Genomic DNA, 72,089 nt, shown 5'->3' on the forward strand with positions numbered 1-72,089 from the left:
AGTGTAAAACTTCCTCTGATTAAAATGTTATATTTTGAGTGTTAATGTAATGCTTTGTAGTGTGAAATTAACACTGCATTACACTTGCTACTGTTACTCAAATTGAACACTGAGGTAATTAACACTCACAGTGTTATTTCTATTCAACACTAGTGTTAATCTAGAGGTAACTGCTATTAGTGTTGTGCAAAAACGCTGTTACAATAAGTGATTTTGGATGTTGTTTTAACGCTTTTAAAGCCTAATTTGCATATTTCCCATGGTGGCTTTTCTTTTTGAGTGAATTGTAGAGTTACCACCCATGACTGTATTTGTTAGTGACAGAGACATGGTTATTGAATTCTTTCTTTCTACAGGTCTGTGGCCTTCTCCAAATTAGTATCTGGGTGAATGTTAACAATTAAAGTGTATACTCAAATGCTGTTTTTATGCTTTTATGCTGTTTTTGTGTATAAATATAAATGAGTTGGTTTTAAAGGAAAAGTAAGAACTTTTCCAACATAAAATTGTATAAAAATTTTACTTTGACAGTACATTACATATAGCATTCAGTCTTGCTTTGTTGGCCTAGTTTGGCCCTAATACAGTGGTGTTAGGAAAATCCTGGTTTACAAATTACAGGTCACATCAGGCCTGCAAATGAAATTATGCTGGCTGGCAAAGTGATGTGTAATTCCAGTTTAGGAATCCAGACAGAGTTAAGATATCCAACAGTTTAACTTTTTATTCACCCACAACCTGCATTCAGATGACTTCCAGGATTAGGAATTCTGATTTTGGAGACCACCTAAATCATTTCAACCGGAACAACCATTTCAGTAACGGGTGTACTAAATCTAACTAATTGATTGGATTAATTTAGAAAAATGTATGTTATGTATCTTTGTGTAGCATAAGATCAATGAATCAATGTACATGCAAAAGCACAGATATTAAAAACAATCTCCCAAAAAATACCAACCTGCATAGTATGCTGGGAAATATGATAATGAAGGGTGTGGTTTTGATGGGACCATTTTATTAACACTAACACTGGAGTTATTTTACACCACTGAGTAATTTCAATGTAACAGAGTTTTCCTCCTGAATCAGCACTAGAAATGTAACACTGAAAAATCAACACTGGCCAATTTGCTGTGTACCTTTTGTCATCATCACAATGATGTTCCCCAAATGTCACACTATTCCCTATATAATGCTCTATGTAGGGCCTTCAAACTCAACTCTGGACCTCGAAGCCAGTTTCACAACAGGTGGACCTCGTATGGTAAGAGTTGAATACCCCTGCCCTAGTGGATAGGGTGCCATTTGGGACACAGACAGGGTTACAGGTTCAACGGCAGGCTGGGGGCTCAGAAGCGCTTTGCATGATCTCTCTCTCGTCTCACCGCGTCATATTTACATGAGTAATGTTGTGGAGGAGGTGTGTTCTTCCAAGAATAGTAATTACTGTATCAGACAGTCCTACAACCCAGCATTACTCCTAGAGTACCAGAGACCTGCAAAGAAGTGAGTTGAACCGAAAAACAATGAAATGTAGTTTTTCCGTATTTGACCTTACTTTCCAAACACTGTGCTGGTTTAAGTTTCAAAGTTTTCAAAGGTCTTTTACACTTTTCCGCAGAAGTAAGTGAACCACCAGATATAAAAACCTGTAGTCCTTAGTTTATTTATTTCACCTTTATTTAACCAGGTAGGCTAGTTGAGAACAAGTTCTGATTTACATCTGCGACCTGGCCAAGATAAAGCATAGCAATTCGACACATACAACAACACAGAGTTACACATGGAATAAACAAAACATACAGTCACTAATACAGCAGAACAAAAGAAAACAAAAAGTCTATATACAGTGGGGGGCCTATAAAGGAAGGCTAGGCACTACGTTGGGGGTTTTGCTTTGCTCAGGTTTTATGATACAGTCTAATCAGTTTTCAAAAAGCAGACTGAAGTGGCATCTGGGTGGGAAACCCCCTACTGTGTGGGTGTGTGTTGACTTACTCCTGGTTGGAGTGGATGGATGGGCGCTGAACCTAACTAAGCAAAGTATTGTATTGCACTGCTACACCAGTGAGATTTATCGGTGTGTTTGTGATCTTTCATTGCGTTATGTAGTCAGCTTTCTTTCATGTGCTGATGGAGAGATACATGAGGGAACGTGACGATGATGCCATCCGTTTATGATGATGAAAGGGACATTTAGCCATGCTTTCCCCCTGGTTGGTCAGTGTGCATGGTGTGGATGTCCTGTCTCTCTCTCCATTCTCTCTCCATTCAATTCAAAGGGCTTTACTGGCATGGAAAACACACTACCGGTCAAAAGGTTTAGAACACCTATTCAGTCAAGGGTTTTTCTTTATTTTTACTATTTTCTACATTGTAAAATAATAGTGAAGACATCAAAACTATGAAATAACACATATGGAATCATGTAGTAACCAAAAAAGTGTTAAACAAATCAAAATATATTTTCTATTTGAGATTCTTCAAATATGCTTTGCCTTGATGACAGCTTTGAACACACTTGGCATTCTCTCAACTAGCTTCACCTGGAATGTTTTTCCAACAGTCTTGAAGGATTTCCCACATATGCTGAGCACTTGTTGGCTGCTTTTCCTTCACCCTGCGGTCCAACTCATCCCTAACCATCTCAATTTGGTTTAGGTCTGGGGATTGTGGAGGCCAGGTCATCTGATGCAGCACACCATCACTCTCCTTCTTGGTAAAATAGCCTTTACACATCCTGGAGATGCATTAGGTCATTGTTCTGTTGAAAAACAAATGATTGTCCCACTAAGCCCAAACCAGATGGGATGGCATATCGCTGCAGAATGCTTTTGTCACGCCCTGATCTGTTTCACCTGTCCTTGTAATTGTCTCCACCCCATCCAGGTGTCCCTTATTTTCCCCGGTGTATTTATCCCTGTGTTTCCTGTCTCTCTATGCCAGTTTGTCTTGTCTGTTCAAGTCAACCGACGTGTTTTTCCCGTCCTCCTGCTTTTTCTATTCTCTTTTGCTAGTCCTCCCAGTTTTGACCCTTGCCTGTTTTTGGACTCTGTACCCGCTTGCCTCACCATTCTGCCTGCCCTGACCTCGAGCCTGCCTGCCACACTGTACCTCCTGGACTCTGAACTGGTTTTGACCTTTTGCCTGTCCACGACCATTCTCTTGCCTACCCTTTTGGAATATAATACATATCAAAGACTCAAACCATCTGCCTCCCGTGTTTCCATCTGGGTCTGGCCTCGTGCCCTTTATAGCTGTGATAGCCATGCTGGTTAAGTGTGCCTTGAATTTGAAATAAATCACAGACGGTGTCAAAGTTCTTAATTTTCCGGATTGACTAACCTTCATGTCTTAAAGTAATGATGGATTGTTGTTTCTCTTTGCTTATTTGAGCTATTCTTGTCATAATATGGATTTGGTCAACACAACTGAATGGCTCAAACGCATTAAGAAGGAAAGAAATTCCACAAATTAACTTTCAACAAGGCACACCTGTTAATTGAAATGAATTTGAGGTGACTACCTCATGAAGCTGGTTGAGAGAATGCCAAGAGTGTGCAAAGTTTTCATCAGGGCAAAGGGTGGCTATTTGAAGAATCTCAAATATAAAATATATTTTTACACTTTTTTTGGTTACTAAATGATTCCATGTGTTATTTCATAGTTTACATGCCTTCACTATTATTTTACAATGTAGAAAATAGTAACAATAAACAAAAACCCTTGAATGAGTAGGTGTTCTAAAACTTTTGACCGGTAGTGTATGTTAAGATTACCAAAGTGAGTGAAATAGATAAACAAAAGTGAAATAAACAATAAAAAACAGTAAACATTACACTCAAAGTTCTCTCTCTCTTTCTCTCGTAACTTTCCTCTCCTGTATTACCTTGGCTCAGCTGGACAGCAGATTAGCTTTGTTTACAAAGGAAGAGGGAGGGGACAGGGCCGAGGAACGCTGGCTTTTGATCACAGGTTATTTCAAACCAAAACTCGCTAAGGAGCCAGAGGGGTGGGTGGGTGTGCGTGCGTGCGTGCGTGTGCTCATAGCCTCATAAAGCCATGCAGCACTTTAAATGTTTCCTACACAGGACGGAAGCCATGTGCCACTTCAATCACTCAAGATCTGAGGAAAGCTTGTTTGACATAACAGTTTAGCTATTAACTACTGTAGCTATTAGTGTTACTAAATGATTATGTATGTGGTTGAATAAGCATGAAGGCACTTAGGTATCCACATGGGTCTAACATTTAAAAATAAAGACAAAGTAAGAGATAGGAGGAAGAAGAAGAAGAGGAGGAGGAGGAAGAAGAAGAAGAGGAGGAGGAGGATGGTGCAACGAAGAACAGTAAGAGAGAAAAAGAGGGAGTGTTGTGTAATATGGTGTTTGTGCTGTGAGTGGAGTGATGTCACCCCTGGCCTGTCCTAGCTGGTACCAGGCACAGCCTCCCTCCCCCTACCCATGGTGGAGTGTGTTTGTGTGTGGGGGGGGGGGACACGGACGACACAACACAAACCAGTCAATCCATTGACAAGGGCAACACAACACAAACCAGTCAATACTATTGTGATGGTTGGTAATGCTGACACCCAACTGAGGGGACAGAAGAGGACCGTTCAATGATTGTGGCTCACTAACATAATACTGAATGAAACCAATAACATAATACTCAACAACACAGTTATGTAAGACATCAACTCATATGGACTCAATGGACAATATCCTATAACAGCCTGTACAATGCTGACAGAGAGAAATAAACATTTAAACCTTTCAGGCAAACCTCTAAACTGAGGTGAAATTCTACAAGATCTTGAATTTACGGTTGACGACGCTGTTGTTGATGTTGAAACCTACCATCTTCCTTACTATGCCAGCCAGCCAAGCACACAGCACATTTTGGGGTGTTAAAATCTCGGTGTTGAAGTAAAAAGTGTTGTGAGTGTTAGATATGTGTTAATTATTGTGGGGTTAACACCAGTGGGATTAAAATTGACGCCACCAGCAGTGAATAAATGTGTTAACCAGGTGGTGATGTTGTTACTCGACAGTGTTGAGTTCATTTTCCGTTAACTCGCTAAGTGAAAAAGACATGGGATGGGCCTCATTATCATATTTCCCAGCATGCTTTGTTGCAGGTTATTTTATAGAATCGTTTGTTTTAATATCTATGTTTCTGCATGCACATTGATTGATTAATTGATCTTATACTACACATCTAAACTATTCTAATCTGTAAGCGGTTGGATTTACAGTATTTCACCCGTTATTGAGATGGTTATGCCAGTTTAGATGGTTTAGGTTGTCTCATTTATTAAATTGGAATTTGCAACACCCATGGTGTTAGGTAACCAACCCTCTTGGGTTTAGTTCAGCAACACTTTGAAATGTGTTAGTTTAACACTATTTTGGTGGTTCACATATAATTACTAAGAAAATGTGAACACTTTGGATGCTAAAATTCCAATTGCAAATTTGCTGTGCAGCCAGCCAGGCATTCTTTTACAGCTGACCACTAATAATACTAATGATGCCCTTTAAAGTGTTGCTAGACGGAGCCCTGTGGGTCCCTCATAGACCCTCCATCACTCACAGAGTGCATCCCACATGGCACACTATTTCCTTTACAGTGCACTACTTTTGACCAGGGCCCATAGCTCTGGTTAAAAGAAGTGCACTTTATAGGGATTGGGGTGGCATTTGGGGACACAGACCCCAGTCTCTAAGACATTAGGGGTATTGTTCACTCTGTAGTGGCCGACAGACAGCACCTGAAATGAATGACCCACATGGGTTTAGAGCCTAGGTACAGTAGACATGGGATTCCTTCCTCTGTGAGTTGAGTTTCCTCCCTACCTTTTTTCCATGTTTCTTAGGGTAGAAGGAGGGAGTCACTCTCTACGCTCCAGCCTCTTAGGATCCACAGCGGGCCGCCGTTTGCTTTTCCCAGAATCCTTCGAGGTGACTAATTATAGTGTCAGCCTATCTGCACCCTATCCCGTCTCTACACCCTGTGTTCAGATGTCGGCCCCATTCCCCTCCGCTTCTAGCCAGTCCAGGCCAGTGAGTCCTCGTCCTCCCTCCTCTCGCCAGATGTGGAGTTTTTTTTTTTAACTGGGAGTGTAAGTCTGGTTCTCTCTCTACTCTCAGCAGCAGCAACCCTGGGTTCAAATAGTATTTGTTTTTCTTACAAATAACTTTGAGCATTTGATTGAGCCTGTCTGGCATGCCAGATCAGGTAGGGGTTGCACTTCTGGGACTGTTCTATTGGTTCAATTACACCAGGCAAGCTGAATCAAGTGCAGCTGAAGTATTTGAAAGAAAATACATACTATTTAAACCCAGGTAGAGTCTGAAATCATAGAAGCATGTCATTTAACTTAGGGTCAATCATTTAGCATGAAAAATATCTTTAACGTCTCCCACCCACCACCCACAGTATCCTGCAGGTCAAGTATACCACAAAGCCTCAATTTATTTCACAACACCATGACCTGTAGGAATCAGATAGAGGGAGAGAGAGGTATGAGTTAGGGAGAGAGGGAGTGAGTGGGAGAGGTACTGTGTGAGAGTAGAAAAACAAAAGCCCACCAGGCTTTTGAAGCTCAATTGAACATTAAATCACTTTTCGGGGGAAGAAAATGAAATGTTATTTATTTTTTAGCTACAATAAATGTGTGTGCTTTGGTTAGGAGAGGTAAAGACAGAGGACATAGAAGCCAAGCCAAAACGTCTTAAAAGGGTTGTTTTTTTTCTCTATCCGGATCCTGATGGAATCTAACCTCTCCAAAAACATGGATGTTGTTTTGCTCTGCGGAAAGAGCACCGTTCCAGAGTTATGGTGTAGGTCTGTAGGAGGTCTGTGGTGAAGAAAAGAACGCCTCAACAGTGAACTTGCCTATGGGGGTTGTCTATGGGCTAACAATGGGAGGGAGACCAGAAAGCTGTGGTCAGAATGTGGAGGATGCTCTAGAGAATCTATTGTATTCTCTGCCCCACCTAATCAAGTCTGCTCCAATACCAGAGATGTGTAGTCTCTACTCTGCATACTGTTCTTATAGAGCCCATAGGAAACATTCATTAGATTTACCATTAAAGGGATACTTTGGGATTTTGGCAATGAAGTCCATTATCTACTTCCCCAGAGTCAGATGAACTCATGGATACCATTTTTATGTCTCTGCATCCAGTATGAAGGAAGTTAGAGGTAGTTTCGTGAGCCAATGCTAACTAGCATTAGCGCAATGACAAAGTCTACAGTAGCTACTAGCATGCTTGCAGTTCCCATAGACTTCCAGTCATTGCGCTAACGCTAGTTACGTGGTTCACCGGTTCAACTTAAACTATCGTCGCCTCGTTATTCTAGTTAGTTAGTTAGCTAGCTAAGGAGTGGACCCGCTAACACCACGGTATCATAAACCTTACTCATGTGACTTAAATGTTTTTGGTTGCACTTTGCCCTAAAGCTATTACTTACATGATAGTTAGTTACAGTATAGTGCAGTACATAGGCAGGCAGTGTGTGTTTATGGGACTCCACGTTGGTCAGATCATTGTGGGAATGGGCCCATGTTCCTTCCTTGGTATGGCCGCTGTATATCTGCGGGACAGGTTGTGTGTTCTTCATGTACTGTAACCATAGAGTGACACTTGGAGCACGACGGTGTGCAAACAGGACAGTCGGACGTTAAAACACACTAAGTGATTAATGGAGTTTTCTTCTAATCTTCAAGGAAGATGTTTGTGTTTTTAAAAAGACGATTGCACTTTACTCACTGTGGATGGTAGAACAAAAGTGTAGTTTCGTGCATGCTTGTGCCATATAGACATTGTGCTATAGTTTAATCCACTTGAATTGATTGATCCTGCTAAAGATATTAAATGGAGTTAAAGGCTGTGTGGGTACAGCAAAATACATCAACAAGTTCGCCCTTTTGGAGACAGACAGAGGAAGAGTGTCTGTCCCCTGTTTCATTGGCATCTATACCTTATATTAGTCCACCTAAAGCTTTGCTAGGTCTCATAAACAACCCTTTCGGTCATCGCTCCTCCATATATTTATATGTACATATTCTTATTCCATCCCTTTAGATGTGTGTGTATTAGGTAGTTCTGGAATTGTTAGATTACTTGTTAGATATTACTGCACTGTCAGAACTAGAAGCACAAGCATTTCTCTACACTCGCATTAACATCTGCTAACCATGTTTATGTGACTAGTAAGATTTGATATGACTTATAGAGAAGGTGAACTACTATCCTTTCAACAACTGGCATCTCATTTTCAGTTACACCAAACTCATTTCTTCAAGTACCTATAGGTTAGACATAATGTGGCCCCTCAGCAGGGAGGTAGGATTCAGCCCATGAGTAAACCTATAACTGATAAACTGTGCCTGGAAAGAAAAGGGGTAAAAGGTTTTATTTCTTACATGTACTCTAGTCTTCAAGCTCTGTTGGGGAACGATGCAGCTCTGAAGGCTTGCATGAAGTGGCATGATGATCTTGGTCTCATTGTTGAGGATGAGAAATGGGGAAAGCTCTTTTTAGAAAGTCTTTCATTTAACACAAGGAACAAGTTGATGCAATTCAATATTTTACATAGGGTCTACATTACACCAGAGAGACTGTATAAGAGCAATTCAAAATATTCAAAATGTTGCCCAAGGTGAAAAACGGGGGTGGGCACACTTATTGGGAAGACATTATTCAGGACTTATCACAGGTCACTAATATGACTGTACCACTAGATCCTTTCCTTACTGTTCTTGGAGATGACTCTGTTCTACCAGTTAATATTGGTAGATAAACCAGACTCATTAAATTGGCAGTCATTGCAGCTAATAAATGCACAGCTTTTATATGGAAGACTGACACTCCGCCAAGCAAGCAAATGTGGCTAAAAGAACTAACTTCCTATATTCCATCTGCAAAAATAACATGCAATTTACGTAATAAACCTTTTGAATTTACTGATGTCTGGGGGGGCTTTCAGCAGTTTCTAGAGTCGTCACCTTAGCTGCCACATTATTATTTTCTTCATTAATGTATTATTATTATTATTTGTTTTTGCATTGAATAATTGATTTTCTAGCATTGGATGTGAAGGTCATTCTGTTTCGTTTTTTGTTAACAATTGAAGCTAATACCAGTGGAGGGTAGGGAGGGGGGTGTTCATGTGTTGAGGAGGGAAGGGTTTTGCACGATGTGCTCCCATGTAGCATTCTGTGTAGGTGGAAGGAATAACGGGGCATTATCTGTGTCATATTTTCCTGATGATTGTTAAATTGTAAAAAATGGCAATAAATATATTGTAAAAGAATAATATTAATGGAGATATGTCAGTTGGGGGCGGCAGATACTCATAGTTCTCATGATACCCGCGGTAGTGCTCTGGTCTGTCTGTAACTGGACAGTCACACAGTTTATGTGTCCCAAATGGCACCATATTCATATTTGGGACGCAGAACAGTGATTCTCCTGCCTGTATTCTCTTCTCTCTGTGCTCTGTCTGATGTTTTCTGTCTGATGTCATCTCTGGCATGGGAAGCCCTGAGCAGGACATATTGAATTGGCTTAGCATCGCACACAGACACACATGCACATAATCACGCTGTCTAGGCGAAGACACTTTCAGTCAGACTTAAATATCACATGCCTGAGGTCAAATCTGATGTGAAGCCATGGAAGTTCAGCCTTCAGCAGTCAAAGACAGCACCACAGGAAGACCAGTCCACTGTCTCGTGTCTTTACTTTAACATCTTATCAACTTCAGATAAGAAGTTATTGAAACTTTCACACAAAGCCTGTGTCCCAAATGGCACCCTATTCCCTATATGTTTGGCCAGGGCCCATAATATATAGGGAATAGGGAACCATTTCAGATGCTGTAGATACTGTAGATGGTTACCGTTCCCAAGAAGCTCAGTAGCTCATATGAATCTGCAGCTCTGTGGCTTGTTTCACATGGAGGTGGATCAAAGTGACTCTGTATCATCAGGCAGCACTCAGTTCAGAGGTGAGGAGCTTTACTTGAGCCTCACTGTGTTGAGAGTAGCCCCTGTGCCCCCTCTCTCCACAGATCTCCACAGATCCCTTACCTTACAACAATAACTAGATCCCACAGCTGCAGGGCCAAAACAAAAGGCCTCCACGCACCAACGGCCCTCTGATCTCTGGAGCAGATGCCTCTAGGTGACTTTGCACCACCAGGCAGGGTTCAGGCAGACCTGGGTTCAAATAGTATTTCAAATATTTCAAATACTTTAAGCGTATGTTTAGCCTGGCTGCAGTGCCAGATGGGTGGGATTTGCAGTTTTGCGACTAATCTATTGGTTCCATTTTGTCAGGCACGCTTAATCAAGCACAGATTAAGTATTTAAATTATTTCAAATAGTATTTGAACATAGGCAGGGCCCAGGGCAGGCTTCAGGATCAGACCAAAGATGGACCACATACTGCTGGACCTTCTCTCTCTCTCTCTCTCTCTCTCTCTCTCTCCCTCACTTTCTCTCCGTTCTCTTTCTTCCTCTCTCTCTTTCTCTTTCTGTCTCTCTCCACATCTTTGATCTGTTACAGGAGGTGCTTACCTCTGTCAAACCCAGTCATTTAAGGATTTGCTTTGTTGGTGTACAGTTAGTTTGATTATGGGTATTATGTGCAAGGAGGTCTGAGAGCTGTTGAGTGGGGATACACTACCAGACATCAACTGTGGCCCTTTTGCAATGTGACAGACAGTGTTGTTGCATCTCAAATGGCACCATAATCTCTATATAGTGCACTGAGCCCTGGTCAAAACTAGTGCACTATATAGGGGAAGGGTGCCATGTGGGAAACAAACTGTGTGTTTGTACCACATTGATTTATAAGCAGTATGTGTGTTCCAGTACTGATACAAACAGTACAGTACTACTATTTAGGCTAGGTATGAATTTGGTTTCTCTATTTAGAAATTGCTTTATATCCAGTGCCTTCAGAAAATATTCACACCCCTTTACTTTTTTCCCATTTTGTTGTGTTACAGCCTGAATTTAAAATGGATTAAATTTAGATTTGGTGTCACTACGCCCAATACCACATAATGTAAAAGTGGAATTATGTTTTTAGAAATGTTTACAAATGAATTAAAAATGAAAAGCTGAAAAATGTCTTGAGTCGATAAGTATTCAACCCTTTTGTTATGACAAGCTTAAATAAGTTCAGGAGTACAAATATGCTTAAAAAGTCACATAATAAGTTGCATGGACTCACTCTGTGTGCCATAATACTGTTTTACAAAAAGGATGCATTCTACATTTTCTATATTTTCACTCTGTCATTTATGTTACTATTGTGGCGCAACTACAATGTTGTAATTAATCCAAACTGTGATGAATAACTGCACCATGCTCAACGGGATATTCAATGTCTGCTTTTTGTTTTCTCACCCATCTACCAAATAGGCACCCTTCTTTGCGAGGCCTTGGAAAACCTCCCTGGTCTTTGTGGTTGAATCTGTGCTTGAAATTCACTGCTCGGCTGAAGGACCTTACAGATAATTGTATGTGTGGGGTACAGAGATGGAGTTGTCATTTAATAATCATGTTTTTTTATTTATTTTACTAGGCAAGTCAGTTAAGAACAAATTCTTATTTACAATGACAGCCTACCGGGGAACAGTGGGTTAACTGCCTTGTTCAGGGGCAGAACAACAGATTTTTACCTCGTCAGCTCAGGGATTCGATCCAGCAACCTTACGGTTACTAGCCCAACGCTCTAACCACTATGCTACCTGCCTAGTGTAGCCCAGTTGTAATAAGGCACTAAAGTAATATTGCAACAAAAAAAAATGTGGCAATGAAATTAACTTTTTGTCCTGAATACAAAGCTTTATGTTTGGGGCAAATCCAACACAACACATCACTGAGTACCACTATTAATATTTTCAAGCATGGTGGTGGCTGCATCATGTTATGGGTATGCTTGTCATCGGCAAGGACTACGGAGTTTTGGGGTATAAAAGAAGCAGAATAGAGCTAAGCACAGGCAAAAACCTTGGAGAAAACTTGGTTCAGTCTGCTTTCAAACAGACTGGTGGGAGAAAAAAGTACCTTTCAGCAGGACAATAACCTAAAACACAAGGCCAAATATACACTGGAGTTGCTTACCAAGATGCCATTGAATGTTCCTGAGTGGCCTAGTTACAGTTTTGACTTAAATCGGCTTGAAAATCTATGGCAAGACATGAAACGGCTGTCTAACATTGATCAACAACCAACTTGACAGAGCTTGAAGAATTTAAGAATAATGGGCAAATATTGTATAACCCAGGTGTGCAAGCTCTTAGTGACTTGCTCAGAAAGACTCACAGCTGTAATCGTTGCAAGAGGTGATTCTAACATGTATTGACTTGGGGTTGAATACTTATCTAATTATTTTCCATAAAATGTTCAATATTGTGTGTAGATTGTTGACAAAAAATTACATTTAAATCTATTTTAATCCCATTTTGTAACACAACAAAATGTGGAAAGTTTAAGGGGTGTGAATTCTTTCTGAAGTCACTGTATTTTCAGCTATCCTGACAAGCTATAGTGAAAAGAAGAAACTAAATAGATTCGATATGTTGGAGATAGAGGAGTGAGGGACTACAGCAATGACATCATTCAATATTCTTCCCTTCTCATTCATGTATCGTCCACTAAATGGATCATTCCTATCGTATAAGATGTTAGAAGAAATCAGATCTTCAAGAAGTTTTGTTGTTTTTTACTTTAACCACATGTATGAGAGAATAACCTAGTAGTACATTGTTGTATGTTATGTGTTCACAGTTAGACTAAATTGCAGCGTGGTTTCAAAGGGTGCTGGTTGGTTCACCGGACATTGGTTTCAAAGGCAATCAAACATGATGAATATTGGAATGTACCAAGAAAACAGTCTTTGTAAAAAAAATGACATCCTATTCCTTATAGAGTGCACTACTTTTGACCAGGGTTCATAGGGAATAGGGTGCCATTTGGGATGCAGACACAGTTTGTATCTGGACTAGTACTATGGCCCGATTGTTTGGGACGTCTTGTGGTTCTGTGTGATAGATTATGAGGATCGAGTAGCCACAGAATAGTCTCGGGTTCCTGAAATAGTCAGTCCAAATTATAATTATAGTAAGGCCTCTGAATGGAAATGGACGGTTTTGGTGCATGGAGGAGGCCTTGCATGCAGTTAGTTATTATAGCTGGGCCAAGTTTAGCGCATTCCTTTCATAAAGAAGAGAAATCTGTACCCTTGCAATAAATTCATGGTCAAAATGAGTACGCTCCAAAACATGTCTAAATTCTCTTACCAACTAGGCAAGATTGGCATTGACAGTTATTAGTGAGAACTTGGCCTAGCCCTAGCCTATATACAGTGCATTCGGAAAATGTTCAGACCCCTTGACTTTTTCCACATTTTGTTACGTTACAGCCTTATTTTCAAATGGACTACACACAATACTCCATAATGACAAGGCAAAAATACGTTTGAACTCATTGGCCTGAATGCGAAGCGTCACGTCTGGAGGAAACCTGGCACCATCTCTACAGTGAAACATGGTGGTGGCAGCATCATGCAGTCGGGATGTTTTTCAGCGGCAGGGACTGGGAGATTAATCAGGGCCAAGCCAAAGATGAACGGAGCAAAGTACAGAGAGATCCTTGATGAAAACATGCTCCAGACCTCAGACTGGGGCAAAGATTCACCTTCAAACAGGACAACGACTCTAACCACACAGCCAAGACAACACAAGAGTGGCTTCGGGACAAGTCTCTGAATCTCCTTGAGTGGCCCAGCCAGAGCCCGGACTTGAACCCAATCGAACATATCTGGAGAGACCTGAAAATAACTGTGCAGCTTCGCTCCAACCTGACAGAGCTTGAGAGGATCTGCAGAGAAGGGAGAAACTCCCCAAATACAGGTGTGCCAAGCTTGTAGAGGTATACCCAAGAAGACTCAAGGCTGTAATCGCAGCCAAAGGTGCTTCAACAAAGTACTGAGTAAAGGGTCTGAATACTTATGTACAGTTGAAGTCGGAAGTTAACATACACACAATTCCCGTGGGTCAGAGGTTTACATACACTAAGTTGACTGTGCCTTTAAACAGCTTGGAACTTTCCAGAAAATGATGTCATGGCTTTAGAAGCTTCTGATAGGTGAATTGACATCATTTGAGTCAATTGGAGATGTACCTGTGGATGTATTTCAAGGCCTACCTTCAAACTCAGTGACTCTTTTCTTGACATCATGGGAAAATCTAAAAACATCAGCCTAGACCTCAGAAATAAATTTGTAGACCTCCACAAGTCTGGTTCATCCTTGGGAGCAATTTCCAAACTCCTGAAGGTACCACGTTCATCTGTTCAAACAATTGTACGCAAGTATAAACATCATGGGACCAAGCAGCCGTCATACCGCTCAGGAAGGAGACGCATTCTGTCTTCTAGAGATGAACGTACTTTGGTGCGAAAAGTGCAAATCAATCCCAGAACAACAGCAAAGGACCTTGTGAAGATGCTGGAGGAAACAGGTACAAAAGTATCTATATCCACAGCAAAACGAGTCCTATATCGACATAACCTGAAAGGCCGCTCAGAAAAGAAGAAGCCACTGCTCCAAAACCGCCATAAAAAAGCCAGACTACGGTTTTCAACTGCACATGGGGACAAAGATAATACTTTTTAGAGAAATGTCCTCTGGTCTGATGAAACAAATATAGAACTGTTTGGCCATAATGACCAATGTCATGTTTGGAGGATAAAGGGGGAGGCTTGCAAGCCGAAGAACACCATCCCAACCTTGAAGCACGGGTGTGGCAGCATCATTTTGTGGGGATGCTTTGCTGCAGGAGGGACTGGTGCACTTCACAAAATAGATGGCATCATGAGGTAGGAAAATTAGGTGGATATATTGAAGCAACATCTCAAGACATCAGTCAGGAAGTTAAAGCTTGGTCGCAAATGGGTCTTCCAAATGGACAATGACCCCAAGCATATTTCCAAAGTTGTGGCAAAATGGCTTAAGGACAACAAAGTCAAGGTATTGGAGTGGCCATCACAAAGCCCTGACCTCAATCCTATAGAAAATGTGTGGGTAGAACTGAAAAAGTGTGTGCGAGCAAGGAGGCCTACAAACCTGACTCAGTTACACCCAACTTATTGTGGGAAGCTTGTGGAAGGCTACCCGAAATGTTTCACCCAAGTTAAACAATTTAAAGGTAATGCTACCAAATACTAATTGAGTGTATGTAAACTTCTGACCCACTGGGAATGTGATGAAAGAAATAAAAGCTGAAATAAATTATCCTGACATTTCACATTCTTAAAATAAAGTGGCGATCCTAACTGACCTAAAACAGGGAATTTTTACTAGGATTAAATGTCAGGAATTTTGAAAAATTGAGTTTAAATGTATTTGGCTAAGGCGTATGTAAACTTCTGACTTCAACTGTAATCTTTCTGTTTTTTATTTGAACACATTTACAAAAATGTCTAAAACCTGTTTTGCCTTGTCATTATGGAGTATTGTGTGTAGATTGATGAGGAAATTTTTTTATTTAATCCATTTGAAAATAAGACTAACGTAACAAAATGTGGGAAAAAAATCAAGGGGTCTGAATACTTTCTGAATGCACTGTATGTCAACCGAATACTAGACAAAAAGTGCAGGGATGTTTACGTTGGGTTACATGTTTTTTTCTTCATGTTTTTGAGTATTAAAACAGAAGGCTTAGGCTAATTAAGATTTTGTACGATTTCTGATGACCAATAGCCAGGGGTGGTGTTCTTAGAATGCTGATCTAGGATCAGTTCTGTCTTCAAGATCATAATTAATAAGATTATTTACATTACATTAAATTTTTTTAGATTATGGACAGGGGGACCTGATTCTAGATCAGCACTGCTAGTATGAGATGCTTTATGAATATGGGCCCAGAACTGATCGAGGCAGATCAAAGGGAGAGAATAAACATGCTTGCCAGGTGGCACTGAGCTACGCTAGGTCAAATATAATATCCACTTTATCCTATACCAAGCTTTGTGTTGTACAGTGGCCACACTAGCTAACAGTACTATACCCTGTTGGCCTCCAATAGCCCATTACCTGATAGTATTTTTAACTCATACAGCAGAAAGCCTCTTTTCCTGTTCTGGTGTGTTTGGCACAGGCACAGCCTTATATAAAGAAAAACCCTCGATATGACTAAGGAGGTTACATCTCAAATTGCACCCTATTCCCTATTTAGTGAACTACTTTTGACAGTAGGGCCCTGGGGAAAATGTGTGCACTATATAGTGAATAGAATGCCATTTGGTACACATTTTTATAGTCATTAGTCGTAAACTTTGATAAAACTTTGGTCGAAAAACCCAGTTCAAATGTAGCTGTTTTATGTCAGAGGACAAAGGAACCAAAGAGAATAATCTCCAAAGAGATGATCATTCATACCAGCCATATTCTATTTGCTTCACAAAAATAATTCAGGCAGATTGTATGTGAGCTGTTGAATGCCTACTCCCAGGTTGTGTATCAGAAACCTGCAGTCACACCGCCTACCTACCTTTTCCCAGGTCAGCAGTCAGCCCACTAAGATGAGAAATATCAGAGTTGTGTCTCAAATGGCACCCTATTCACTATACACTCTTAGAAAAAAGGGTTCCAAAAGGGTTCTTTGGCTGTCCCCATAGAGAACCCTTTTTGGTTCCATATAGAACTATTTTGGGTTCCATGTAGAACCCTCTGTGTAAAGGGTTCTACATGGAACTCAGATGGGTTCTACCTGCTTAGAATCACCTTTGGCAGTGATTACAGCTGTGAGTCTTTCTGGGTAAGTCTCGCCATAGATTTTCAAGCCAATTTAAGTCAAAACTGTAACTAGGCCACTCAGGAACATTCAATGTTGTCTTGGTAAGCAACTCCAGTGTATATGTAGCCTTGTGTTTTAGGTTATTGTCCTGCTGAAAGGTGAATTTGTCTCCCAGTGTCTGGTGGAAAGCAGACTAAACCAGGTTTTCCTATAGGATTTTGCCTGTGCTTAGGTCATTCTGTTTCTTTTTATCCTGCAAAGGGACCTTACAGATAATTGTATGTGTGAGGTACAGAGATGAGGTAGTCACAAAAAAATTATGTTAAACACTATTATTGCAACTTATTATGTGATTAAGCATTTTTTAACCCCTTGTCACACCTACTCCCGCTCCCCCGCTCTGGTGCTTGACGTCACCGGTCTACTAACCACCGGTCCTGACATCATCATTACGCCCACCTGCTCCCCATCGTTACGCACACCTGGACCTCATCATCATCTTGATTACTCTCCCTTCATTTAGCTCTCAGTAGCCTTAGTCATCAGGCCGCATTGGTTTTGTTCATGTTCAGTACACTTCTGCTGTTTTTGTTTATCTGCCTTTCTTCTCATTAAACTCACCTTCTGCACCTGCTTCCTGACGCCAAGCGTATACATGACACTCCTGAAGGTATTTAGGCTTGCCACAACAAATACTTATTGACTCAAGAATTTTCTGCTTTTAATTACTGAAAACATTATTCCACTTTGACATTATGGGGTATTGTGTCTGGGCCAGTGACACAAAATCTCTACACAACAAAATGTGGAAAAGGTCAAGGGGTGTGAATACTTTCTGAAGGCACTCTATGTCACTGGTTGTTGGAGATATCTGTTGTATGGTGAACTTGGGCTTCATCAAGGTTTATTAAATCTGGATTTGATAATAGCCCGCGCTTACCCAGTCACCTCCCTCACCACACGTCACTGGGGGAACAGGTTATAACAACATGAAACAGAGTGCAGATAGAAAGTTGAGTGCAGATGTAAAGAGACAAAAACATAGTATGCTGAACACTAAACAAAGAGTAACAGATTGGTTCAAAGCAAACCAATGACCTCAGTGATAATGTGGTGGTGACATGGTTTTATCAATCTTATAATTGATACACTGTATATTGTTGTGCATTATATAAGCAACAGTATGTACTGGAACTGTTAATAAAGAAGACATTATGACTTGATAATCCTATATCCTATAACCTCATCCCCAAGCTCAATTGCTAGAGCCAGCTGGTGGACGAGATTACATATCCTACATCTCTTCTCCTCTGTTCAGGATATCATCTCCAACTTCTCTCCTCCAATTTAGAGCCAGGTCTCTACGAAGTCCATCGCCTCTACATGTTACTCAAAAGGTTTGATCATCTGTACAGCAGTGGCTTTATCTATACAGCTGTGGTATAGACCTACAGTAATTATTTATAAGGGCTTTATTGAACATACATACAGTACCAGTCAAAAGTTTGAACACACCTACTCATTCAAGTGTTTTTCTTTATTTTTACTATTTTCTACACTGTCGAAAAATAGTGAAGACATCAAAACGATTAAATAACACATTTGGAATCATGTTGTCCCACTAAGTGCAAACCAGATGGGATGGCGTATCCCTGCAGAATGCTGTGGTAGCCATGCTGGTTAAGTGTGCCTTGAATTCTAAATAAATAACCGACAGTGTCACCAGCAAATCACCCCCATACAATCACACCTCCTCCTCCATGTTTCGTGGTGGGAACCACACATGCGGAGATCATCCATTCACCTACTATGCGTATCACAAAGACACTCCGTTTGGAACCAAATTTGGACTCATCAGACCAAAGGACAGATTTCCACTGGTCTAGTGTCTATTGCTCGTGTTTCTTGGCCAAAGCAAGTCTCTTCTTCTTATTGGTGTCCTTTAGTGTGGTTTCTTTGCAGCAATTTGACCATGAAGCCTGATTCCCTCAGTCTCTTCTGAACAGTTGATGTTGAGATGTCTGTTATTTGAACTCTGTGAAGCATTTATTTGGGCTGCAATTTCTGAGGCTGGTAACTCTAATGAACTTCTCCTGTGCAGCAGAGGTAACTCTTGCTCTTTCTTTCCTGTGACGGTCCTCATGAGAGCCAGTTTCATCATAGTGCTTGATGGTTTTTGCGACTACACTTGAAGTTCAACGTTCTTGAAATTTTCCGAATTGACTGACCTTCATGTCTAAAAGCAATGATCGATTTTCTTTGCTTATTTGAGCTGTTCTTTCCATAATATGGACTTGGTCTTTTACCAAATAGGGCTATCTTCTGTATAACACCCCTACCTTGTCACAACACAAATGGTTGGCTCAAACGCATTTAGAAGGAAAGAAATTCCACAAATTAACTTTTAACAAAGCACACCAGTTTATTGAAATGCATTCCAGGTGACTACCTCATGAAGCTGGTTGAGAGAATGCCAAGAGTGTGCAAAGCTGTCATCAAGGCAAAGGGTGGCTACTTTAAAGAATCTCAAATATAAAATATGTGTTTTTTCATAGTTTTTATGATTTCACTATTATTTATACAATGTAGAATAATAGTAAAAATAAAGTAAAACCCTTTAATGAATAGGTGTGTCCAAACCTTTGAATGGTACTACAGTAGAGACCATTGAGACTGGATGGTCCCTCATCACACACACACACACAGACACACACACACAGACACACACACACACACTACGACTTTCCGTTAATGTTGTTCTTACATATAATGGCCTGCAGGAGATGACTATGGGCCATTGGGCACAGACTGAAACAATGACTAGCTTTAGAGGAAGCAGATAAGCATCAAGTAGGTAATTTGAAGTTAAGTCAGACTCTCTGGTTCTTTCCCAAATGGCACCCTACTCCCTATAGTACACTACTTTTGACCAGGGCCCATAAAGTGGCATTTTGTATACAACCTCTGTAAACATGAGCATATTGTTGGGTCAATCACAAAGGGAGGATATTACAGCAGGTAGAGGGGCCATTACAAATAAATGAGGGAATAGACCGATATCGAAATGTTAGAATGGGTGAATCACATGATTTCCGTTGTGGGAATACACAGGTTGAGGCAGCCAGAAAATACCAGTTTCCCCCCTCAGTTTTCGGGGATTCAGTTATATGCAACATCTGTGTCAATATTATGGAGGTCATTTGGTTTCTCTGTTCTTTTAAGTGGTGCAAAAAAAGAGAACAACTCTCTCCACCTGTGAACATTCAGCAAGGAAAACATTCTCTTATGTGTGTTTAGTGTGTATCGATGCGGGGTTGCGGGTGTAGTCCTACTGTATTTTGTCAGAAATGTGCGTGCGTGCGTGTGTGTGATAATTGAAATGTTTCATTAGCCTACTTTTTGTTACCTAACTCCATGCCATATGGATTTAGATATTGACTTCCCTGGTTAAATAAGGGCTAAAATAAAAATTATACTGTTTAGGCTACTATCGTGATCTCACTTTGTAGCAAACTAATTGAAAAAAAGAAAATATGAGGGGCACAGTAGGTCTATAAATTCAGGGCCATCCATTCAATACAAAATCATCCAGCAGCGCCAATGCTGAAAAAAAAGCATACTGTATTCCTTGTGTCACTAATCAGGGCGCGCTGAGGAGATCTGCTGCTCCTGCGTCCCTCCAGTTGCCGCCCCGAATAGGCATGCTAAGCAAATGCCCAGCACAGTACAGCACAGAGCTCTCTCGGCCGCAGATACTGAACGCAGGGATCTATAGCCTACCAGACGATAACGCGACCGACGCATCTCCCAGGTAACAAAAAAAAAGTGTCTATCCAGTGCGTAATTTCAGGGTGATGATAGCGGTAGCCTATGTGTGAAATGTAGACTAATGCAAGAAAACGACGGATCTAATAGGATATCGAGTGAAGGCTGTGTCCGCTGGAGGCATATTCGGCAGAGGGAGAGCTTGAAGAATGCTGCTGCTATGAAGTAAACAGAGCAGAGGCAGAGAGAGCGAGGCGCATCTGCAAACGGTGCCTCAACTTAAAGCCTGGCTTGGGTGATGTTCATATCTGCTGCAATTGCTAGCATTTCTCATAATAGATAGCTCACCGTATGTGGTTAAAATGGGATGTCAAGAATATAAGATACGGTAATGTTAGGGGAATGGACGAACGGAATGACCGTTGTTTACATATTTATTTACTTCGATATAGAGCGCTAGCTGGACTTGCTGAAGGTTACCTGCAACTACACTTCAGACCTAGCTAGCTAGCAAGCTAGTTGTTATTCAACATTTTGCTAACATTTCTCGGGTTTACAATGTAGCCAGCCCAGCTGTCAATAGCTTGCCGAAGGTTAGACAAACATAGTGGCAATCAGTATCCAAATTGCATAACACAGTTATCAAGCAAATGTTCAATTTGGTATCGGCACAGATTAGAACTACAGTTTTGAACGCCTTCGGTCTTGCTACATAGGGCAGTTTTTATATTTTAAATATTTGTAACCAGCAACAACACATCGCAGTGAGAATATCAATGGCCCAGTAATGGCATGGTTGGGTCTGTCAAGTTTCTGCGGCTGGCTTTGATGTGTGTCACACTGTAGCACCTGCAGCATCTTGTCAATCACATGCCTGAGGTCAAATCATCAATCATCTTACGTTTGCCCCATTTGGTCGAACTTGGATAACTTTTGAAGTACTTCTATTATAATGTTATTCTGGTGAATTAATACAACCATTTAATTTTTTTTCAAACGTTATTATTAGACTAGTTAGAGACGTTAGCCTACTCAGAAGTGTAGGTTACCAGTTTTTGTGTGTGTGTGTGTGTGTGTGTGTGAGAAATGTGACTGATTGTGTTGACACAGGAGGCAGGCAATCTGAGCGTACTGAAATGTGAAATCGGAGGGAAGTTGTTTCAACTAATTATTATTAAGTAACTGGTTTCACATTCTTTTTTTTTTTTTTTTTTTTACTCAACTTTTCGTTTTGTGTTTTACCCGGGGGAAAAAAACGGCCCAAATTTAGCTCAAACTTGAGAAAATTCAGTCAAAATTATGTTTGCTGAAATGGTCGCATATGTTCATTCAACTAGAAATGATTATTTGGGCATCTTATCACACACACACTGCTTTTAACATACAATGTTTTCAACATACATATTTGGCACACATTGACATACATAATTACATTGTGCATGTTCATTTATACAGTAATTCATATACTGTACATGTCTTCACCTGGGATTTAAACTCACCTAAGCGGCCCCCCAACCAAGCAGGCCCCAAAAAATGGTGGCCCCCCTCTTGACGGCAGAGAGAAAAATGTACGTTTTAAAAATACACATTTTACCATGGGGCATAGAGAACATTATGCATTTTTAAAGGACATTTTCTGCAGTTCTACACAGAACATTTAGCAATTTTATAACACATTTCATGAAATTATACTAATTTTGCCATGGGTCAGAGAGACATTCTTGCACTTTTAAAGCTAATTTCCTGCAATTCTACTACACATTTTGCCATGGGGCATAGAACATTTTGCAATTTTATAGCAAATTTCATTAGATTCTACAAATTTTGCAATGGGACCAAGAGAAATTATTGTAGGTTTAAAGCTAATTTCCTGCAATTCTACCCATTTTGCAATGAGGTTGAGAGAATTTTTTTGGCAGTTTCCTGCAGTTATACACATTTCGCCAGGGTGTAAGGGCCCTGCGTGCCCAGTCAGTATTCGGCCATGATTACTACAAGTTCAGTGGCTGACAAAACAGGAGAACCTGTTTCGAACTTGCACCTTGTCTATTCTACTATTCTAATTCTCAAAAGTAAGTTGAGACCCCGATTGAGTTCCTTATGTCGCTTATGCCAGGAGCCGACCCTGGTTCATGGCATTCCAATCTTCCTGCTATGCCACCATGTCTGTGTCAATGACTGATTTCACCTGTCTTGCTACACTTTGCACTCAGCTCTGTTAAAAGCACACTCAATTTATTATATTTATCATAGTGATTAGGGAGTAACATTAAAACATGCCCCACCAACATTAGACAACTATAGAGAAAAATCAAAAATTGCTGAAATAACTAAATTAAACCAATGATTAGAGAATAGTCAGATTAACTAATAATTGGCAAAGACATGGTGGTTTAGCAGGAAGCTCGGAATGCCATGAACCAAGAGGTTGTTAGTTCAAATCCCAGGTGAGGACATGTTGAAATATAATTTCTGTATAAATGAACATGCACAATGTCAACGTGTGTCAAATATTTAAGTTGAAAACGTTGAATGTTAAAAGCACTATGTGTGTGTAAATAGTTCCACATACTTTTTTTTAGGTAATTATAATTTAAAATGTGAATGAACATATGAGACATATATGACAAGCTGAGCAAACACATAATTTTAAGTTGACATCATTTTTGCCAACCTTTTTTCAAGTTGAAGCTAAGTTAGGGCCAACATTTATTTGACGGTTCAGGTAACACATGGACCAAAAAGTTGAGTAAACTAAAAAGGAAAAAAACGCTGTGGAACCATATACTTAATAATAATGAGTTGAAACAGTTATTATTATTTATTTTTTTACAGTGTATGGCTATGGTGATAAGGCACGAGGAAGAGGTCAACAACTGGTGTGATGGATGGTCAAGGTCAACTAACTAGGCTAGTATAGGCTTCTCCATTTATTACATTCATTGCAGTCGGACACTGCTTGTTAGCTAATCCGCATGTAGGAACACCAAAAGGTCCGCTTGTATTTGTCATCCTCTTGTTAATAAACAACAACATAGCAATATGGTGATAGGCAATGCATCTTGAGAGGGTCATGATGAGTATTGCACAAAGAATTCAACATGCTATGTCTAGTTTCACTTTATTCTGACATTTCAGTTACACTAGCCCATGGCTCATTCTGTTAATTGATGCTGTATGAAAACTTAACCCCCCCCCCCCCCACTTATTCCCACTTACTGGGTCTGTTTTGTGTCACCTAGGAGGAGAACTCAACATAACCTTTAGGGAGAGGAGTGGCGTCGAAAGGAAGGAAAAGAGGAAGAGAGTTTTGCCAGGCGTCACTTATCTTGGATTACGTGGAGAGAAGGTATCCTTCCTGGAAAACACTAATAATGACGGCTAACAGTAACACATGCCTCTGTAAATAGTTTAGCAATCTGATAGTGTATTAATAATCAGAATCTCTCACTGAGTGCTAGCTAGTCCTTTCAATATGGTTTTAGACTGGAGTTACCAGACAGAAAATCTAAGTTAAAACAGTGTAGGCCTATAAGTCTACACTGTGTCATAAATAATACTAAACCCAGACATAGACCTACACTCTATGAAATGAAAGACATTCAGCTGGATGGTATTAACATATTAGACTGGTTTGCTTCTGAAGTCAGAGGGGTGTTGAAAGCCAGCTGTCTTTTTCTTGACCTTTCACTCAGGGTCCTCTAGAGGGCAGATGTCTAGACTAGAGACCAGAGACCTGTGGTTCAGTTGGCCAGTTCAACTGGAAGTTCAGGAATCCAAACAAAGGTCATTATGATGCAGGCATTACTGTGTTTTGCAGTGCTCTCACGCAACATTGCATTTTTACGAGTTTCATCCCAAATGGCGCCCTATTCCCTATATAGTGCACTACTTTTGACCAGAGTCCTATGGGAATAGGGTGCTGTTTAGGATGCAAGCCTATATGTTGCTATAAGATGACGATAGTCAGTTTTTGTAGGCCTATGTTTTAGGTTGATTAGTGTAGTTATCAGAACTCAGCCAGCCAGCATAAGTCCTCTGTCTGAACTCACTCTTATTGGATTCATTTAAGCCTAGGGGTACGTCCCAAATGGCACCCAATTACCTACACAGTGCATTACTTTTGACCAGAGACCTATGTGCCCTGATCAAAAGTAGTGCACTAAAAAGGGAATAGGGTGCCATTTGGGACTTGTTGTAGGTGTGGCCTTGCAGGGATAAAAAGCTGCATGAGAACAGTAGTCTAGTCCTGTGGATTTCTATGATACAATATTAGTTTGTTCAGTATTTAGCTGTTTATTCATTTAGAAGAACCAATAGGCTGCAAAGCTTTAGAGTCCCTGGTTTTACAACATTTAGATGAAGCAGTAGACTACAAAGGACTTTGCATTGTCTAGGCAGAGGACAGATCCCCAACCGACGGGCACTGTGTGAGAGGTTATGTTAGCTGCGACAGCCTCTGTAACATTTGTTGTAATGTTATTTCAAGGTTATGACTCTGGCATTCTTAGATTGACACATTGTTTTGGTCCACTACTGTAGTTTCCAAAGGAGAACTGACACTGGACATGTAAATAGAGAGGTTGAAACTCCTTGACAAGTTTCAGCTCTGGGGTTTGATTTTACAGTGTGTGTGTGTGTGTGGGTGGGGGGGTGTGTCAAAGAGAGAGAAAGAGTGTGTGTGCACCCGTGCGTGAGAGAGTGTTTGTGTGCGTGTTTTGACACATACCCTCCTTTGGCTGGGTTGGTGTAAGAATGTAAAGCCAGTTGGATGCCCCTGGCGGGTGGGTGTAAAGAGGGAAGTGGCTCGTTAATTCCGGCAGTACTACAGGAGAGGAAAGGAAAGGGCTGGTCAACACAGCCACAGTGCTCTAGAGGCGTTGCATGGATGTATCCTGGCTAAGTGACTCATACTGTACCAATTCAGCTTCCATCACTTAGCTCAAAGAGACAAACAGCCGTAAGTCAGTTAGCCAGAGAGACTTCCTGGTACTAGAAGATAAAACAGACCTATTCTTTACAGACATTGAATAATGTTAGGCATGCATGCACCATATCTTATTCCTTTAGGTCGGCTGACCTGTACTGTTTTTTTTAAGGACGTTATCGACTAGTTCATAAAATAGCAGCTGATAAAGATTTTGCCTTATCAGAGAGTAAGATATCAGTCTCTAATTTGGAGTTCTGGACTTTTTGTCCCAGATCTTTTGATTCTTTCACATTTCTTCCCCCTCCATCGAAGTGTTCAGCTGCCTGCCAAGTCTGTCCATACCTGATTAGCATCGTGCTAGTGTACTGCGGTGTGTTAATCCTTTGATCACAGTGGTTCGGTCTGATAAACCATGCCTCGGTCATCTCAAGGTAGCCCCAAGAACCTTGATGAGAACTAATGACCATGAGAAGACAAGCTGAACAGTGGACAAGGTTAAAAAAACACATAGAAATATAATTTCTAGAAGGAACGTTGGAACATCTCCATTCAAGTGAACGTTCTATAATTCTATTTTTATGGTAAAAAACCAAAACAACATATCCTTGGACATAGTGCTGGAGAGTTAGTCTTACTCGATGATATGCCTTTTATGAACTGCAGAGAACTGTACTGTATTCACGGGCATTAACTTGCTAATGTTTCAGACGGGCTTACCAAGACATTCCAAGGCGTCTTTTATACTGTAAATGTTGTCACATGCTTGCATTGGCAATTCCTTTTGGAACATGGAGCTTCTGCCAATGCTTTTACATGTTTCGTTTTAAAACTGGAGCAGGGTGTGGACTGGATTCCATTGAAAACATGTTATATGACGTCAATGAATTTTTTTTATATATGTTTCAGAAGAATTAGGCTAAGCCTTTTGAAATAATGGGAAATAAGCCTATTGCATGTGCGACACTAATATCCAACAAAACTTTTAATTTATACCTAGTTTTTTAACATGCTGCAATACTCTTTTAATGTTCCTCCTCATCATCTGAAGTCACAACTTTGCATTGATGAATCCGCACAGCATTAAAAACACTTGACACTGTTTGATTAGATCACTGTAGTGTGTCTAAAGTGAATTAAGTCTGTGGTCTGTAATATGTTACTGACTCCATTGTAGGAGAACGTAATATCCCAACCGAACGGAGGTCCTTTGATACTGAAGCCAGATGACTCCCTCAGTAACTCCCACTCTGTCAAGTTTTGGAGGGAAACAATGCGTGTATCCCAAATGGCACTATGAGCCCCGGTCAGTAGAGTGCCATTTGGGACATAGAATATGTGGAGCGAACAGCCTACATACATTTGTCCATAAGCAATCTGCTATTCACAAAAGGAAAACAACCGTTGCTATGGGAGCAGTTGAGCAAAATATGTTTGGGGGTGTTTAAGTAATTCCTTATGAGCTAATTCACTCAATGTGAATGAGATTGTTGTTGAGGTCTAGTGCTGTACCCTACCCTACTGATGAGAGGGTGTGGATAGATAGATAGAGATAAATAGATAACATGTTGTTGACAGTGTGGCAGCATGGGTTTGTTAGCAATGTGGTTAGGGAATGTTGCTCAATTCTTAGATCAATCATTGTCATGTCTTTGATAAATACATTCAACTTCTGTCACTTAAACTACTGTAAACAAGGTGTTTTGAAGTGATCTGGCCAGATGGACCTGAGTCTGAAAAACTACTGAAACACAATTAGTTGACATGTTGCAGTCAGGGCCCCTCACTCTCAGTGGGGTTGGACAGAACAGTAGAGTGAGAGTCAAAAGTTTGGGCACACCTACTCATTCAAGGGTTTTTATTTATTTATTTTTTTACTATTTTCTACGTTGTAGAATAATAGTGAAGACATCAAAACTATGAAATAACACATGGAATCATGTAGTAACCAAAAAAGTGATAAACAAATCAAAATAAATGTGAGATTCTTCAAAGTAGCCACCCTTTTCCTTGATGATAGCTTTACACACTCTTGGCAATCTCTCAACCAGCTTTACCTGGAATGCTTTTCCAACAGTCTTGAAGGAGTTCCCACATATGCTGAGCACTTGTTGGCTGCTTTTCCTTCACTCTGTGGTCCAACTCATCCCAAACCATCTCAATTGGGTTGAGGTCGGTTGATTGTGGAGGCCAGGTTATCTGATGCAGCACTCCATCACTGTCCTTGATCAAATAGCCCTTACACAGCCTGAAGGTCTGTTGGGTCATTGTTCTGTTTAAAAATGGGATGGGATGGCATATCGCTGCAAAATGCTGTGATAGCCATGCTGGTTAAGTGTGCCTTGAATTCTAAATAAATCACAGACGGTGTCACCAGCAAAGCACCCTGACATCATCACACCTCTTCCTCCATGCTTCACGGTGGGAACCACACATGCGGAGATCCTTCTTTCACCTACTCTGCATCTCGCAAAGACTTGGCGGTTGGAACCAAACATCTCAAATTTGGACTCATCAGACCAAAGGACAGATTTCCACAGGTCTAATGTCCATTGCTCGTGTTTCTTGGCACAAGCAAGTCTCTTCTTATTATTGGTGTCGTTTAGTTGTGGTTTCTTTGAGGCAATTCAACCATGAAGGTCTGATTCACACAGTCTCCTCTGAAAAGTTGATGTAGATGTGTCTGTAATTTCTGAGGCTGGTAACTCTAATGAACTTCTCCTCTGCAGCAGAGGTAACTCTGGGTCTTCCTTTCCTGTGGCGGTCCTCATGAAAGCCAGTTTAATCATAGCGCTTGATGGTTTTTGCGACTGTACTTGAAGAAAATTTCAAAGTTCTTGAATTTTTCCGGATTGACTGGCCTTCATGTCTTAATGTAATGATGGACTGTCGTTTTGCTTTGCTTATTTGAGCTGTTCTTGCCATAATATGGACTTGGTCTTGTACCAAATAGGGCTGTCTTCTGTATACCACCCCTACCTTGTTACAACACAACTGATTGGCTCAAAATTTTAATAAGAAGGAAAGAAATTCCACAAATTAACTTTTATTAACAAGGCACACCTGTTAATTGAAATGTATTCCAGGTGACTACCTCATGAAGCTGGTTGAGAGAATGCCAAGAGTGTGCAAAGCTGTCATCAAGGCAAAGGGTGGCTACTTTAAAGAATCTTAAATATAAAATATAACACTTTGTTGGTTACTACATGATTCCATATGTGTTATTTCATAGTGTTGATGTCTTCACTATTATTCTACAATGTAGAAAATAGTACAAATAAAGAAAAACCCTTGAATGAGTTTGTGTGTCAACTTTTGACTAGTACTGTACATACAAAGAAACTGTCAGAGAGAGTCAGACAAAGAGAGGGGTGGGCTGGGGCTGTGAGTTATAGCGGATCTGGGGTGGCAGTGTGGCGTTGAAATATGACCATGTGTGACTTGGCCATGTGTGACCTATGGGCCCTGGTCAAAAGTAGTGCACTTTAGGGAAAAGGCTGCCATTTGGGACATATCCCGTTTTCAGCCTTCGCCAGAGCGTCTCAGAGATACTCAGTGTCATGTTGAGAGAGCTGATTGGAAACACCGACACACATCCTCAGGAAGCGCCAATTCCAAGCGGGGTACACTGGACGATGATGTCACAGAGCCATACAATAAAAAAGATTTTGGCAGAATGTAGTTGACCCCTCCCCTCCTCTGGTCTGTCTGGCCAATGAGGTTTGCAACAATACAGAGGTGTGGCTCCTCTGAAGGAATATTTGAGGCAGGGATTGGATGGGATGTTATCCTTTGGGTCTCTGGCAGACCTGGGTTCAAATACTATTACATTTCACTTTACACTGCATGCAGTACCAGGTGGATGGTGTTTGCACTTTTGAAACTATTCTATTGGTTCCATTGCAACAGGCAAGTTCAATCAAGCCCAGCATAAGTATTTGAAATTATTTCAAGTAGTGTTTGAAACCAGGTTTGGTCTCCAGACACAAGTTTGGGGGTTATTCCTAGATTCCTTTTTGTTTTCTAGCCATGTGCTGCAGCCATGTGCTGCAGTTTTCTAGTATTGTTTTACGGCTGGATCATGCAGTGGAGGCCGTTGGGAGGAGCTATAGGAGGACAGGCTCATTGTAATGGCTGGAATAGAATCAATGGAATGGAGTCCAATGTGTTTTTCATATGTTTGATCTGTTTGATACTGTTCCATTAATTCCATTCCAGCCATTACAATGAGCCTGTCCTCTTATAGATCCTCCCACCAGCCTCCACTGGGATCATGGCACGCTCACTGTGCATAATGTGCATTGTGTCTGTCAGTCTCCTGAATACCTTTTTGACATTGATTGCTACTTTCACCACCGCTAAGGAAAAGTGTTCATAAGATGCGGAAATAGGCTTAGGTTTATAGGTAGACAGACATAAAACTGTAAGAAACATTCATAGTTTATCACTATATAATGTAGGAATAAGTAACCAGCACCAATTTGTCCTTCATTCCTTGTCAGGGTTCAGTTCTAGAAACTATTGCAACGCCCAGAGCTATGATGATGAATGTCAGATGTTGTCATCGCCACAAAATTGTTTGAATGTGAGCGTATGTCTGTCTGCTAGCCGGCCTGTAGATATTTTGACTGCGAAACACTTTGGCAACGCCCGTTACACATTCTTTATAAAAATTGCACTAACCTTTCTGCATAGTATTGTCCAAGCTCGTTAGGCAAACTGTTGGATAACATGGATCTAGGCTTGACTGTTGTTGCCTGTTAGCTTTTTCTTTCTTAAAGTAGCTATAGACAACTTCAATTTCCTGATTAGGGTTCTTCATCTGAGTCGTCCATGCCCTAATCTCGTCTCTGTCCCATGCTTCTCTCTCTCTCTCTCGAATTCAAAGGGCTTTATTGGCATGGGAAACATATTGTCAAAGCAAGTGAAATGAACAGTAAACATTATACTCACAAAAGTTCCAAAGGAAAAGAGACATTTCAAATATCATATTATGGCTATATACAGTGTTGTAACAATGTGCAAATAGTTAAAGTACAAAAGGGAAAATAAATAAACATAAATATGGGTTGTATTTACAATGGTGTTTGTTCTTCACTGGTTGACCTTTTCTTGTGGCAACAGTTCACAAATCTTTCTGCTGTGATGACACACTGTGGTATTTCACCCAATCGATGGGAGTTTAAATTTGGATTTGTTATTTAAATTCTTTGTGTGTCTGTGTAATCTGAAGGAAATATGTGTCTCTAATATGGTCATACATTTGGCAGGAGGTTAGGAAGTCCAACTCAGTTTCCACCTCATTTTGTGGGCAGTGCGTACATAGCCTGTCTTCTCTTGAAAGCCAGGTCTGCCTATGGCGGCCTCTCTCAATAGCAAGGCTATGCTCAATGAGTCTGTACATAGTCAAAGCCTTCCTTAATTTTGGGTCAGTCACAGTGGTCAGGTATTCCGCCAGTGTGTACTCTCTGTTTAGGGTCTCTCTCTCTCCCTCCCTCCCTCCCTCCCCCTCCTACTGGGGCCATGAAGAAGATTATGACACCAAACTGTCTTCCTCTTCCAACCTTTTGGTATACATCCAAAATGGCACCCTATTCCCTATATAGTGGACTACTTTTGACCAGGGCCCATAAGGCTCTCATCAAAAGTAGTGCACTATGTAGGGAATAGGGTGCCATTTGGGAGGCAGCCTTGGTGTTGTAGCCACTAGCTACCAGTTAGGACAGATGCCTTCTTCTTCCTGATGATCAACAAATTCCTTTATTTATGTACTGTACAGTGCATTCCAAAAGTATTCAGACCCCTTCCCTTTTTCCACATTTTGTTACGTTACAGCCTTATTCTAAAATGTATACAATAATTTTTTTATTTCATCAATCTACACAAAATACCATATAATAACAAGGCAGGTTTTTATACATTTTTGCAAATTTATTACAAATAAAAAACAGAAATACTAATTTACGTAAGTATTCCGACCCTTTGCTATGAGACACGAAATTGAGCTCAGCTGCGTTTTGTTTCCATTGATCATCCTTGAGATGTTTCTACAACTGTCACACCCTGATCTGTTTCACCTGTCTTTGTGATTGTCTCCACCCCCCTTCAGGTGTTGCCTGTCTTCCCCATTATCCCCAGTGTATTTATACCTGTGCTCTCTGTTTGTCTGTTGCCTGTTCATTTTGTTTCGTCAAGCCTACCAGCGGTTTTCCCATGCTCCTGTCTTTCTCTAGTTCCTTTTTTCCCGGTTTTGACCATTCTGCCTACCCTGAGCCTGCCTGCCGTTCTGTACCTTTCGGGCTCTGCTTTGGATTACTGACCTCTGCCTGCCCTTGACCTGTTGTTTGCCTGCCTCCTGTTTTTGAATTAAACTTTTGTTACTTCGAAACTGTCTGCATCTTGGTCTTCTACTGAGCCTTGACAACAACTTGATTGGAGTCCACCTGTCGTAAATTCAATTGATTGGACATGATTTGGAAAGGCACACACCTGTCTATATAAGGTCCCGCAGTTGACAGTGCATGTCAGAACAAAAACCATGCCATGAGGTCAAAGGAATTGTCCATAGAGCTCCGAGACAGGATTATGTCAAGGCACAGATCTGGGTTAGGGTCCCAAAAAATGTCTGCATCCTTGAAGGTCTCCAAGAACACAGTGGCCTCCATCAGTCAGGGAAGTGACCAACGAACCCGATGGTCACTCTGACAGGGCTCCATAATTCCTCTGTGGAGATGGGAGAACCTTCCAGAAGGACAACCGTCTCTGCAGCACTCCACCAATAAGGCCTTTATGGTAGAGTGGCCAGAAGGAAGCCACTCCTCAGTAAAAGGCACATGACAGCCTGCTTGGAGTTTGCCAAAAGGAACCTAAAGACTCAGACGATGAGAAACAAGATTCTCTGGTCTGTTGAAACCAAGATTGAACTCTTTGGCCTGAATGACAAGCATCACATCTGGAGGAAACCTGGCACCATCCCTATGGTGAAGCATGGTGGCAGCAGCAGTAAACATTATACTCACAAATGTTCCAAAGGAAAAGAGACATTTCAAATGTCATATTGTGGCTATATACAGTGTTGCAACGTTGTGCAAATAGTTAAAGTACAACAGGGAAAATAAAAAATAACATAAATATGGGTTGTATTTACAATGGTGTCTATTCTTCACTGGTTGTCATTTTCTTGTGGCAACAGTTCTCAAATCTTTCTGCTGTGATGACACACTGTGGTATTTCACCCAATAGATGGAAGTTTGCCAAAAGGAACCTAAAGACTCTCAGACCATGAGAAACAAGATTCTCTGGTCTGATGAAACCGAGATTGAACTCTTTGGCCTGAATGCCAAGCATCACGTCTGGAGAAAACCTGGCACCATCCCTACGGTGAAGCATGGTGGTGGCAGCATCATGCTTAAGGGATGTTTTTCAGTGGCAGGGAGACTAGTCAGGATCGAGGGAAAGATGAACGGAGCAATGTACAGAGAGATCCTTGAGGAAAACCTGCTCCAGAGCACTCAGGACCTCAGACTGGAGCGAAGGTTCAACTTCCAACAGGACAACGACCCTTAGTACACAGCCAAGACAACGCAGTAGTGGCTTCGGGACAAGTCTCTGAATGTCCTTGAGTGGCCCAGCCAGAGCCCGGACTTGAACCTGATCAAACATCTTTGGAGAGACCTGAAAATAGCTGTGCAGCGATGCTCCTCGTCCAACCTGATAGAGCTTAAGAGGATCTACAAAGAAAAATGGGAGAAACTCTCCAAATACAGGTGTGCCAAGCTTGTAGCATCATACCCAAGAATACTCAAGGCTGTAATCGCTGTCCGAGATACTTCAACAAAGTACTGAGTAAAGGGTCTGAATACTTATTTAACAGTGATATTTGCGGGGGGCTTATACATTTGCAAACATTTCTAAAAACAAGTTTTTGCTTTGTCATTATGGGGTATTGTGTGTTGATTGATGAGGGGGAAAACTATTTAATCCATTTTAGAATAAGCCTGCAATGTAACAAAATGTTGAAAAAGTCAAGGGTTCTGAATACTTTCCAAATGCACTGTGTTTCATTACAAACCAGTCAAACCAGAAAACCACGCTGATTTATTATTTGGACACTATCTAGTATTTGTAAGTCATCTAATTTAGCCTACCAAGTGGTTGTGATTGAAGAAATGTCAATGAGTGTTGGGCAGTGTTCATTGTTTTTAGGCTACATAGTGTGAGAGAGAGTACAGTGCTGTGAAATGCCAGATCTGGTCTGCATATGGTTTAGCTTATTTTTAGCTTAGCTAGGCCTACATGATATCCATAAAGAAGATCATTCATTTCATTTTGACAGAGTCAAATCATTAAAAAGTACCAGATCTGCACTTTTCAAGAATCCGCAGCAGCAGCAACAACAGTAGAAGTGTTCCTTGCCAGGATCATTAAAGATCTAAGTCAGTAGCTAGCACAACGCACGTATTGTTAACAAAACTCAATGTTGTTGTTGTTGTGGTGTTAGGAAAAGAGGGAATGAAAGTGGGCCGTTGTTGCTGTCCGGGGCTGCTGCTGTTGCCTGAATCAGGAGTTTTATTTGATATCAAATGGTAATTCCATTGCGTAAGAGAATTAGTGATATTTAAACTGAGCTCGCCATGGGACGCTAGGGCAGGGGGGCAGGCTAAGGGGGATTGGGAGCCAGGAGGGTCACGAACTGAGGGGAAAAGGGAAATACTTATCCTGATGTTGACTGATGATGGTGAAGATAAGGCCCATTTAAAGATGATTACTGACTGACAGGAATTAGGATTGTGGGTTTAAATATGTCTTAGATGGGGCAGCATATGTTATGGATCATAATCAGTTTTGATTATATTATGACATTGCCGAATTACACGTGTGTGTGTGTGTGTGTGTGTGTGTCTGCCTGTGGGTTGGTTCTTCTATCCTTATGGGGACCTAAAGTCCCCACAAGGATAGTAAAACAAGGAAAATTCTCCCTCATGGGGACATTTCCCACATCCCCAAAGGGACAAAGGCTATTTTAAGCTTAGGAGTTATGGTTAGGGTAAGGGGTTAGTGGTTAGGTTTAAGGTTAGGAGTTAGGTTTAGGGATTGGTTTATGGTTAGGGAAATAGGATTTTGAATGGAAATTAATTTTAGGTCCCCACGAGGATAGAAGAACATAATGTATGTGTGTCAAAAGTAGTGCCCTATTGCGTATTTCCAATGATGATTTACCCCAGTGTTTCACCCAAAAGGCTCTGTTTCCATCTACACGGGCTGGCACCTGTGTCTTACTGGGCCATGGCTCCAGCAGGCCTACTCTGACTTGGAGCCAAGGCAAGGTCCTGGGTACTTTTCAGCTGGCATTTACATAACAATGGCCAACTGTGAACTTTAACACCGACTAACAAAGCAACAGACTTGAATAATGCAGGTTGTTGATTCTGCAGGCCACAAGTCTTTAGTGTCCTGATACAATAACACTAGAGCGAACATTAACATTAAACACTGGCGGCCCGCTGTCTCATTGGAAAAGCACAATGTAGGGAATAGCAGCCTCTGTGTGTAGACCAGGGTCCAGGATGGTGTATCGCTTCACTTGTTGCTGCTAGAAATGGGAGAAATGTCACAGGACAACGCTATCCTAGGTTGACTGAACTGTTGAACTCTTGTTTTACCAGTTGCATTAGCAGAGATGGAATGGGGTTTGCAGTTAAAATGTGGTTTGCACATAGTGTCACATCTGGCATGGCTTGGATACATTTGGCGTTTAGGCCTATCTAATTGAGACTTTGCATCATTTTGGGTTCAAGATTGTGAAAACAAGTTTGCAGTTTAATCTGAGTTTGACAGTGAGCTAATTCATCAGTAATCAAATCCAGTATTTAGTTTGTGCAATGTTCACAAATATCTACTCTTACAGAAATGTGCCTGCCCGTGAAAGAAAATACTCCACCAAAATGCAGTTGGCAACAGTTAAACAGGAAAAAGTAATACTGAGCCAGAGCCAAGAGTCAATCCCCCAATACTAACAGGTTTAAAGTTTTACATGAGAAAGATAATCGTATTAGTGGGCTGGTCATAGAAGAGAGTGGGTACCGTTTCACGCTCCTAAAGAGACAGTTAATCACCTAGGTAGTACCACCACTAATGCTTAGGTGGTGGAAGGCAGGCAAGGTAATACAGCAACGTAACACCGCTACATGACGTCTCCAGTCTGGAACTGCATTCAAAAAGCATCTCAGAGTAGCAGTGCTGATTTAGGATCAGTTGTTTAGATCACGATGAGTAACATTAGCCTACATGGACGGGGGGGCTAATCCTAGATTAGCACCTGAGATGCTTGATTCATACAGCCTCTGGTCTTTATACAAGACTTTGTGGAATATTACTTATTGAAACGCTGTAATTTAGACTACCACAGGCTTGTCCTCCTATCTCTGCTTTAGGTATAATCCCAGAAGGTGTTGGTATAAACTAAGCCAGTGATTCCTAACCTTTTTTGGTTACTGTACCCCGAATCACATTTTGCTCTGTTCGGACCTACGAAGTATCCCCTCGTGCATTTTACCAGTAGGCCTATGGTTTTATGAGTCTTCCCAAGTACCCCCTGTGGATAGCCCAAGTACACCCAAGGGTACGCATAGCCTAGTTCAATGGTTCCCAACCTAGGGTAACTCTTGTTTGGTATACAGTGACACGGAGACTAGCGTAGCATCTGTCCAGTGGTACGCTGCTGTAAACATCACTAACAGGTCACTACAATACAGGCAGAGTATAATCCACTCATATTACCCAGGGGCTTTCAGGCATATGCCCAGGATTCAGAAATATCCTCAGGGCGTTCTGGAGCTGTATGCCTGGCTGGGTGGGTGGGTGATTATTATAGCTACGCCCAGATTAGGATTTGGATGTGGATAGAGGCTGGAACACACACACACACACACACACACACACACACACAGTCCTGGTGGTGCAGGCAAGCTGAGTAACACAAGATGAGGGGAGCACCGCTTAGACTGTTACATCAAGATCCACTGCAACACTGACTAGCCTCCCAATCCCCACCGCTGATTTACCAAACATGGGCTAGCCAACCAGCCGCTGCCTCAGGGCTACAGTTCTACAGTTCAGGTATTATTACATAGTTATTACATGATATGTGTCACTAGCACCGTTATTACTATTGATAATAAGGATATTTTGGGTTGCTCTAACTAGCGCTGTTGATTTTCCTCTCCCACTGTCTGCATGTGGTGGGCTTAGTATCAGACCTCTGTCTCGGACTGAGATGGAGAGACTCCTGTTGTGGGGCAGAGAGGAGAGCAGAGAAGGGGAGGAGAGGAGAGGACAGGGAAAGAATGGGGAGAGGAGAGGGGCGTCCTGTTGTCGGGCAGAGGAGAGGAGAGGAAAGCAGAGGAGAGGGAAGGAGAGGAGAGGGAAGGCAGGGAGGCAGACAGAGCGGTTGGTTTGTGGTGGAGGGAGCAGAGGCTTTGAAATGGGGGGTTTTGTTCTCTCCTCTCCCCTCTTCTCCGTCCAGTTGGGCAGTACTCTAAAGAGAATGATATGGAGACAGAGGGATAATTGTTTTAACAGCACCCCCCCTCGCTCTTTCTCTATCTCTTTCTCTCCTGTTTTCCCAGTGATGGCCAGTCAGCTGTGCAGCTGTGCTCGGGCTCCTTTCGCTGCGTCTAGCAACCAGGTCTGAGTGACGCCACCCCCTACCCCCCCACCCCCCACCCGCCCCTCTTTCAAAAACAACACCAGCAAAACAAATGCGACCATGTACAGCGTGGAGGACCTGCTTATCTCTCATGGATACAAGCTGCCCCAAAACACCTCTACCGTCCCCACTGCAGTCTCCCCCACCCCCCCGTCCTCCTACGATAACAAGCGTTACGGCGACCCTTCCTCCTGTCGCCAGGAGATCTTAGAGAGCCGGTCTGGTGGTGGTCACGGCACGGTGAACGGGTATGAGATAGACTCTGCGCCGGGGGTATATGTGTACGGCAACAATAACTGCAGGAAACCCCAGCCACCAGCCCCAACCAAAAGCTACTCCTCCAGTCACACTGACAATGCATGGAGGGACAGGAACAGCCAACCACAGAGGAGGGAAACCGACAGCGGTAACCAAGGTGACACCCACTCCTTGGGCGATTCTCTCACGACAGATAGCGGGTGAGTCCGTGTGGTGTGTGTGTGTGTGTGTGTGTGTGTCTACTTAATCTTTTGGAATGCTAGTGTTGTTTTCCATTGTTTTTATCATTGCATGCAATCTTGACATCTCTTGCTTGCATGTTGTTAATCATACAGTTGGTCTGTTGCAGGAATATTTTTTGGCATATAGAGTCATGCAAAGGTGGAGTCAGTCAGTATAGGAGTTCTGCATTGGGATGTTGCACCACAGATTCTCTCCCTCTCTCACCTCCCTATTTCTCCCTTTTCTTTTTATCTTTCCCTCCCTCCCTTTCCGATAAAGCCAGTCGACAGGGAGTTGGGGTAATGTGTTCTAGAGTCTTAATCTGCCACATGGGACAGTTGTGTTGTAAACTGACTAGAACTGCTGCTACTACTACTGCTGATAGACCCCAGCACCAACATCCGTCTGAGCATGCCCAGTTCTGCAGACAGATTCTACATCCCACTCTATTCCTTTATAGTGCACTATTTTACCTTTATTTAACTAGCCAAGTCAGTTAAGAACAAATTCTTATTTACAACGACAGCCTACCAGGGAACAGTGGGTTAACTGCCTTGTTCAGGGGCAGAACGACAGATTTTGACCTTGGCAGCTCGGGGATTGATCCACCAACCTTTCGGTTACTGGCCCAACGCTCTAACCACTAGGCCGCCCCGTCTTCAGTTGTACTATTATTACATATAAAGATACTGATATATAAAAAAAAATCTTTCTCTAAAAAACGCTGTCCCACCGTAACACGCACATTAAAAGACTGTAGCATTAATATGCCTTAAGCCACACCCCTACACATATCACCAGGTGATGGGATTGCACCCCTCTCCAGCATTGCCACATGGTGAGTACCTTGCAAATATTTTGGGAAAAATGAGTAAGCAAGTTGATAAATCTTCATGTATTTTTAACAAGTGTCACTACCGAACAACTAATATATCAAGAAATACGTAAAGTAGGTTTTGGGACTAATATATTTGCTGGGATGTACATCTGTCCAAATGAAAGATAGCCAGCCATATGTTACTTATGTCCAGACCAAAATTGTCCCAGCTGTAACAATTGACACCATAGAGATATATAGAGGTCGCATCTTTGTATCTATGCCATTATGGTGTCTGTGACAGCACAGACAGCGCCATTGAGGCTATCTCCATTATAAAGCTGCATGCGCCATGCTCTAGCAACTGCGCTACAGAGGACCACCATGTGGGTAGTGGACAAGTGCACACTTCAGGAAAAAGTGTAGTGTATTAAGTTGCATAGCCAGCAGGGGGGCTCCAACCCTCCAAGAGCCCAAACATTTACATCTATTTGGTCAAAACATAGACGTCTGGGGCCTCCCGAGTGGCGCAGTGCTAGAAGTGTTACTACAGACCCGGGTTCATTTCTGGGCTGTGCCACAACCGGCCGTGGACAGGAGTCCCATAGGACAGCACACAATTGGCCCAGTGTAGTCCAGATTAACAGAGGGTTTGGCCGGCTTTACTTGGCTCATCGTGCTCTAGCCACTCTTTGTGGCGGGTCGGGTGCCTGCGGGGTGACCCCGGTCGCCAGTTGAACGTGTTCCCTCCTACACATTGGTGTGGCTGGCTTCCGGGTTAAGCTGGCGGTTGTTAAGGAGCGCAGTTAGGCGGGTCATGTTTCGGAGGACGCATGACTCCACCTTCGCCTCTACCAAGCCCTTTGGGGAGTTGCAGCAATGAGACAAGATTGAAAATTAGGGGGAAAAATACCCCCCACATTGTACTGTACTGTACCTTACTGTACTGTAATCTATTGTACTGTACTTTACTCAAGTTTACTTGAGTTTCTTACAATTGAAGAAAGGGCCCATGGACTCTTGGTCTTGGCTCTAGGATATTACCTTAGTCTTTGGTTTACAAACCATAGGCAACCCAATTTGAAGAAGACAATGCTCTCTGATCATTGGCTGATCTGATCACTCCCAACCCATAGGAATCCCCACCCAGCTTCCTTGGAAGCCCTGAATGACAATGTCTATACTAAAATGAGTCCTCCATTTATCTGTATGATTGACACCGAAATGGATGTTATTTTTCCAAAATAAAGATGGGTAAATTGACAATTTAAATCTCCAACAACATATTTAATTAAATGCATAAGTAAATCAATCAATCAACAAGTTTCAAATATATACAATCAACATTGAACATTTTACAGAGAACAATAGAGATTATATTTCTCTAAATTTCAATTTAAAGGTTTAGAAAATCAGGTTAAATCATGTTTTTACTATTTTGGTATTTTGGTATGCAAATACAATTTCTAAAATGTATCAGTAATAGAAGGTTAATCAAAATGATCAATACTGTGCATGATTCTCCCTTTACTGCAACATTATCACTATGTTTTGGACCTGACAAATTTAATGGGGTGGTAAGGAATTCAGGTAAATATTTCAAATATACAATGCAAACAAAGTGTGTGAGTAGTATGTACAGTTGGAAGTCAGAAGTTTACATACACTTATTTTAGAGTCATTAAAACTTGTTTTACAACCACTCCACAAATTTCTTGTTCACAAACTATAGTTTTTGCAAGTCGGTTAGGACATCTACTTTGTGCATGACACAAGTAATTTTTCCAACAATTGTTTACAGACAGATTATTTCACTTATAATTCATTGTATCACAATTCCAGTGGGTCAGAAGTTTACATACACTAAGTTGACTGCCTTTAAACCACTTGGAAAATTCCAGAAAATGATGTCATGGCTTTAGAAGCTTTTTATAGGCTAATTGACATCATTTGAATCAATTGGAGATGTACCTGTGGATGTATTTCAAGGCCTACCTTCAAACTCAGTGCCTCTTTGCTTGACATCATGGGAAAATCAAAAGAAATCAGCCATGACATCAGAAAAAAACCTCCACAAGTCTGGTTCATCCTTGGGAGCAAGTTCCAAACACCTGAAGGTACCACCTTCATCTGTACAAACAATAGTACGCAAGTATAAACACCATGGGACCACGCAGCCGTCATACCGCTCAGCAAGGAGACGCTTTCTGTCTCCTAGAGATGAACGTACTTTGGTGCAAAAAGTACAAATCAATCCCAGAACAACAGCAAAGGATCTTGTGAAGATGCTGGATGAAACAGGTTCAGAAGTATCTATATCCACAGTAAAATGAGTCCTATATCGACATAACCTGTAAGGCCGCTCAGCAAGGAAGAAGCCATTGCTCCAAAACCGCCATAAAAAAGACAGACTACGGTTTGCAACTGCACATGGGGACAAAGATCGTACTCTGGTCTAATTAAACAAAAATAGAACTGTTTGGCCATAATTACCATTGTTATGTTTGGAGGAAATGGGGGGGAGGCTTGCAAGCTGAAGAACACCATCCCAACCGTGAAGCACGGGGGTGGCAGCATCATGTTGAGGGGATGCTTTGCTGCAGGTGGGACTGGTGCGCTTCACAAAATAGATGGCATCATGAGGCAGGAAAATTATGTAGATATATTGAAGCAACATTTCAAGACATCAGTCAGGAAGTTAAAGCTTGGTCACAAATGGGTCTTCCAAATGGACAATGACCCCAAGCATACTTCCAAAGTTGTGGCAAAATGGCTTAAGGACAACAAAGTCAAGGTATTGGAGTGGCCATCACAAAGCCCTGACCTCAATCCTATAGCAAATTTGTGGGCAGAACTGAAAGTGTGTGCAAGCAAGGAGGCCTACAAACCTGACTCAGTTACACCAGCTCTGTCAGGAGTAATGGGCAAAAATTCACCCAACTTATTGTGGGAAGCTTGTGGAAGGCTACCCAAAAGGTTTGACCCAAGTTAAACAATTTAAAGGCAATGCTACCAAATACTAATTGAGTGTATGTAAACTTCTGACCCACTGGGAATGTGATGAAGTAAATAAAAGCTGAAATAAATCATTCTCTCTACTATTATTCTGACATTTCGCATTCTTAAAATAAGGTGGTGATCCTAACTGACCTATGACAGGGAATTTTTACTAGGATTAAATGTCAGGAATTGTGAAAAACGGAGTTTAAATGTATTTGGCTAAGGTGTATGTACACTTGACATATGTTGGAAGACGTGTGGTGAAAGTTTGGGAAAAACAGGATACAAATGTGCATGTTTTTCCAACCCCCAATTTGCACCACTTCTGTAGAATGACCCATATAGGGAATAGGATGCCATTTGGGACCCATGAAGACAGATAGGGACATCTGCCTGTTTTAAAACCCTGATCAGCAGTAGACTATCGATAGCCCCTCTCTCCGTCGCGTCACATAGAACCTTCCTTATATAACGCATTCAACATTAATAATGCACGCAGCATTTAAATATGGAGAAGAGATGCTGCCTGCTATTCTTAGTTCAGTTAAGGTGTTATGCAATGGCAACCTTTCCGGGGGAATGTCCCTTGGTGTTAAAATGTAGGATTTTTACAGACACTCTTTCTTTCGTCTGTCCTTTCTTCTTGTCAGCTTGAGTAGCCTAGTTGCAGTAGCAGTGCTGGAGGTTTGTGTATTGTATAGCTCTGTAGATACAAGACGTTCAATAGCCTACATCAGTCATAGACATCCTATAGGTGAATAAATGTTCTATGTAATTCTATGATATCAGTGCCCAATGCCACTCAATTATATGCTATTTCAGTAAATGTAGATTTTCTTTAAAATATATATTTTTATATTTGTTGTTTTTGATATTTGCTCATTGAACAGGGATTTGACCTTGAATATTACACAATGGTAACATTGATTATATTAGGCATATATAATTCAACTTGCATAGCCTAACCTTGCCTCAAGAGCAAACAGTGCATTTGATTAGAAAATGTAAGCATTAAAATCATATACGTGACACTTTTTACAATGGTTGTTGCTGGGGTGTTTTTAGCTTAGTTTTAGAAGGTAAATATGGAATATACCTAATCTTTCCACTAGGAGGTGCAGATGCTATCCACTTATGATTGGCTAACTAGGCTGTAATATAAGATGGGATGCAGTGGAACTTACCTAATTCTCACGGCAGACTACACTGACAGAACATGAAAAAGGCATGGAGAATCAGCTTCTCTCAGACCGTAGGGTCATGTTTGCTTACATGTTCAGTAGGAATATCCAGAAATAGCTGTAACTAGGCCTATATCCTATCCAGAGACTGGGAGTTGGCTTGCATTATGTGTGTGTATCTCTAATGGTCACACAGCAGCAAACCTTCCATTCTACATTAGCCTTTAGAGATGGGGAGAGACACACCACTGATGTCTCTACTCCTCTACCAGTAGTGTTCTGACTCCCCCCAGTGGAAGAGGGCCTCAATGACATCTTGCTGTGGAATTATTTCTGATGTGTCCTGTGTGTGTTCTAGGTTTCTAAGTTGTATTACTGTGTTCTGTGTGTTCTATGTTCTATTTCTGTGTTCTATGTTCTATTAGTGTGTGTTCTGTGTGTTCTAGGTTCAACGACTGTGTGTTATACGTTCCAATAGTGTGTTCTATGTGTTCTGGGTTCTTATACTCTGTGTTCTGTGTATTCTAGGTTCTAATACTGTGTTCTTTGTGTTCTACATTCTAATACTGAGTTACAGTGCCTTCGGAAAGTATTCAGACCCCTTGACTTTTTCCATATTTAGTTACATACAGCCTTATTCTAAAATGTATTAAATATATAATATTTTTCAGCAATCTACACACAATACCCCATAATGACAAAGCAAAAACACGTTTTCAGAAATCTTTGCACATTTATTAAAAATAAAAAACACCTATTTACATAAGTATTCAGACCCTTTGCTATGAGACTCGAAATTAAGCTCAGGTGCATCCTGTTTCCATTGATCATCCTTGAGATGTTTCTACAACTTGAATGGGGTCCACCTGTGGTAAATTAAATTGACTGGACATGATTTGGAAAGGCACACACCTGTCTAATATAAGATCCCACAGTTGACAGTGCATGACAGAGCAAAAATCAAGCCATGGGCTTGAAGGAATTGTCCGTAGAGCTCCGAAACAGGATTGTGTCGAGGCACAGATCTGGGGGAGGGTACCAAAAGATTTCTGCAACATTGACGGTCCCCAAGAACACAGTGGCCTCCATCATTCTTAAATGGAAGACTCTTCCTAGAGCTGGCCACCCGGCCAAACTGAGCAATCGGGGGAGAAGGGCCAATAACCTGATGGTCACTCTGACAGAGCTCTAGAGTTCCTCTGTAGAGCTGGGAGAACCTTCCAGAAGGACAACTATCTCTGCAGCTCTCCACCAATCAATCAGACCTTTATGGTAGAGTGGCCAGACAGACAGCGTTCCTCAGTAAAAGCCACATGAAAGTCCGCTTGGAGTTTGCCAAAAGGCACCTAAAGGCTCTCAGACCATGAGAAACAAGATTCTCTCGTCTGATAAAACCAAGATTGAACTCTTTGGTCTGAATGCCAAGCGTCACATCTGGAGGAAACCTAGCACCATCCCTATGGCGAAGCATGGTGTTGGCAGCATCATGGTGGTGGCAGCATCAGGCTGTCGGGATGTTTTTCAGCAGCATGGACTGGGAGACTAGTCAGGGTCAAGGCAAAGATGAACGGCGCAAAGTACAGAGAGATCCTTGATGAAAACCTGCTCCAGAGCGCTCAGGACCTCAGACTGGGGCGAAGGTTTACTTTCAAACAGGACAATGACCTTAAGCACACAGGCAAGACAACACAGGAGTGGCTTCCGGACAAGTCTCTGAATGTCCTTGAGTGGCCCAGCCAGAGCCCGGACTTGAACCCGCTCTAACATCTCTGGAGAGACCTGAAAATAGCTGTGCAGCAACACACCCCATACAACTTGAGAGCTTGAGAGGATCTGCAGAGAAGAATGGTAGAAACTCCCCAAATACAGGTGTGCCAAGCTTGTAGCGTCATACCCAAGAAGACTCGATGCTGCAATCTCTGTAAATATTTCAGTTATTTATTTTTTATAATTTTAGCAAACATTTCTAAAAACCTGTTTTTGCTTTGTTGAGGGGGAAATAATTTAATCAATTTTAGAATAAGGCTGTAAAGTAACAAAATGTGGAAAAGGTCAAGAGGTCTGAACACTTTCTGACGGCACTGTATGAGTGCTCTAGTTACTAATACTGTGCGTTCTTTGTGTTTTAGGTTATTTTACGGTGTTCTATGTTCTAATACTGTGTTCTAGGTTCTAATACTGTGTGTTCTAGGTTCTAATACTGTGTTGTCTTCTCTGTGTTCTAGGTTCTGTGAGGGGCCCAGAGGAGTGTATTCACAGTCCAGGGGCCACCGAGACGTGTCCTACTGGAGGAGGAGAGGCCAGGACTTCAGTGTTCTCCTGGATTACGCTGACTTCAGAGAACCTCGAGGAGGAGGAGGCTATAGGACAGAGGGGCTGCAGCAGCCACAGAGACAGGAGGTGATTTAAATCTGTGATTTGTTTATTTGACCTTTTTTAAAAGACATAGTGTAATGATAAGTAAAACCACTGAGGATGACACAGCAATGCGTGTTCCAAATGGCACCCTATTCCCCATAGGCCCTGGTCAAAGGTATGGCACTACATAGGGACTCGGTTGTCATTTGAGACCTATCCAAAGACTGCTTTCCATTGTGGTCCTCTGTCTGTCTAGGTGCCCCCAGAGGATCAGCGGCAACAGCGTGAGAGGCAGCGTTGGGCAGTCCAGTCCCAGGCCCAGTCCCGCTCCAAGCAGAGAGAGGCAGCGCTGCAGCAGTGGACGACGGCTGCCGTGGAGAGGAAGTGTCAGAGCCTGGGCACGGACGAGTGGCGACCTGCCGTGGTCAGCTTTGCCCGCCAGCTCTCGGACAGCGAGGGCGATAGTTGGGCTCGGGCTCAGGAGCAGCAGCAACTGCAGCAGCGCCACCTCCGGACACCGGATGGCGCTGTGGTTGTAATGGGGCCCAGGAACAAAGGGAAGTCCCAGTCTCTGCCCCGAATGCTGCCGCCGGACAGCCTGCAATACGTGGCCATGTCTGGGTCTGTTGGGTCTGGGCAGGACGTGTACAGGAAGGTCAACGGCCACCCAGGGTCCCATCACGACCCTTACAACAGATATAACCACAACCAGGCCGGGACAGTGGACAGGGACAGGTGGTCTGAGAATGACAGCAGACCCTCCAGTCAGGCTAGTATGGCCAGCCAGCTTAGCCAGGCCTCTCTGGTACCAAAGACCCGGTTCAGCCGTCCCCTGCGGCCTCCGTCCTACGAGGTGCACCAGCAGACCCGGGGGAGTTCTGAGACGCTGTCAGGAGACCCAGCAGCAGCATCAACCCCACAGCCCCAGGCCAGGGACAGAACCCCCCTCCCCCACCCCAGGATGGGTGACCCCAGGCTGGACTATTATTCACAGGATGGAGGGTCCGGCACGGATCCTCCGGGTTATATCCCTCCCCCATCGTATCCCCCCAAGAGAGCTCCGCTTATGAGAGGGGGCCATGGAGGTCACCGGGGCTATGGAGAGGTCCCAGTGAACTACAGGTAAAGGTTGTTGTAGCAAGCCTTACTCGTGATTTTATATTGCTTGTTTACTTTGCTTTTGAAGCGCTTTGAGATTATATTCTGTTGTAGAGAAGCATCTGCTAAATGACCAAATGAACGTTAATGTAATACACAATGTAGAAGTTAAATTCATTATCATTTGTTATTATCAGGTACCATCAGGTGTTCCAGCAGCAACAGATGCGTGGGACCCCGGACCCCTGGTTCAGTAGCAGACACACCGGTGGAGGAGGGTCCTGGCCGGAGCCTCAGAGAGAGCCCCTCCGAGAGAGGAGCGTGCCCCACCGGAAGCAGCTCTACCCTGGCTACAGCGAGCAGCAGCACCAGCCGGGCCTGGGTCCTGGCATCCAGTACATCCACGACCCACGTGTTCGACAAATTTCCGGGGGAGGAAGCTCGTCTCTAGGCGGCGGAGGAAACTCCATGACGGACACCGACAACATCCGCCACATCCGTAACTCCACATCCTCTGAGCTTCCCAGTGTCACCGTGTCAGACCACTCGTCTGATGACAGTGCCTTCCTGTCCCCCGCCTCCACGGGGGCCCCGCCGCCACTTGCCAGCACGTCAGATCCAGCCAGTCCGACAACGCCGAAGTCTTCTAGCGACTATGACAATAAGAATAACCGGTGGAAGCATCAGCACAGCGATTTGCACAAAGAGACTGACTCACTAGATAACTTCCCAGCAGCAACTGACCAAAACTGTAACAGGTATAATCCCAAAAACAATCTAGGTGGTTTCTCTGCCTTCCAGCCCCCAGCCCCGGCCCTGGCCTCGTCGGTGCTTCTTAGCTCCAGCTCAGACCAAGGATTCTCGGAAACAACCATCACGCAGGTGAAGAAAATAGTTCCAGGAGACTCAGGGGTAGACCACAACAACAGAAACTCTAAGAGGAAGTCTCACAGTGAGACCATATTCTGCCTGGTGTCTGTCCCCATCCACATGCAGCAACAACAAACCAATAAAGACTCAGTCTCCACAGCAGACCAGAACAATAACGAGAAGATGCCTGCCAGTCTGCCAAGTAGTCTGCCAATCGTGAGCGTCTTCGCCACAGAAGACAACCAAAACACTGTGGTCCAATCAGACAACAGCCAAAGCCTCCGTAGCAAGTCGTTATCAGACATGGGTCTCAAACCCCCCTCCCACACCATCAGCTTCAGTTCTATGAGAAGCACCAGGAAGGGTCCTCTGAGGAAGGAGATAGTAGATGCCTGGTCACTCCAGGCCAGTGCTGACAAGGAGCTGTGCTATGCCGGCTCCTGGCCCGGGGACCAGTACAGGAACCAGGAAACCCAGACCAGCTCCCCCGTGAAGGTTCCTGGGAGTACAGGGGGGACAGGTCAGCCTGGAGGACAGGGGGGTCAGGAGCCAGGCCACCCGGCCTCAGACACAACCACAGACAGCGGCGTGGGCACCGACTGCAGCTCCGTGTCCGCCTCCTACGGCGTGGGCTACCCCATGAAAGGCCAGAAGAACCTCCACCCGTCCAGCAACAGCGCCTTCTCCCGCCTCAGTATCAGCCCGGCCCAGCCCCTGTCACTTCCATCACTCCCACCCCAGCCTCCACCCTCTGGATCTGGGGAGGAGAGAGACCAACATACCTCCACATCCAGGAAGACTGGTGCTACTACCACCACCTCCAACACCACTACCAAACCCCCAGATGATGTCAACGCTAACAGCCAGGGCCAGGTGGCGTTTGGTCAGTTCCTGCTGAAGCCGGTGAGCCGGCGGCCGTGGGACGCCATCGAAGAGCTGGAGTGTTTCAACAAGGCTGCAGGCGTAGAACTAGACCAGGTCCAGAAGAACCAGAAGGTCCAGCCCAGGAGACCCAGTGTGGACCAGTGTATAGACGACCTGGACGAGGTATACAGGAACATCATGGAGCTGAGCGGAGAAGACACACTACATCAACATCAGCCCATAGCCCCTCCCCCTCTGGATTCTGAGAGGGAGACAGTTAGCCTTCCAGACCAGCGCCTGAATAACAAACCCAACAACAACATCCCTACCATCAGGCCCAGACTAGACAGCTGGGGCCCTGGTTCCTCTATAGACCCAGAATATAGGGAGGTGAGGAGTGCCTTCTCCAGGCCCCAGCCCCAGAACAGGACCAGCATCCCCAGACCACTGAGAGAGGACCTGGTGCCCACTGGCTTCAGAGACTACAAACTCCACAATGAACAGGGTGACCACAGGGAAACCTATGACCCCAGGCTTACCTACAGGCAGGAGCAGGACGTCGCCAAGGAGTCTCTACTGAGGGACGTGGGGCTCACTGTCTACACTGAGGCCCCTGGGGGTCTCGGAGAGCAGGACCAGCACTGTGGCCCCCCATTCACACCGCTCACATCGTTAGACCACGAGGAACTATGTCAGAATGTACAGCTATTATGGGAGAGCGGAGAGAAACCATCTCTAGCCAAAAGCAGCCAGGTTGAGGTTGCGCACATCCGTGAGGGCAGTAATAAGGACGAGCTGGGCCCCACTAAAGTAGTGGAAGAGGAAAGGAAGGTAAAGACGGATAATGTGCCCATCGTGCCACCCAGATTCAGAGGCCATGAGCCCAATCTGAACATCCGCAGGGCACGGAGTGAAAACAGCAGGTCGCCAAGAGGTGAAGGGTCGCGGGGGTCACCACGACCCGGCAGGCTGACCCGGGAGGCAGCGCTCGCCTTCAAGGATGGCGACTACAGATACAGCGTCAGCTCCGATCCTCTGAGTTGGCGTAACGAGGCGACGTTGGCAGATAGACACCTGGAGACCCTGCTGATCAAGGAGAAGGCGAACACCAGGCCCACGGAGGACCTGAGTAATCTATATGAGGTGAAGTGTGCCAAGGGGATCCCTGAGAACGAGACGATGGAGCAGAGAGCAGCCAGGATACTGGGGATAGACGTAGCCCCGGATTCACTGCAGGGCCGGGTCCAGGAGAGAGAGGAGGAGTCACTGCAGGTGGTGGAGGAGAATGAGGAGGAGGAGGGAGAGACTGGCATAGGTGAAACACAGGTGCACAGCCCTTACAGAGAGCAGCAGAACCAATACGACACAACTGGGGGAGAGACACCAGAACTCCATCCAGAAGGAGCACAGGCTGTGGAATCACTGGGCCTGGTCGAACAGAAAGAGGAGGAGCAGGAGCATAGAGACAACACAGAGAATCAGAGACAACACAAAGAAGAAACCCAGGGGCACAGTCCGGACAGAGACACGGAGACACAGCATGTCAGAAGACAGTACGAGCAAGTGATGGAGGTAGAGGTATCCGTGGTTACCTTGGGAGAGGAGAAAGGAGGAGGACCCAGTAAGGATGACAGCCTATCAGTATATGAAGACAGACATGCTGGAGGAGGTGGAGAGAGCCAGAGCCACCCCTCCATGGTGCTGGAGTTACCGGAGTTCCCTCCCAGTAGTCTGCCCCTGTCTCTGCCCGTGACCCGAGACGAGGAGCTAGCCCTCAGCGTGCTGAGTGTGGGAGGGGGTGGGGAGAGGCAAGGAAAGAAGGGACACGGTAGTGGTGGTGCCTCCCCCAGGCTCTCCTCGTCCCCCTCCATGTCACCTGGCTGCACGGAGAGCATGGCCCACGTGGATGAGCCGTTTTCTGTCTCCTGCATCCGTGTCAGGAGTTTAGGAGAGGCAGAACCAGAACAAGAGACCGTGGTAGTGGTAGAGGCAGAGCGAGAGAACGACGCAAACCCAGGGGAAGGGATGAGGCAGGCAGAGGAGAAGAGAGAGATGGAGGAGTTGAGGAGGGAGTCCAAGGCGGAGGGGGAAGAGATAGAGAGGGCAGATGAGAGAGAAGATGAGCGGAAGGAGCCAGAGGTTGTGCAGGAGGAGGAGGAGGAGAAAGAAGTCAAAATAAAGGGGAAGAAGGACGAGGAGAAAGAGCGAAAGATGAAAAGAGAGGAGAAGACAAGAGAGGGGCAGGAGGTGGAGGAGGTGGTAGAGCCAGATGAGAAAAGAGAGGGGCAGGAGGTGGAGAGGAGTGAAAAGCCAGATGTCCAACAGGAGGTTAGGCCAGAGCCGGTCTCCAGACCTATGAAGCCTCCTCTCCTCCCCAAGCCCGTCCCTAAACCTCGTAGCGGCACTGTGGTCAAGAGAGAGATCCCCCTCCCCCTGAGCTTCAGTGTGTCTTCCTGTGGCTCCTCTCCCACCCTGGAGGACGACGAGATGCTCTCGGGTACGGTAGGAACATGGACACATGCATGCCTTAAATAAGAACCATTTTAAAACACTTTTCATACTACAGTTCAAAGTGCTTTAAACACGTCATTGTACAATAGGCACAGGTAAATATATTTTGTTTGATCTTGAAAGATGTGCATTTCCTTCAGCCTCGTTCATTAGTGAAAGGGAGTTTTGTTTTGGCATGTGTGCCACAAGAGGGAGCTATTTTCCTAGCATATGAGTGATAGAAGTTTCATTTAGAATTGGTTTTAATACATTCCAAAGACGAATACTGCTGGAAAACACACTAAGAACATTCTCAGATGAACTAGTAGGGATGCAAACTTTGCTCTGGTTGGTTAAGTGTCAGTTTGACCTAAGTGGACAATAGGGTGTTTTTATAGCAGAATTGTGGGAGAACCTGGCCATAAAACCACTCCAGAAAGTAGCAGTTATTCCAGCTGTATGATAGAACTTTTTATTGGGTTGGTTTAGCGTGTGTGTGTGTGTGTGTGTGTGTGTGTGTGTGTGTGTGTGTGTGTGTGTGTGTGTGTGTGTGTGTGTGTGTGTGTGTGAGAGCTGGGAGTCCTCAGAGACCACTGTGACTCACTGAAACAAGTTGTTTTAGATGAGATGGCTTTTCCTAGCCTGGTCCCAGATCTGTTTGTGTTCTTGCCAGTTTGGCATTGCAATGAGTGACCAAGAGTTGGCATGATAGCACAAACAGACTGGCACCCAGACTTGGATTTCCCTGTGTTCTCATTACTGTGTGTGAATGAACCTTTAGCTAATGGAATCATCATCGTGAGTCTCTGACTGGATTGTGATTGGTGTCCTTTCTTTTACTCCTCAGAATCCTATGATCCTAGTCGAGTGGAGAGAGTGTAACCTCGACCTCTATCAATACCTTCAACATCTGGGGGGAATTGGCTTTGGTCACCGCTCCGTCCGCCCATCCGTCCGTCAACTTTTCAGTCAATGCCTTTGTGTGTCTCCCAAATAGCACCCTATTCTCCATATAGTGCACTTCTTTTGACCGGAACTCAAAAGTAGTGCACTATATAGAGAATTAGGACACAAACTTCATCTCACCCCATGACCCCCCCTCCCCCAACCACTGTGCCCCCTTTTCACCAATACAAGCATTGTTTACGCAACAGTCTATAATGTCTGTCTGATTCCTGGTGCTCCAATGGCCTCTCGACTGCCAAACAAGAGAACCACTTGGACCCATCAGTCCTCTGGCCTTCATACTTCTACTTACCCTCCTCTTCCTCCTCTTCACCATCCTCCTCTCCTTCCAGACGCTTCCAGTCATTAGTGTCCTACTTTTGACTAGGGCCCTTAGGGCTCTGGTAAAAAGTAGTACGCTGTATAGTAAATAGGGTGCCATTTGGGACGTCAGCTGGGTTTTCTTGGAATTGCATGTCTGTCATCAACTGTCTCCCAAATCCCAATACAACAGCACTGTGGTTCCTTCCTAGAGGCCTGATGTTGGAATATGAATGTAAAGAAGTGCTTCTGCTTTTCAAACACAAACCGTTACTATGAGATGAAACCACAAAAAGACAAACGTCTCGCATTACAATCAGTGTTACTTACGCACACACCAAATGTAAATAATAATTATAGAGGTTTAAGGTTTTATTCCAACATACTTTTGTGAGGTTTGTTGCTGAACTGTATATTTTCTTACCTGTGTTGAGAACTTAAATGTCGAAGAAGAATCCGATTTTGAAAGCTAGACTCTTGAGATGTTATTACCAATGGATACATCTTTCCTGTTCTCTGTTATTGTGTGTGTGGCTTGGCCGTGAGGCCTGAGAATGTAATTCTATATGAGGCTGGATCAGATTGAGAATAGCCTGGTCCCGGATTTGTTTTTGCTGTCCTGCCAACTCCTATGGTCATTGGTTTGACAGTTGGCATGACGGCACAAACAGATCTGGGATCAGGCTAGATATAAAACACTGTGGTGTTTGACTATAGTGTCACTCAGAGCAATACTGTTGTTAAACAGAGCTTCTCTTGGGGCTGCTTTGAGAGAGCAGCCGAGAGCCTGTGTCCTGTAAGGCCCAATTCCAAACTGCCCCCTAGACACCTAAATTTGAGATGGGGCCCAAGACATTGATCTCATTACAAATCGTTGCGTTAAATCTCTACCATTTGGTACTGAAAGCACCAGAGGTGGCACTGTTAACTAACGTCACTGGTCCTGTGTCAACTGTCTGAGTCGCTGGTGGTTCACCGTTGGAGGTGTTCCTCGGGTGAATGCGAGGACCGTTTCGTTTAATTTCTAGTGCCATGGTGTGTCAGGACTGTGTCGGGACTGTGTCGGGACTGTGTCAGGGGTCAGATTTTGTTCTTTCAGCATCAGCAATCGCAGCAGCATTTCATTTCACAAAATGTATTTATTTTTGTTAATCAATCCTCATACTGTACAAAAAAAGAAGTATATTTTAAGTATATTTTCAAATGTAAGAGGTTTATATTTAACCGTGCAGTTTCATTTGCTCACATAAATCCATTTTTGAGATATCACGTGAATATATCTAATTTTTTCAAAAGTGCTTTTTTGCAACGAACAATAGATAGACATGTAAGGATCTCAGTGTGCCTTGTACACACTTCTGTTTCTGTGGTAGGATAAGTCCCAAATAGCACCCTATGCCCTATATAGTGCACTGCTTTTGACCAGAGCCCTATTGACCCTAGTCAAAATGAGTGGACTATATAGGGCAGGGGTACTCAACTCTTACCCTATGAGGTCAGGAGCCGGCTGGTCTTATGTTCTACCTGATTATTAATTGCACCCACCTGGTGTCCCAGGTCTAAATCAGTCCCTGATTAGAAGGGAACAATGAAAAAATGCAGCGGAACTGGCTTCAAGGTCCAGAGTTGAGTTGGAGGGATATAGGGGATATGCTGCCATTTTGAGGCGTACCAAATGTTTCTTTATGTTTAACACATACAGTATGTGTACTTTAATGACTAAGCTCATTTTCTTATTTCAACTGGACGTGTTGTAATTCATCGTTAATTGTATATGGATAAGACCATTTTGTGTTATTTTGGCAATAATAATGAAATGTATGTTATGGAAATCAAAACTATATCTTTGATATATAAAATGTTCATTCATTAACCGGATAAATGTAAACGTTCAACATATCAAACGCCTTGTAAGCTGGCAAAGCATAGCAATTCATATGTTTACATGCTCTTCACTAAGGATTTAATTGTAATTGTTATACACATTTATGTTATTGCTCAAATAACTGACTTGCATATCACATTAGACTATATGCAAGGCAGTGTGTGTCATCAACCAGTACTGGTTGAAAGATCTAGGCCTAATTCTGAACCAAAACAGGTTTCCATGTATAAAGACTTCAATTTTTCCCCGCTTGCTACAAACATACTGCTATTATCTTTACCCCGGGATTGAACTTATGCGGTACGGTTGGCTGTTGCGTAAGCAGGAAGTCAGTTTGAGCTTTGAGTTTGTAATACTAACGCCCTGATATCAAGCACAGGATAATGTTGACACCATAGAATTAGAATTATTCAAGTTCTAAGTATGATTCTACTTCTAATCATTGTAATTCTATGGTTGACACTACCAACCCTTTGCCCTGTAACTCTAGGCTAGGTTCCAGGTGGACTATCGTTAAATGGTCATTCTCATAGACCTTTTGTACTGCAAGCTATTTGTAACATAGATACTATCGTTGCATATCTTGCTGTGATGTTTTCTATTTTCATACAAAGTCTGTACAGCTTTTTTTTGTACGCGCATACAGGCATCCATTTTCTTTTTGTTATTGCATGTAATACGTAAGAAGGTGTTATGGAGAGAAAGATATTTGCATATAATCGGATTTGGTACTATAGTCTACCCAATAAGCAGCTGTTATATTTCATATAATGCATATTTTATTTCCAAAAATGTACGCCACATATTTAAAATGAAAGCAAGGTATTTTTTTGAGTATTGTAAAAAGGGAACTCTGTTTTTGGAGCCACATGTTTGTCTGTATTCATGTTATGATCATTAAAAAGGAGCATACATACAGTCAGAGTGTGCTAGTGTTGTATAACATTGCAGATTATTCATAAATAAACTCTTTGCATGTAAGGTATGCCTCAGTTTTTTTTTTATATTACCACTTTGGAGAAATATTTAGATGTACAGTGTATTTGGTTTCAGTGCAAAGAGGCAATTTTGTGTATCATACCGATGTATTTATGATGAATTGATAGTTCTAAAATGGCCTCTGTTCTATTTAACAGATTCAAAACTACACTGTTCTGGCTGTGATCACTACATCTTCCATGGTTCCATGTATGTCTCATGTTATTGAATCTGTCCGTAGTGCTGGACAAGGTACACTACCTTACCAAAAGTATGTGGACACCTGCTCGTCGAACATCTCATTCCAAAATTATGGGCATTAATATGGAGTTGGTCCACCCTTTGCTGCAATAACAGCTTCCACTCTTCTGGGAAGGCTTTCCACTAGATGTTGGAACATTGCTGTGGGGACTTGCTTCCATTCAGCCATGAGAGCATTAGTGAGGTCGGGCACTGATGTTGGTCGATTAGACCTGGTTCGCAGTTGGCGTTCCAGTTCATCCCAAAGGTGTTCAATGGGGTTGAGGTCAGGGCTCTCTGCAGGCCAGTCAAGTTCTTCCACACCTATCTCGACAAACCATTTCTCTATGGACCTCGCTTTCTGCACAGGGACATTGTCATGCTAAAACAGGAAAGGGCCTTCCTCAAACTGTTGCCACAAAGTTGGCAGTACAGAATCGTCTAGAATATAGTTGTATGATGTAGCGTTAAGATTTCCCTTCACTGGAACTAAGGGGCCTAGCCCGAACCATGAAAAACAGCCCCAGACCACCATTCCTCCCCCTCCAAACTTTACAGTTGGCACTATGCATTCGGGCAGGTACAGTTCTCCTGGCATCCGCCAAACCCATATTCTTCCGACGAACTGCCAGATGGTGAAGTGTGATTAATCACTCCAGAGAACACGTTTCCACCGCTCTAGAGTCCTCCAGCCGACGCTTGGTATTGTGATCTTAGGGTTGTGGAAACCCCCTTCATGAAGCTCCTGACCAACAGTTATTGTGCTGACGTTGCTTCCAGAGGCAGTTTGGAACTTGGCAGTGAGTGTTGCAACCGAGGACAGACAATTTTTACGCACTAGCTGCTTTAGTACTCGGCAGTCCCGTTCTGTGAGCTTGTGTGGTCTACCACTTTGCAGCTGAGCCGTTGTTGCTCCTAGACGTTTCCACTTCACAGTAACAGCGCTTACAGTTGACTGGGGCAGCTCTAGGAGGGCAGAAATTTGACAAACTGACTTGTTGGTAAGGTGGCATCCTATGACGGTGCCACATTGAAAGTCACTGAGCTCTTTTATTTTTTATTTAACCTTTATTTAAAAAGGCAAGTCAGTTAAAAACACCTTATTTACAATGACGGCCTACCCCGGCCAAACCCTAACGCCGCTGGGCCAATTGTGCGCCGCCCTATGGGACTCACAATCACGGCCGGTTGTGATACAGCCTGGAATTGAACCAGGGTCTGTAGTGATGCCTCTAGCACTAAGATGCAGTGCCTTAGATCACTGCACCACTCAGGAGCCTCTTCAGTAAAATCATTCTACTGCCAATTTTTGTCTACGGAGATTGCATGGCCATGTGCTCAATTTTATACACCTGTCAGTAATGGGTGTGGCTGAAATAGCTGAATCCACTAATTTCAAGAGGTGGCCACATACTTTTGTGTATATATAGTGTATATATAGTGTATATTTACAAAATCTTATTAAAGATCAGTGATACTATCAGGAGCGGTGTGCAGATTTCTTCTTTTTTCTCATTTTATTCAACTGTTACCATGCACCTGCAAAAAAGATATGCTCAGATGTGCGAGTGATTTTGAATTGTGTATATATAGTGTTTCTAACTGCTCTGCTAGCTCTGGTAGAATAACAACAGGTCCATTCAAATAGGATCAGTGATGTAGGAGTGTACTGTACCACGGTAGAAACCATAAGTAGGTCACAGCATAATACTGACTGAAAGAGTTTATGCATGAATGTTCCTGTGTATATAAAACACATGTACCACCTCCTAAATGGCGCCCTATATAGTGAAGTACTTTTGACCAGGGCCAATAGTAGTAGTGCATTATATAGTGCATAGGGTGCTATTTGGGACGCAACCACAATCAAAGCTGTCCTCATTAGCATATGAACAGGATCTGAATGTCCCAGATAACAATGATGTTTGTTGTTTCCTCTTCTCATTCAGTATCCCTCCCTGGGATTGGTTCATCTAACCATGAACTGATTGTCCTTCAAAAGGTCATTTAAATAATGTTGTGTAGTGTACATTCATGTGGACAAACCACTTCCTAGCACATCCAATCTGTATCAGTAATGTTTTACAGCGTGCCTTCTCAGAAACGACGCATTTCAGGGGACAGTAAAGTTGTAATGTCCAGTAGTGTGCATTCAGAAATCAATGAAGAGGCTTAATGGAATATCAATAGTACTGCCAGTACTTCCTACTGAGTAGTCCCATATACCAGGAACACACACACACACATTTTGCTGCTGACAAACAATGCAATAGATTATCTCGGTATCTTGTTTAGCTTAGTATCTAGTTAAACTGTAAGCTATCAAAACAAAGAGAGTCGCACACTCCATATATATAACCTCCTAGTAATTTCTTGGGTAAAAAAAACACCAACGTTTCGGGCATCACTGTGCCTTCTTCAGGGTCATACTACCCTAACATGGGCCTCTCTGTCTGGGTATTGCTCTGTACTGTACTGTACCTGACACTTTCCATAGTAAATCCTCATTGTTTTGGATTTGATGGGCTATGGACCTACTGGCCTAAGGTCCTATGTATAATCCCACAGATCAGACATGCTAAACAGTAACAGTATGACCCCTAACACTGTAACAGGGGATCAAGAGGTAAAGCTACTTACAGAGGGTGATACTGTATGTACCAGAGGAGGCTGGTGGGAGGAGCTATAGGAGGACAGGCTCGTGTGTTTGATACCGTTCCATTTCAGCCATTACAACGAGCCCGTCCTCCCACCAGCCTCCTTTGGTACGTACCTCCAGTCCCCTGCTGTGACTGGCCAAGCCAAAGGTCAGGACCAGGCCTGTGTACCAACTGGCACCCTATTCCCTATATAGTGCACTATATAGTATGGACTGTAGTCTGTAGTGAAAGGGACCACAGTCCACACTGTCTATAGCAGGAGTGTTCCGCCTCCTCTCCCTCCCTGGTTTTAGCTCAATGGGTCTTTTCCGTTGGTCAGATGGAATAAATTGCCATTGTGTGTAGGTGCTTTCTGGTCTGGTGCATTATGGGTAGCCCTTGTGGTAGCCTACTGTGTGTGCCAAGTATAGGCTACAGATCATGGGAGATGCCCACTTCCCACTCATCATGGAACCTGTCTAACTACCAGACCCAGTCGTCACCCACTGATGAATCTGTCTCCACTTGTGTAGATATATATATATTTAAAAAATGAAAAAATATCTCACTTCAACAAAAAAGTGCAATTTTCTGCTTGGCCTGGCATATCTGATTAATGTACACACCATATTTTATTTAGTCTGGGAAAGACAGTAAAAAAAGCCCAGTCCTTTGTGTTTGAATGACCTCAGCATAAAGCAGGGCCTAGAGGTATTGAGCGACTGAGCTGTGGCTGTTTTCACTTTCTCACGACTGAAAACAAGACATGGAGCCAGAGCCAGTTAATTTGTCGTCCATGTGTTTGGCACCGAGACAGTTAGTTTCCCTGTTCTACAGTGTCAGGGGACTGGCATATGTAAATCCCTTCTACGCCCCAAATGGCATACACTCTGGTCAAAAGTAGTGCACTATGTAGGGAATAGGGTGCCATTTGGGATGGAACCCTTTTTCTTGTGGGGTAATTGGCCCAGCACCATGACTGTTTACTCCAGCTTTATAGCTTGTACAGCAGGTCAATTTGCCAAATGCCACAGGCACCACACCAACAGCTGTTAGATCAGTCCTAATTTTTTAGTGAAACTCTTTCTGCTCTCCCCCTCCTTCTCTTGCCAGCCCCCCCTCTCTCTCTCTCTCTGTCTCTCTCTGTCTCTCTCGCTCTCCTCTTTCTGCCTCTTTCTTCCTCTCCTTCTCTCAACACAGCAATCAAGCGTTCATGACCTTTAAGCTGATAGGACCAGGCAGCTCAATTTGTACCAGCTGACCTTCTGCGGCCATGAGAAATCAGCTGCTCTCAAGTGTTTGTTTTTCAAGCCGTCCCTGCAAAGAGGATTATTACTGATCTTGCAAAGTCCCATGAAACCTGTCTAGAACATGAATATGTTTTATTCATAGAACGTGGCAACTATGTTCTGTGTATGTTTGGTGTGACACTGATGGAATATTCCTCAGAAAACTGGACACCGGAATATTCTTGCAACGTTCCAATGAAATGTGTCTAGAATATTAATATTGAATATTCTAAGACTATGGTAATCAGGTTTGACATTAAGAGAGTGGTCTCTTGGAAACAGTCCTTGCACATCTCTGGAACGTTCCTATGAAAACGTTAGGTAATGGCCTAATGAGACTCTTAAGGGAATGTTCTCTAAAGTAGTGGGAATGTTTGTTGTTAGCTGGGATGTTCTCTCTCTCTCTCTCTCTCTCTCTCTCTCTCTCTCTCTCTCTCTCTCTCTCACTCTCACTCTCCGGCAAATGTGTCTTTGTTTTCCTCTCTGGGGTGAGCCACGCTGGCTGCACAAACCCTCTCTTCAACCAATGTCTCTGTTGTTTCTCTGACCTGAGCAAGCCATGATGCCACATGGAGCAAACACATTTCTGCTTTGCTTTGGTAAAATGGTAATGGTATGGTTCTGATTCTAAAGAAGGATGGAAGGAAAAGGGTTGTTAATAAATAGTTCACAAAACAAAAAAAATAGTTCAAAATAGTTCACAAAACAAACTAGTTGAACTAAAATATGTATTTATCAATCCTGCTTAAGCCTAGAAATGAAAGTAGACAATGACTCTGTTACATTCCACAACTTTGTTGACATGCACTGCTTATGAATGTGTTTAGTTTACTTTGTTTAGTATGTTACGTTTTTTGGTTTATTTTGAGAACTTTTTGTGATTAAATATGTAGACAGATACTGAAGGTCTATAAAGTATGACGGAGAAAGCCAATAAGCCATGAATAGTATTTGAATTATTCAGCAGTGCTAACGACAGGCCACAAACAGTACAGTATGGTACAAGGCCTCCCAGGCTATCCATCATCCACAGGATTATACACAGTGAATTATGGATGAGGTGTGTCCCAGAGACCTGGAAACATCAACCACTCTTTAGACTTCTCTCAGAGACAAAGGTGGTGGTCCGCTTTGGCTCAGTTGGTTAGAGTGTGTCGCTGGCAACATCAAGGTTGTGGGTTCAATTCCAGAAGGGATCACGTATTGTAAATGTGTGCATTCACTCTGCTATAAGTCCCTTTTACTCAATAACAAGTTCCATACTTACAGTATGATGACTAGGTCACAGTTAGATTCAAGAGGAACTGGATTCATGGATGGAAAGGTGATTTGCTGTGGAGTGTGGAACTCCATCACTCAGTCCGTACAGTTTGATGGGACTAACCAGCCTGACAACTTTCCCTAATGAAGTTTGGAAATGGCCCTGTACTTGTTAATATGTTTTGGTCTTGTAGATTTTATACAATCCAGGCTTTGTTGCTATAACTGCATGGTTTCTGTTGTGTATGTACTGTAAGTAGATATGACATGTAATATCAGAGCGTTGAACTATTATACACCATTTTTCTTAAACCAAGCAGCAAAAATGTTAGAAAAGACTGCCTTTCCTTGACCCCGTATTACGACCATCTTTCACCAGCAACCCATGTACTGTAGCATTCAGAGCAATTCCATATCACACCGTTCACCCTTTTACACCCTATTAAGTGTAATGTATTAAATGATCTGACTGGCTGCTTCATCCAGTGCTGCAGAGAATGTTGTCTAAGTCGACTATTTCAGGGTTTTTCGTCTGCATCCCGAATGGCATTTATTTTGCTCCGGCTTTTGCTTCAGGAAATTAGGAGTAAATCTAAAATTGCCCGTCACAATGACTTCCCATTGCAAAAAAGTTAACACTTAAATAACTTTTCATATGAGTAATGGGTGTCATCAGTTTTCTCTGTTTATGAAAGCTGCTTTAGTTCTTTCCGTTCTTATTTCTCATTGAGTTTTCCTAAACTTGAACTGTTTATAAAAGGATTTCCAAAAAGGCCACACCTTGCACTGAGATGAACTGATCAGCCCATGTTACCGTGGTAACGACAGTCAACAGCAGGAGTGGATCATTAGTGCTGTGAGCGAGCCAATCAGTCAGTGTTTAGAGTCAGCCGTCCACCCAGGTCTGGCCCAGGGGAGAACGACTGCCCCCTCTCATTGAAGCCGCGGAAGTTCAAGGCCGAACGCTGTACTGCAGGCATTGTTTGCAGAAAACAGGATCCCCCATTATATTAGTCTGGAAAACGCAACCCTAGGCAACAGTGACTAGGGTCTGGTTTCACTGATGGACTCTTTTAGCATAGAGGAGCTACATAACTGCTAGTTTGCATCAATTACCTTCACTAAAACCACTGCAAAGGTCTTGCCTGCAAACGTTGGCTTTGAATCGCGACGTTCTGTCATGTCTGCCTCGTGATTCGGTGGGAGAATTGTCTGTCTGAAGAGAACCCACCCTGGATTTTTTTTCTTCTCTTATTTTAGTTGCCAAAAGAGTCCATAATTGAAACCAGACTCTAGTCACTGTTGCCTGGGGTCAGGTTTTCCTGACTACCATTATAGTGAATGGGAACATGGCAATCTTCGTGGGCTATCTTTGTGTAAATAAACACAAATTTCAAAGACAACCATGATACCAATAATTGCTTGTAATACACTAGATGTATGTCCTTGAACTGATTATTTTAAAATCGCACACAGAAGAAGTTAGAAGGATCATTTAGTGGGGGTGACCACCCACAAGCAGCTCACTCTGAGGCAGGATCCCCGTTATAGAAATAGAATGTAGAAAAACATTATGGAGAAAAAGACCTTCAGAATGAGGATTTCCATTCCATTTCTATGCTGCACAGCCAATGGAGCCTGGTTGGCCCCTTGTCCACATTAAAGAGCCCACTCACTCTGAGCAGCCCCTATCAAAATCTAAACTGTAAATGCCATACCATGCCAACAACCAGAGGAGACTGTAATTAAAGAGGACATTTTCTACAGTCCACATTACTAATAGAACTAACGATTGCGATAATAAAGTATTTTCTCATATGCTTTCTACTTGAATGCCACCCATTACAATAATTGCATTGTTTGTTTGAGGTTGAAAGACAGACCATAATCCTTCAATGTGATTTTCTTGCCCTTCAGACTTGATTGGAAAGGGCATTATATCAGTGGCATTAAAGTACAGACACAACTGCAGTATTCCTGGAAGCAATCAGCATACCATAGCCAAAAGAAGGGATGAGGAGGAGAGGTGATGGAGAGGAGGAGGAACAAGAGGGGATAGAGGAGTGTCAGGAGGAAGAAAAGAGGAAAAGAAGAGAGGAGAGAACAGTAGAGAAGAGAGGAGAGGAGGAGGGTGAGGAGAGAAGATAAAATTAGGGATGGAGGAGGAGGAGGAGAGGGCCTGAGGCCCCCTCCCCCCCCCATAAATCTGCCTAATTCCCCTGACAACAGTGATGTGCTGACAGGGAGAGATGTCTGGCCCACCCTGGAACTGGCACCTCACCACGCCACAATGAGGCAGAGAGGGGCACGCTAGCAGACAAGATGTGACACTTACAGCCCAAATGTGGTGGAGCCAGACAGAATCTCTTCAACCCCATTAACCCCCTATCGTATCCCCCTGCACACACACATGACGAGAGCACACACACATAGAGCACGCACTGTGACACAAACACACATACACACACACTTTTGTATGTACATACACAAATCCGTGTCAATAAAGACATACACACTCGTGTTATTGGCTTTGATCGTTGGCTCAGTCGAGTGTCTTTCTCAGCTCAATTTCCTCACATCCTTGTCTGTTCAAGTTTTCTCCAGTGTTGTCTCCTTCTCTCTCTCTCTCTGCCCTAAGCCCAATCCGTTCTGCTTCCAGACAAGCTCAGAGTTGTCTGTACTGAGCACATTGTTCTATGGGAGTGTATTGTTTGGAGCCGTTTAGAACCTTTGAATTATTCATAATGTTTGTCATAATTGTTAATTTTGCACTGTGGAAGTTTTCCAAAAATATTGTTCAACTTTTCTATTTGTTTTTTGGTCACATTAATTCTGTGTAAAAGTTTTGGTTGAAAAAGTGACATTATTTTCAGAGATGTAATGGAGGGACCACAGTGCCTGTGTGTGCCCACAAACACACAATAAGTACAATGTAGAACAGCTAGAAGAAAACACATTCTGAGACAGTGGTTGGTTGCATACAGTACATACAGTACCTCAAACACTTCTCAAATGGGATTTTGGGGACGGATAACATCAAGCGATAGATGAACCTTCCGTTAGAGGCCATGGGATAGATAGTTCTACCATGAGTCATCATCATGATCTAATAAGACAATGCTTGGTCACCTTCCCAGGATTGAACCATCCACCTAATCCGTTACCGCTGATGGTAACAGTCACTTCCATCCTGCTAGAGAAGGTTACAGCAACAGTGCATCAGTGATGACGCAATCAACCGAGGATGTGAGGAAGTCAATGAGAGAACTCTGGGTAATCTATATGTTGCCGCTGGCTATAGGATACACATGTCAGACCGAGCCATTCATTATTATGTAATAGACCTGTCAGGCAAGCAAATGTTTCCTCTGTGAAGGTTTCTACAGTATATTGTTTGTTACATGGATACAGAAAGAATGTAGGCAATTACTGGGGTCTCTGGTTGGAAGTTAGACTTGTGATGATGTGGTAACAGTTGATAGGACTATGCTAAGAACCGTGTTTATGTCTTAGTTAACTGTAATAAATACCCTGAATGTAGTTTTATTTGTAATTAGTGAACATTGTTGTTCATTTTTTCTGTTTATCAGAGCCATAGCATTTTATTGAATACAACTTATTGAATAAGGTCACATGCAAGTATTATTTTCTTCCAATGTCTCTTTTCATCATTATTATTCCCCAAGATCTTTAACATTACCATACAATACCATAGAGCATTAAAAACACAAACCAGGAGATTTCACAGATTTTTAGAGTACAAAACAACAACCCGAAAAACCTATGTATTAAATGTAGGTGACAATTAACATTTATGGGTAAAAAAAGACAAAGTAATGGCAGAATAATTCATCTTTGAAGATTGTCTTAATATGACATAATCCACACTGTTGTACCGTACCAAACTGAAAATGATTAGTCTGCTATCAAGTTATAAACTTAACATCATACTGTATGTGTATAATTCCCTGTGTTTAATAGGGTTTCAATCAAGTCAAGACACTAGCTGTATATTGTATTCTTGCAGCCCTTTATATTATCCCTGTATATTCTTGCTCCGCTGCCAACTAGAGCAGCTTCTCAAAGCTACCAGAACTACCAAAGGCTTGTTCTGCCCAGTAACGAGCTGGAGTTTACTGTAATACACAGGAGACATTTACAGAGGCAGTCCGGACATGAATTGCCCCTTAGGCCCCACATCCATCCATCCTGTGTCATAGTCAACACACAGCAAGCCTCATCCACCTCCCTACTCAATGACTGAGTCCCATATGACACCCTATTCCCTATAAATTGACTACTTCTGACCAGGGCCCATAAGGCTCCACGGAATAGGGTGCCATTTAGGACTCATCCAATGTGTCCAAATGTGCCCTTTAACCTTCCACAGCACCAGCTACACTCAGGTCAGGTCCACTCAAGGTCCAGATCCATCAAGCAGTTGGGGCGCCAGCAGAGCAAAAAGAGAGACGAGAGATGTAATCACCAAGGAGAGTGACAACTACCCTCAGCAGTGTCATGGGTCTAAAGAGTCAGAGCTACAAATATTCCTGGTGATAAACAGGGGATATGATTTTTTACCAGAGATCAAATACTGCTTCATCCTGTGACTGATATAAAAGAACAGCGTCTGGCGGACAGAATAACACCACAATGAAAAGATAAAGTTCAATCTTAATTACTGTATAATTACAGTTTGAGTTTATTCAGAATTATACTCATCACAGTACCTTATTGGCCCCAAACGAGGTCTCATTTTGTTTTCTTCGGCTCATGTAATTAAAACAAAAGATACACATCGATGACGCATATTTCTCTGGCCCTTGAGTGGGCAGCGTATTGTTGAACACTCTGCAAAGTAAATTCAGCTCTCGAGTTTAGAGAGGAAGCACAAGTGTTTCATTAGCATTTCAAACATTGAGGTGGGTGTCCTAAAACCTTACCAACTGGCTTTTCTCCACAGAAGTAATGTCTTTGCTTCACACCATTTGCTTTTTCTCTCCTCAGTCCTCTCATTTGCCATGTAAAACAAAAGATGTTTTTCACAATGTTCAGTGAAACTATAGAAATAAATGGCCCTGTACCTTGTTTGGGTCGGGTCTTTGTCAACAAAGGGGAAAGATGAGAATTAGGAACACATATTTATTGATTCTCAACTTTGTTTAAGCATGATTTAGTAAAGTAATGGTTGAAGTCCATGGTTGTGTCCCAAACAGCACCCTATTCCCTACATTATATAGTGTATTACTTTTGACCAGAGCCATATGACCCTATTCAGTGCACTACTGTTGAACCTGGTCAAAAGTAGTACGCTAAATAGGGAATAGGGTGCCATTGGGGATGCAAACTATGACATCACCACCATCACTGCTGTAATGAAAACAAGGGGAGACAGAGAACTGGTTTCAAGAGCAGGGCGCAGCAGGTGTTTATTGCAAAGGACCACAGGGGCAGGCAGAAGGCCATCCACAGAGGGTCAAAAAGGGCAACAGTACAGGGAGGGAAAAGGCTAGTAACGTAGTCCGGGAGATCAGACAATAGGTAGACAACAGGAAATCCGATAGGCTAAAGTACAGGCAGGGAATAGACAAAACGCATCGTTAGTGAGGCTGGCAAACACTATCATACACGGGAGGAGTAAATCACGGAGAAACCCAGCGCTCTGAAAGACATGTGTCACAAAACAAACAATACCTCACAGTGATAGGGTGCAAAGAACTGAACTAAATAGTGTGTGATAATGACATACAGGTGTGTGAACAGGTGATTAGAATGCAGGTGATTGGGATCTGGAGAGTGAGCTGTGTTCAGGGGATCTAGGTGTTTGAGGGTGTGAGTCAGAAGCAGACGTTACCACTGCCAGCTCTTTGTAGGCTTCTTCTTTCAACATTTTTATGAGATGACAAGAGATTAGATCAGAGATATATCTCTATGTATGGCTCTGTATAAGATGTGTACTATTAACGTAAGAGGCTGTAATATGAGGTAAATAATAACAGTGCTCACTGCCTTGACGTACTGTAGTAGAACTGCTGAAATGAAAGAGGTGTTAGTGTAGCCAGAATTGCTAGCTTGACTTCATTACTGGAGCTCAGTCAGAGAGAAACAGAATGTGGAGGGAGAGCGCGCGTGCACGCGTACATACACAGAGAGAGAGAGAGAGAACGAGAAGTCTGCTAAATGACTAAAATGTACATGAGTGAGAGAAAGAGAGCGAATGGGGAGGAGGACAGGCGTTGATAAATGCCCTCTTTAGACATGAGAGCCTCATGCCAAGTTATGCTGCCCACTCAATCCCATGCAGCTGCTGACCTGAATTCTCTGAAACTTTGTGGTTCCTAAATGACACAGTCGTACCCAATAAAGAAATGAAACCCTACACAAGTTGGTACAACATTTGATGACGAGTTTACACAAAAGTGGGAGGGCAAGAAAAGTTGAATATGAACTATGGCTAGGGGTCAGAGATTCTCTTGGTCAGTAGCCTATAACACAGCATGAGGTTAAGAATACCACTTCAAAGACAGCATAGTCAATAGTCTTTAAATATGCAAAGTTGACTTGTTCAGGTGTTATTGTTTAAAATCTTTATAAGGACACAGTCATATGTCTGTTGTGTCCCCGTGTCCCCCCCGTGTCCCCCCAGAGGTGGTTAATACATGCTGAAAACAGCCGTTGCGTTCCATAGGGACTAACAGATCTAATTTGCAGTCCTGTGAGTGACGTCTTCTGTTTTGTTATCTGGAACTGTGAAGCCGAGGCTCCGGGCTATTTGAGCCCGGTCTCCAATAAATCACACGCGCACACACTCTAATAAGACACAGTGGTCTGAGGTCATCAGAAAAGCTTCAGGGTGACAGACAGAGAGACAGACAGACTAGTAATATATAATCATTTTATATATTTACAAAAAATATATATGGGGGATTGGAAATGATGCAGAAAATTATATTGATGAAAGCCACAATCTATTTGCAATATTAAAGCTGATCTACTCCCCACTCCCAAATTGAATGTGATCACATGTGAACTTATGTGAAGTTAATGTGATAACATGTAAAAGCAACATGTGATAACATGAAACTATGCATGTGAAAACATGTTACAGTTCATATAAATTCATATAAGGAAATCAGTCAACTAAATTAATTCATTAGGCCCTAATCTATGGATTTCACTTGAATGGGCAGGGGTGCAGCCATGGGTGACCTTGGAGGGCATAGGCCCAACCACTTGGGAGCCAGACCCAGCTGTCAGAATTAGTTTTTCCCCACAAAAGGACTTTATTATAGACAGAAATACTCCTCAGTTTCATCAGCTGTCCGAGTGGCTGGTCTCAGACAATCCCGCAGGTGAAGAAGCCGGATGTGGAGGTCCTGGGCTGGCATGGTTACACGTGGTCTGCGGTTGTGAGGCCGGTTGGACGTACTGCCAAAATCTTTAAAACAATGTCGGAGGACATTCCTGCAGTCAGCATGCCAATTGTACGCTCCCTCAAAACTTGAGACATCTGTTGAATTGTGTTGTGTGACAAAACTGCACATTTGGGAGTGGCATTTTATTGTCCCCAGCACAAGGTGCACCTGTATAATGATCATGCTGTTTAATCAGCTTATTGATATGCCACACCTGTCAGGTGGATGGATTATCTTGGCAAAGGAGAAATGCTCACTAATGGGGATGTAAACAAATTTGTGCACAACATTTCAGAGAAATAAGCATTTTTTTGTGCAAATGAAACATTTCTGGGATCTTTTATTTCAGCTCATGAAACATGAGACCAACACTTTAATTGTTGTGTTTATATATTTTTTCTGTTTAAAATAAATGTGACAACATGGGGATGCAACATTTCCACGTGACACCATGAAACTACACATTTGAGCACATGAAAATGATCTCATGTGAAATAAATATGACAACATGGGAATGCAAAAGTTTTTCACATGTGAAGATACAATTCCACATGTGAGAGTTAGGTTTTTTACATGTGAAAATGAATCTGCAATTCACATGTGAAAAGGTGGTGATAACATCTGGAGTGTTCCAAAACATTCACAGTATCTTGGAGTGTCTCAGCTTGTCTGGTTCCCTTTTCTCTTCATGCTCAGACTCCTTGGGTTCCATCCATGCAACGTCATCTTACATAGCTGAAAACCTCAAATCCAATGCTTGTGGGACACATATGTTTCTTGTGTATTAAATGCCAAATGGAATTGCTATCCAATCGCTACTTAGCCGCATGAGAGCCATAGCTTTGAAGGCTGACCTTATTTACGGCATCTAATTGAGTGTATTTCTTACAGATTTAGAAACACAGAAAAAGTCCCAAATGCCACCCTATTCCCTACATAGTGCACTACTTTTGACTAGAGCCCTATGTGCGCTGATCAAAAGTAGAGCGCTATATAGGGAATAGGGTGGCATTTGGGACGCTCCCTTAGAAAGACAGTGAATAGATCTTATGATAAGTGACAGTTGAGAAAATACTATTTAATGTCATTATCATTTATTTTACTCAAAGGAAGATTTACGGACATAAATATTACGACCCTTATATAAGCCTTTGGGGCCAAATCATTCGCAGACATGCACACAGCTAAATGGAGGAATGAAAGGAAAGATATGAAAGAAAGTTAACCTTGCCCATTATGATATTACCTCAGATAAACAAAATGTATCCTAGAAGTTTAAACAAAAGCATACGACATGGAGGAAATATATTACATTGCAAATCCAACTATAAAACATAGGTAACACAATCTGACATAAACCACCGAAGAGAAGATAGACCTCAAAGGAAACTAAACTATAGATGACAGTGTCTGAAATCTTTGTCTGGCTCGTGACATCCTGTGGGATAACAGATAGGTCCTGAAGGTTCAGTTTACAGGCTGGGGCAGTCCATGGGGCTCCTAATACACACACGGGCGCGCACAAATGCACGTGTGTACACACACATACATAGGCAGTCCATCAGGTCTCCTTATACTTACAGGACGCCAAGGAAACTTTTATATCAGCACCGTATAATTTGCCTTTGATCTCTTATTGTTTATTGCCATGCCATTTTGATAGCCCTCGCCATGTAACTCGAGCACCAATGTTCTCTTTAGGAATTATAATTCCCTGCAAACAAAGGGTTCTCTATCTATGCCATTGTGTCATCTACATAATAGAATTCCCAGAATGAGGAATGCAGTCAAAGCCACAACCATGCATAACTTTGGAATATCCGTTCCCAAACTACAGTATATGAATTGACTGTATGCTTTAGCTTAGTACCCCCACTGGTACTCTCACCTAGAGGCGGCGCTACTAGTAGCTGGGGACTTTAAAGCAGGGAAACTTAAATCTTAAATTTTACCAAATTTCTATCAGCATGTTAAATGTGCAACCAGAGGAAAAAGAACTCTGGACCACCTATACTCCGCACACAGAGACAAATACAAAGCTCTCCCTCGCCCTCCATTTGACAAATCTGACCATAATTCTATCCTCCTGATTCCTGTTTCAAGCTAAAATTCAAGCAGGAGGCACCAGTGACTAGATCAATAAAAAAAAGGTCAGATGAAGCAGATGCTAAGCTACAGGACTGTTTTGCTCGCACAGACTGGAATATGTTCTGGGATTCCTCCGATGCATTGAGGAGTACACCACATCAGTCACTGGCTTCATCAATAAGTGCATCGATGACGTCGTCCCCACAGTGACCGTACGTACCCCAACCAGAAGCCATGGATTACAGGCAACATCCGCACTGAGCTAAAAGCTAGAGCTGCCACTTTCAAGGAGCGGGACTCTAACCTGGAAGCTTATAATAAATCCCGATATGCCCTCCGATGAACCATCAAACAGGCAAAGCGTCAATACAGGACTAAGATTGAATCGTACTACACCGGCTCTGATGCTCGTCGGATGTGGCAGGGTTTGCAAACCATTACAGATGACAAACGGAAGCACAGCCAAGAGCTGCCCAGTGACACGAGCCTATCAGATGAGCTAAACTACTTCTATGCTCGCTTCGAGGCAAATAACATTGAAACAGACATGAGAGCACCAGCTGTTCTGATAGACTGTATGATCACGCTCGCCGCAGCCGATGTGAGTAAGACCTTTAAACAGGTCAACATTCACAAGGCCGCAGGGCCAGACAGATTACCAGGACGTGTACTCAGAGCATGCGCTGACCAACTGGCAATTGTCTTCACTGACATTTTCAAACTCTCCCTGTTCGAGTCTGTAATACCAACATGTTTTAAGCAGACCACCATAGTGTCTGTGCCCAAGAACACTAAGGTAACCTGCCTAAATGACTACCGACCCGTAGCACTCACATCTGTAGCTATGAAGTGCTTTGAAATGCTGGTCATGGCTCACATCAACACCATCATCCCAGAAACCCTAGACCCACTCCAATTTGCATACCGCCCCAACAGATCCACAGATGATACAATCTCTATTGCACTCCACACTGTCCTTTCCCACCTGGACAAAAGGAACACCTATGTGAGAATGCTATTCATTGACTATAGCTCAGCGGTCAACACCATAGTGCCCTCAAAGCTCATCAATAAGCTAAGGACCCTGGGACTAAACACCTCCCTCTGCAACTGGATCCTGGATTCCTGACGGGCCGCCCCCAGGTGGTAAGGGTAGGTAACAACACATCCGCCATGCTGATCCTCAACACAGGTGCCCCTCAGGGGTGCGTGCTTAGCCCCCTCCTGTACTCCCTGTTCACTCATGACTGCATGGCCTGGCACGACTCCAACACCATCATTAAATTTGCCGATGACACAACAGTGGGAAGCCTGATCACCGACAACGATGAGACAGCCTATAGGGAGGAGGTCAGAGACCTAACCGTGTGGTGCCAGGACAACAACCTCTCCCTCAACGTGATCAAGACAAAGGAGATGATTGTGGACTACAGGAAAAAGAGGACCGAGCATGCCCCATTCTCATCGACGGGGCTGCAGAGGAGCAGGTTGAGAGATTCAAGTTCCTTGGTGTCCACATCACCAGCAAACTAACATGGTCCAAGCACACCAAGACAGTCGTGAAGAGGGCACGACAAAACCAATTCACCCTCAGGAGACTGAAAAGATTTGGCATGGGTCCTCAGATCCTCAAAAGGTTCTACAGCTGCACCATCGAGAGCATCCTGAGTGGTTGCATCACTGCCTGGTACAGCAACTGCTTGGCCTCCGACCGCAAGGCACTACAGAGGGTAGTGCAATCGGCCCAGTACATCACTGGGGTCAAGCTTCATGCCATCCAGGACCTCTGTACCAGGCGGTGTCAGAAGAAGGCCTTAAAAATTGTCAAAGACCCCAGCCACCCTGGTCATAGACTGTTCTCTCTGCTACCACACGGCAAGAGGTACCGGAGCGCCAAGTCTAGGTCCGAGAGGCTTCTAAACAGCTTCTTCCACCAATCCATAAGACCTCCTGAACATCTAGTCAAATGGTTACTCAGAGTATTTGCAGTAATGTTGGTCAATACATTAAAGTATACCTAAAAGTAAAGTCTTACCCTCTGACAAGGGCCCCAGCCTAGCCAATGCTGTGCCGGCTTCACAATGGACTCCATTTGTTTGCCACCAGCTTGTTGCTCCTAGCAACACCCCCCTCTCCTGTTTAGCGGTCAAAATGAAACTCTCTCTCTCTGCCCAGGGGAGTGGAGTGGACAGACATTATTCACAACAGCCTGATGCGAATCACTCTGATGGAAACAAAATAGATGAAAACAAATCGTTTTCAGAAACATGTTATGGCTGAAACTAGTATGTCTTGATGTGTCAATGTTTGTAATTTGGACTCTATGCTACAACAAGACAGGACAATCAATCTAGTCTATTTCCAAAGTCATGCCTTTTACAGGCCAGTAATACCAAACCATCATACATAGCACAGAGACAGGAAGATCTAAAGAATGTGGCAGACTGGCAGTGTCTAAGTATACTGCAGAGGTTAAGAGCATTGGGCCAGTGACTGAAATATCAGTCAATGTGCCCTTGAGCAAGGCACAACCCTAATTGCTCTTGTAAATTGGATAAGAGTGTCTGATAAATGTACAAATGTATACTGAACAAAAATATAAACACAACCTGTAAAGTGTTGGTCCCATGTTTCATGAGCTGAAA

The 72,089-nt window shown here is 43.0% G+C and overlaps 1 protein-coding gene across 2 annotated transcripts; it reads left to right on the forward strand.

The window, feature by feature from the left end:
• The first annotated feature begins 20,492 nt into the window (after positions 1 to 20,492).
• jcada (junctional cadherin 5 associated a) lies at positions 20,493 to 54,516 on the forward strand. Of its 2 annotated transcripts, none has more exons than XM_045702143.1 (7): positions 20,493 to 20,638; positions 23,835 to 23,941; positions 37,147 to 37,684; positions 44,930 to 45,104; positions 45,319 to 46,184; positions 46,358 to 50,396; positions 51,232 to 54,516. In XM_045702143.1, exons 3-7 carry the CDS (start codon positions 37,287 to 37,289, stop codon positions 51,379 to 51,381), a joined length of 5,628 nt encoding a protein of 1,875 aa, XP_045558099.1. In that variant the 5' UTR covers positions 20,493 to 20,638; positions 23,835 to 23,941; positions 37,147 to 37,286; the 3' UTR covers positions 51,382 to 54,516. The 2 variants fall into 2 exon arrangements, with proteins under 2 accessions (XP_045558099.1, XP_014012985.2); XM_014157510.2 differs by having other exon boundaries at positions 46,358 to 50,391.
• The last annotated feature ends 17,573 nt before the right edge of the window (positions 54,517 to 72,089 follow it).

The sequence above is a fragment of the Salmo salar genome, chromosome ssa19 (assembly GCF_905237065.1).
Source record: "Salmo salar chromosome ssa19, Ssal_v3.1, whole genome shotgun sequence".
Lineage (NCBI taxonomy): Eukaryota > Metazoa > Chordata > Actinopteri > Salmoniformes > Salmonidae > Salmo > Salmo salar.

Bases quoted from the DNA above. Each gene is read 5' to 3' on its own strand.
- jcada (XM_045702143.1), top strand. From the start codon at position 37,287: ATGTACAGCGTGGAGGACCTGCTTATCTCTCATGGATACAAGCTGCCC. The intron at 46,185-46,357 runs GTAAAGGTTGTT...TGTTATTATCAG, and splicing joins GAGGTCCCAGTGAACTACAG to GTACCATCAGGTGTTCCAGC. The intron at 50,397-51,231 runs GTAGGAACATGG...TTTACTCCTCAG, and splicing joins ACGAGATGCTCTCGGGTACG to AATCCTATGATCCTAGTCGA.